Source organism: Bos taurus, chromosome 15 (assembly GCF_002263795.3).
Source record: "Bos taurus isolate L1 Dominette 01449 registration number 42190680 breed Hereford chromosome 15, ARS-UCD2.0, whole genome shotgun sequence".
Lineage (NCBI taxonomy): Eukaryota > Metazoa > Chordata > Mammalia > Artiodactyla > Bovidae > Bos > Bos taurus.
The window spans coordinates 79,722,645-79,794,733 of record NC_037342.1 but is presented as its reverse complement, the minus strand read 5'-3'; the positions used below and the strand labels follow the sequence as shown (position 1 = coordinate 79,794,733).

Below are 72,089 nucleotides of genomic sequence, written 5' to 3'. Positions count from 1 at the left end.
GTGTAGTCACCATCTGCAGTGATTTTGGAGCCCTCTCCCCGCAAAATAAAGTATCTCTCTGTTTCCATTGCTTCCCCATCTATTTCTGTGAAGTTATGGGACCAGATGCCATGATCTCAGTTTTCTGAATGCTGAGCTTTAAGCCAACTTTTTCAGTCTCCTCTTTAATTTTCATCAAGAAGCTCTTTAGTTCTTCTCTTTCTGCCATAAGGGTGATGTCATCATCTTGAGGATATTGTTATTTCTCCCAGAAATCTTGATTCCAGATTGTCCTTCATCCAGCCTGGCACTTCACAAGATGTACTCTGCATTGAAATTAAATAAGCAGGGTGACAATATACAGCTTTGATGGACTTCTTTCCCAATTTGGAACCATTCTGTTGTTCCAAGTCCATTTCTAACAGTGGCAGACTTTATTGTTTTGGGCTCCAAAATCACTGCAGATGGTGAGTGTAGCCACGAAATTAGAAGATGCTTTACTCCTTGAAAGAAAGGTTATCACCAATCTAGACCCCATATTAAAAAGCAGAGACATTACTTTGCCAACAAAGGTCCATCTAGTCAAGTATATGGTTTTTCCAGTTGTCATGTATGAATGTGAGAGTTGGACTATAAAGAAAGCTGAGACTAAAGTTGGACTATAAAGAAAGCATCACTATGAACAAAGCTAGTGGAGGTGATGGAATTCTAGTTAAGCTATTTCAAAACCTGAAAGATGATGCTGTGAAAGTGCTGCACTCAATATGCCAGCAAATTTTGAAAACTCAGCAGTGGCCACAGGACTGGAAAAGATCAGTTTTCATTCCAATCCCAGAAGAAAGGCAATGCCAAGAAATGCTCAAACTACCACACAATTGCACTCATCTCACATGCTAGTAGAGTAATGCTAAAAATTCTCCAAGCCAGGCTTCAGCAATTCATGAACTGTGAACTTCCAGATGTTCAAGCTGGTTTTAGAAAAGACAGAGGAACCAGAGATCAAATTGCCAACATCCTCTGGATCATCGAAAAAAGCAAGAGAGTTCCAGAAAAACATCTATTTCTGCTTTATTGACTATGCCAAAGCCTTTGACTGTGTGGATCACATTAAACTCGAAAATTCTGAAAGAGATGGGAATACCAGACCACCTGACCTGCCTCTTGAGACACCCATATGCAGGTCAGGCAGCAACAGTTAGAACTGGACATGGAACAACAGACTGGTTCCAAATAGGAAAAGGAGTACATCAAGGCTGTATATTGTCACCCTACTTATTTAACTTATATGCAGAGTACATCATAAGAAACACTGGGCTGGAAAAAGATTGCCAGAAGAAATATCAATAACCTCAGATATTGCAGATAACACCACCCTTATGGCAGAAAGTGAAGAGGAACTAAAAAGCCTCTTGATGAAGGTGAAAGAGGAGAGTGGAAAAGTTGGCTTAAAGCTCAACATTCAGAAAACTAAGGTCATGGCATCTGGTCCCATCACTTCATGGGAAATAGATGGGGAAACAGTGTCAGACTTTATTTTGGGGGCTCCAAAATCACTGCATATGGTGACTGCAGCCATGAAATTGAAAGATGCTTACTCCTTGGAAGGAAAGTTATGACCAACCTAGATGGCATATTCAAAAGCAGAGACATTACTTTGCTAACAAAGGTTAATCTAGTCAAGGCTATGGTTTTTCCAGTAGTCATGTATGGATTTGAGAGTTGGACTGTGAAGAAAGCTGAGTGCCAAAGAATTGATGGTTTTCGAACTGTGGTGTTGGAGAAGACTCTTGAGAGTCCCTTGGACTGCAAGGAGATCCAACCAGTCCATTCTAAAGGAGATCAGTCCTGGGTGTTCTTTGGAAGGAATGATGCTGAAGCTGAAACTTCAGTACTTTGGCCACCTCATGCGAAGAGTTGAATCATTGGAAAAGACTCTGATGCTGGGAGGGATTGGAAGCAGGAGGAGAAGGGGACGGCAGAGGATGAGATGCCATCACCGACTCGAGGGATCTGAGTTTGAGTGAACTCCGGGAGTTGGTGATGGACAGGGAGGCCTGACGTGCTGTGATTCATGGAGTTGCAAAGAGTTGGACATGACTGAGTGACTGAACTGAACTGCACTGAACACATTTATCCTTATTGCTGTCCTGAGAATGCACTCAGCAGAAGGAAGAAAACCTTCTCTACATGTGGACCCCACTTGACAGCGGTCCCCATATTTTATGGAAATCTTTTCTTCGTGTGTCTCAGAAGTCCAACTGAAGAGTCTGTAGAACACGGGGAAATGGTGGCTACGTTTTACATCACACTAATTCCTAAATGTTGTACTCTATGATTTTTAGTCTCAGCAACAAAGATGAAGGAGCAGAACAGCTTTAACTAAATAAAATGGAAAGTTAAAGTATATGATGAGACCCATGGTTCAATAGAAGGGGTAGACAGTTATCATTTCTGTTGGGTAATTTTGAGGAAATTTGTCATTTATGTTTTCCATGAATAGATGAAGATTATGTATAATTGAAAATGTAATAATAGTGTAAACATAAAATAAGCACATTTGAAACAAGAGTCTCTGGGTCTATGAAATCTAAATTTAGTAGGTGTGACTGGAAAAAATTTTATGTAAAATATTTGCAATTTTTATAAATTCACTGTTTTTTTTTAATTTTATTTTTTAACTTTACAATATTTTATTGGTTTTGCCATATATCAACATGAATCCTCCACAGGTATACACGTGTTCCCTGTTTAGATTCTGATTTTAGAGAAAGTGTAATAGTCTTTTCTTGCACCTAAAATAGATATTGGTTTGGGAATATCTGTTATTTTTAGGTGCTTAAATTGACTGTTATTCCACTGTATCTCATTGTTACAATTGTAGATAACATCCCTGATTGTGGAATATTTTATTCAAAACATGCTACAAGCCTCATTCAATAGTATTAATCAATGCAGCTGTATCCTAGATGAGTCTGGATTTTTCAAGTGTTTACTAATAATTAAATAAACCTCATTTATATGTAAGCATATTTTACTTACATGGTTTCTATTTAAGGCCCATTTGTGTCTTACCTTTAATGACCATCAGAAGGTAATATAATCTCACTGTTGATTTGGAGTTTGGAATGTGTTTCTGTAAATATATTTCAACAACTTATCTTTAGACAATTTTTGGAAAATAGAAAAATATATTTACTCTTATTTTGTTTTATTTTTAAAAATATTTTTGGGGTTGGTGATAGCAGAAACTAGCAGAAAACTTGCTAGTCCTAGTACATACATATGTAATGTGATTCGTTTATATCTGATTTTAAAATGAACACATTATCAATATAGCAGATATCCTGAATTTTGTTTTTAGCAATACTGTTGCCTGGTTTTCAAAATGTTTTTTTTGAAAGATGAGAAAAATTTGAGGCACAGATAGCTGCTTGATTGTGAATGAATCTTAAACTTTCTTGTCAATATTCAAATTCTGTTCATTTTCTTTTATTTATCAATATTTTATAAGAAAATTTTAAAAATAAAGTTTTCCTCACAATGATTTCCACAAATGAAACAAAATTATCCATCAACATTATATATGTATGTATAAATGTTATATATGTTACACATATATAGATAGGTTATATGTGTGTTTGCACATGTGTGTGCATGTGTATGTTCCAGAGTCTTCAACTTGATCAATACTTTCCAGGAATTTTGTTTAAGAATTTACCTCAGGGTTAAATTAGTTGTCACATAAAATAATCAACATTAATAACATAATCTTGTATGCTATTTTTCTCCTTCTATTTATGTGTGTAACTCTAAACTGCCTAATTTACCAACAGCAGAACTAATTTCTCTACCTAGCTGTATTCTTGCCCTAGATTATAAAACTTAATCAATTTGAAAGCCATATGATTTCAGAGGTAATTATGCAGCTAGTGCAATTTTAAGTACTATGAGAAACTATATAATCATTCACATAAAAGTTATTGCATTACACACATATTTAAATATTTAATTTATATAGTTTGCAATTTAGTTTTTGCATGCAGTCTGAAGCAAGATACCAACACTAATTCTCATAGGACATTACCATTAGTAAATTAATAGTCTCTCTAACCCTAATCATATTAAAATGCCAATAATAAATACATAAACTTATTTATAATTATTTTGGCCTACTTCTAAGCATTTTAACCTTCAGTTGAATTAATTAATTCACTTATTTATCCAACGAATATTAGCTGAGTGCCTGTTATGTTTGAGGCTCTGTTTTAGTTATTTGTTATCAGTGAACAAAACAGAAAAAGAAATCCTTGATCTCATGAGACTTATATTCCATTTGTGTGAAACAAGCATAAACCATCAGGAAAATACATAAATAAATCTTAGAGTATATTAGTGATGTTATAGAAAAATCTGGAAAAAATCATCTTGTAAGATAAAGGAGCAAAGGGGGATCTCTGGCTCAGATATGAGAATGAAAGTTGATTTCATTGAGAAGAGGATAATTGAACAAAAATCTCATGAAGGTGGTTTAGAGATGAGCCATGGAGGTCCTTACGGAGCAGTGTTTTAGAAGATGGAGTAACTAAGGAAAAGGCAGATGCAAGCGTTCAAGGAAAGTTTTAAGAACAAATGGAAGCCAGTGTGGCTGCAGCCCAGGGCAGTGAGAAAACTAATGGAATATGAGACCATAGGCATGATAAGGGACTAGAGGCCAAGGTCCTGTGAGCCATGAAGCACAGAACACAAGCTGGGCTTATGAATGTTGAGGAACGTCATCACCAAGTTTAGTGTGATGCAAACCCAAAGCAAAGAACGTTATTTGATCCCAGAATACTTTCAAAATAACTTGAATGGGGGAGGTGGATTTTTTGCTAATCTGTTACAAAACAAAAACTCAGTGATCAACTTTTACTCTAGAGATATACTTTCCCCAGGGTTATTTATAGAAGATTCTTAATTTTTTTTTTAATAAGGCAAACTTCTCTTGTGGATTTCCAGTTTCTTTTCTACCTGGCATCATCTCATCTCTTACACAACATTCACTTTCCCATTCTGCATCCTTCCTGGGAATACTTTGCTCTATTTAGAGGTTGGTATACAAACACATCTGTCTGGAGCTGGAAGATGAAGCTTTCATTATATATTTTATTTTATTATATTCTTCATTAATTATTCCATTTATATTATCCATGTATGGAGGTGTCTATTTGTCAGAGACAGAAATTTTATATTTAGATTTGAATATTTGATTATTAAAAGCTATTAATGAAGCTACAGTTTCCACAAGTGCATTCAGTAATAATTGCACCTTCTTATTTATTATTGGAGGAGGAAATGGCAACTTACTCCAGTATTCTTGCCTGGAGAATCCCATGGACAGAGGAATCTGGTGGGCTGCCATCCATGGGGTTGCAAGAGATCTGAATATGTCTTTTCATACTCTCAAACAATGAAGTTAATACTGTTAATTAATACTTGTTACATCATCTTAAGACACAGAAAAATGAAACACAAAACAAACTAAGAGCAAAGCCTGCCTAAGTTCACAAAATAAGTCATGGGGCCAGAATTCAAAACCACTTTACAACAGAAACAGAATTCTCTAACTGGAATACTTAATGTTTCCTCTTTTCTGGTCCTGGGGGAAAATAATCTACAATTACTGGTAACTTAATTTGAAAGCCAGGGTGATACAATATGGGTAGTTTTTGTACATATTTTTGCCTGAAGAAGATGGTGAGCAAAACTGTCTGTCTCCAAATCCTTCTCTTTTTTCCAGTCTCCATAATTCCTAAGATCAGACCTGACTATTCCATTTTCCCTGTGAGTTCCTCAGAGATCTCAATTACCTGTCTAACCACCACACAGGTTTTCATCTATTTTGCCTTTGTGAGGTACTAACAACACTGATCTTTTATATCATCTTTCTGGATCATCCTTGGTACAGTTAGATGCAATGAGATCTGACATTCCAAATAAAAATTCCTCTTCTGCTGTTTTAAAAGTAAGTGCAAAATCCTGGCACATTTTGTTAACACAATATCAACATGCTCTATTAACATATTTGTAATCTCTTTCCACATTCAGAATCTCTCCTTCATCTTTGTATTTTCTCTATCATTTATGATGGTGTCTAAAACATATCTTTCATTAATATCTCAATCTTTAAAAATCCTTTTTTTTTTTTGGTTGAGGGCATTGATCTTATTCAAAAGCTAACATACTATTTTTTTTTCTAATTTTATTTTATTTTTAAACTTTACATAATTGTATTAGTTTTGCCAAATATCAAAATGAATCCGCCACAGGTATACATGTCTTCCCCATCCTGAACCCTCCTCCCTCCTCCCTCCCCATACCATCCCTCTGGGTCGTCCCAGTGCACTAGCCCCAAGCATCCAGTATCGTGCATCGAACCTGGACTGGCAACTCGTTTCTTACATGATATTTTACATGTTTCAATGCCATTCTCCCAAATCTTCCCACCCTCTCCCTCTCCCACAGAGTCCATAAGACTGTTCTATACATCAGTGTCTCTTTTGCTGTCTCGTACACCGGGTTATTGTTACCATCTTTCTAAATTCCATACATATGCGTTAGTATACTGTATTGGTGTTTTTCCTTCTGGCTTACTTCACTCTGTATAATAGGCTCCAGTTTCATCCACCTCATTAGAACTGATTCAAATGCATTCTTTTTAATGGCTGAGTAATACTCCATTGTGTATATGTACCACTGCTTTCTTATCCATTCATCTGCTGATGGACATCTAGGTTGCTTCCATGTCCTGGCTATTATAAACAGTGCTGCGATGAACATTGGGGTACACGTGTCTCTTTCCCTTCTGGTTTCCTCAGTGTGTATGCCCAGCAGTGGGATTGCTGGATCATAAGGCAGTTCTATTTCCAGTTTTTTAAGGAATCTCCACACTGTTCTCCATAGTGGCTGTACTAGTTTGCATTCCCACCAACAGTGTAAGAGGGTTCCCTTTTCTCCACATCCTCTCCAGCATTTATTATTTGTAGACTTTTGGATCGCAGCCATTCTGACTGGTGTAAAATGGTACCTCATAGTGGTTTTGATTTGCATTTCTCTGATAATGAGTGATGTTGAGCATCTTTTCACGTGTTTGTTAGCCATCTGTATGTCTTCTTTGGAGAAATGTCTATTTAGTTCTTTGGCCCATTTTTTGATTGGGTCGTTTATTTTTCTGGAGTTGAGCTGTAGGAGTTGCTTGTATATTTTTGAGATTAGTTGTTTGTCAGTTGCTTCATTTGCTATTATTTTCTCCCATTCTGAAGGCTGTCTTTTCACCTTGCTAATAGTTTCCTTTGATGTGCAGAAGCTTTTAAGGTTAATTAGGTCCCATTTGTTTATTTTTGCTTTTATTTCCAATATTCTGGGAGGTGGGCCATAGAGGATCCTGCTGTGATGTATGTCGGAGAGTGTTTTGCCTATGTTCTCCTCTAGGAGTTTTATAGTTTCTGGTCTTACGTTGAAATCTTTAATCCATTTTGAGTTTATTTTTGTGTATAACATACTATTTTTAAAACTTTTTATTAAGTTGCATTGTTTGGGTGGTTTACAAACAGTTCTTTGTTCCATTTTTCTTGTTCTGGTTCCCTTGGACTGAGCAGGTTCACAAGCAGCTCAAAATGATACTGTGGCACATTTAGGACAAATATGGCTCTCCTTCGTATCTCAGAAGGATTGCTTCTAGAGCATCACCCTCCACCCTATCCCCCCAGGATCCCCAAATCTGCAGAAACTCAAGTCCCTTGTATACAATGGTGTCATGATTGCATAAAACCTATGCCATCCTTTCATATACTTAAAGTCACCTCTAACTCTTTCTCCTTTCTCTCATTTAAAGCTAAGTAAATGCTAGCTAGACTAAGTGTATTAGAATTCTTTCCCAAACAGTTTTGCATATTTTATGAGGTAAGTTGCATAATTATAAGAATTTGGATAAGACACAAAGATTTCTCATTATTTGATGAATAAACGCTTGTGGATTTTCCTCCATAATACTTATTAACAGAATGCAAGGCACTAGTATTTTCTCATGAAAATATTTTGTGAAGTACTGTCCTGGAGAGGTTCATATGATACAATCTGTATTTGAAAATAAATTTGTAACTATCCAAGAAGCTTTCTTAGACAACTGGATCTCCACGGAAGAGTCAATCATTCCCTGCTGTATCCCCATATTATAACACTGTAGGAATACATCATGATTTTACAAGGTTTAATTACATTACTACCACTTCTCACTAGTGACACTGATCTGGTCTTATCTTTGAATCTGCAGAACATAACAGTGGAGGGTATCTAGTAGATTATAATTACATGCTAGGTTTGTCAGAGTCCTTATCCAGGGAATACACACAATATATGAAAGTGTGTAAGTGATTTAACCCTTTATTTCAAAGATTACTGGGAACAGTTTGTCCCTTTTTAAATGAGTCCAAGTATGAGGTTAGATTAAAAACAAATTTTATCTGATATTTAGGGCTGACAGTTTATTGGATTAAATGGTTTTTCTCTATAATCCTGGAAGTGAAAGTGAAGTCGCTCAGTCTTGTCTGACTCTTTGCGACCCCATGGACTGTAGCCCACCAGGCTCCTCCATCCATGGAATTTTCCAGGAAAGAGTACTGGATGCATGCATGCATGCTAAGTCACTTCAGTTGTGTCCAACTCTATGCGACCCTATGGACAGCAGCCCACCAGGCTCCTCTGTCCATGGGTTTCTCTAGGCAAGAATACTGGAGTGTGTTGCCATTTCCTTCTCCAGGGGATCTTCCTGACCCAGGGATTGAACCCAGGTCTCCCACATTGCAGGAAGACACTGTACTGTCTGAGCCACCAGGGAAGCCCATAATCCTGGAGAACATGCTTATATTAAAATGGAGAAAAAGTATTATTTTTGAGTGACATTAAAAAGAGAAATCTTACCCTCCATAAATATCTTAAAATGAATAATTACCAAAATGCCAGTTGAAAGCAAGGGATATTTAAGAAATAGTCTTGAGCTTCCCTGGTGGCTAAGTGGTAAAGAATCCACCTGCCAATGCAGGAGACTCCGGTTCAGCCCTGGGTTGGGAAGATCCCCTTGAGGAGGAAATGGCAATCTACTCCAGTATTTTTGCCTGCAAAGACTCTGGTGGGCTATAGTCCCTGGAGTCCTAAAGAGTCGGACACAACTGAATACACACACACATACACACTTGGACATTTGGACAATTACAATTTTTAGGAATAGCATGTTTCAATCACATTTTGTACAACTCTTATGTAAGTGGGTCAGTGTATTATATTTGTCAATGTAGATACCTTCAGGGAGCTTGTTAAACAGCAGGTGCTCAGAAAAAAAATTGCTGAAAAAGACTGTCAAAATGAAGTCATAGTTATTTAATTAAAATAAAAGAGAGCATGAATAAAATGTAAATTGATAATAATCAACATCTGATTTTAAATTTATTTACTAAAACTTATCATAGAAGTTTGTATCAAATATTGACTTAGAGAAGAGAAAATGCTCAACTTCACGGATGTGACAGAGTTTATTCTATTGGGACTAACCAGTCGTCGGGAATGGCAAGTTCTCTCGTTCGTCATTTTCCTGCTGGTCTATGTGATCACCGTGGTGGGTAATATAGGCATGATCCTGTTAATTAAGGTCAGTCCACAACTCAGCAGCCCCATGTACTTTTTTTTGAGTCATTTGTCATTTGTTGATATGTGGTTTTCCTCCAATGTCACTCCTAAAATGCTGGAAAACCTGTTATCAGAGACAAAAACGATTTCATACGCTGGCTATTTGGTACAGTGTTTCTTTTTATTGCTCTCGTCCATGTAGAGGTTTTTATTCTTGCTGTGATGGCCTTTGATAGATACATGGCCATTGGGGACCCTTTGCTCTATGGCAGCAAAATGTCAAGGGTTGTCTGTATCTGACTGATTTCTTTCCCTTATGTGTATGGTTTTCTGATTAGTCTGGTATCAACATTATCGACCTATGGCTTGTACTTCTGTGGGAAAATTGAGATCAACCACTTCTACTGTGCAGACCCACCTCTCATCAAAATGGCCTGTGCTGGAACCTTTGTAAAAGAATACACGATGATCACACTAGCTGGCATTGATTTCACATATTCTCTAATTGTAGTTATCCTATCTTACCTGTTCATCCTCATTGCCATTCTACGGATGAACTCGGCGGAAGGTAGGCGCAAGACCTTTTCCACCTGTGGGTCCCATTTGACAGCTGTTGTCATATTCTACGGAACCCTTATTTTCATGTATCTCAGACGTCCCACAGAGGAGTCTGTGGAGCAGGGGAAGATGGTGGCTGTGTTTTACACCACAGTGATCCCCATGTTGAACCCCATGATCTACAGTCTGAGGAACAGAGATGTGAAAGAGGCCATGAACAAAGTGATTGGAAGAATTTTAACAAGTCAAAATAAAGTTGTATTACATCGGTCCTCTACTATTCATTCATATGTGTCAACAGATCATTGCTCAGTACATAGCTGAAGACATCTTGCATAGAAAGAAAATCAAGAGGAAGACTAAAATTCAGAGAAAGAAGTCGATTGACCGATTCATGCTTACATAAGTAATCAAATGACTTAAATTTAGTAAATAAATTAATAGAATATGTTATTTGAGCCTAAGTTCACAGGTCTAGTCATTGAAGTGATTCACACTCAGCTAGAATGAGATGATTTTGCTTTATTTTTTTTTATTCAAAAATGCAGTGGGTGAGTTTAGGAAAGGCTTATCAATGCACCTATTAAGAGGTTAATTTGGTGTAGAAAAATAACATTTTGTTTAGTTTTCTAGGCTGAGTGTATAAAAATTGTGGCCTTGCTAATGGTTTTGAGCTTGTGTGATATTTAATGCTACTTTCAGTGTGAGACATGGATCTATTCAGAGACTTCTGCTTTGAAAACAGGAACCCTATTGTATTTCATCTTTTTTCAGTTTTTTGGTGTTCACAACACAGAGTAGAGTAAGTGTTTCTCTTTACTGATTCCTAGAACCTCTATATTCTAACCTAAGGCCAACAGGGACCAGGCCGCACACATCTCATGGACACCAGCTAGCGTCTTCATTCTCACTGAAAAGTGGGCGGAATTAGTGAATTTCTCATACTGAAAGCACAGTTCTCCAGATTCCACTTAAAAATTAAATCAATATTCCTGTGGATTATTTTGCCTATTTTTGACCAAATAATTATTTGAAAATTTAAAATATTTTAAAATATTATTTGCATTGAAAGAAATAAAAAATTTGTTGTTGTCTATTTGCTATTAACAATGACATGAGATATATATATGTGTGTGTGTGTGTGTGTCCATACATATGTCCATACATATAATATTAACATAATTTAGTTTGTCTCATAATTCAAGAGAAATTTTGTCATACAAGTATGAGGCAACAACTTTAAAATTTGGTTTTCTCTAAAGTTTCTATGTCCTCTAATATAAATAAATACATAATTCAAACCTACTGAAATGTCATTTGTGCATTTAATTTATATACTTAATCACAAAATTAGCTGCAAAGATATCAGTATAAAATTATACTGATGCACTATGAAAATAAACCTTCTTTGTACAAGTGGATACTTTTATTTACCTCTGGAAAAGCAGAAATGCATATGAATTCATTTCCACATAGATATAGGTATATCATGAGTGTGGAACATTTCATGCAAAGATGAGCTCAGTAAAGGACAGAAATGGTATGGACCTAACAGAAGCAGAAGGTATTAAGAAGAGATGGCAAGAATACATAGAAAAACTGTACAAAAAAGATCTTCACAACCCAGATAATCACGATGGTGTGATCACTGACCTAGAGCCAGACATCCTGGAATGTGAACTCAAGTGGGCCTTAGAAAGCATCACTATGAACAAAGTTAGTGGAGGTGATAGAATTCCAGTTGAGCTATTCCAAATCCTGAAAGATGATGCTGTAAAAATGCTGCACTCAATATGCCAGCAAATTTGGAAAAGATCAGTTTTCATTCCAATCCCTAAGAAAGGAAATGCCAAAGAATGCTCAAACTACCACACAATTGCACTCATCTCACACGCTAGTAAAGTAATGCTCAAAATTCTCCAAGCCAGGCTTCAGCAATTTGTGAACTGTGAACTTCCTGGTGTTCAAGCTTGTTTTAGAAAAGACAGAGGAACCAGAGATCAAATTGCCAACATCTGCTGGATCATGGAAAAAGCAAGAGAGTTCCAGAAAAACGTCTATTTCTGCTTTATTGACTATGCTAAAGCCTTTGACTGTGTGGATCACAATAAACTGTGGAAAATTCTGAAAGAGATGGGAATACCAGACCACCTGATCTGCCTCTTGAGAAATTTGTATGCAGGTCAGAAAGCAACAGTTAGAACTGGACATGGAACAACAGACTGGTTCCAAATAGGAAAAGGAGTATGTCCATGCTCTATATTGTCACCCTGTTTATTTAACTTCTATGCAGAGTACATCATGAGAAACACTGGACTGGAAGAAACACAAGCTGGAATCAAGATTGCCGGGAGAAATATCAATAACCTCAGATATGCAGATGACACCACCCTTATGGCAGAAAGTGAAGAGGAACTCAAAAGCCTCTTGATGAAAGTGAAAGTGGAGAGTGAAAGAGTTGACTTAAAACTCAACATTCAGAAAATGAAGATTATGGCATCTGGTCCCATCACTTCATGGGAAATAGATGGGGAAACAGTGGAAACAGTGTCAGACTTTATTTTTCTGGGCTCCAAAATCACTGCAGATGGTGACTGCAGCCATGAAATTAAAAGACACTTACTCCTTGGAAGGAAAGTTATGACCAACCTAGATAGCATATTCAAAAGCAGAGACATTACTTTGCCAACAAAGGTTCATCTAGTCAAGGCTATGGTTTTTCCTGTGGTCATGTATGGATGTGAGAGTTGGACCGTGAAGAAGGCTGAGTGCCGAAGAATTGATGCTTTTGAACTGTGGTGTTGGAGAAGACTCTTGAGAGTCCCTTGGACTGCAAGGAGATCCAACCAGTCCATTCTGAAGGAGATCAGCCCTGGGATTTCTTTGGAAAGAATGATGCTAAAGCTGAAACTCCAGTCCTTTGGCCACCTCATGCGAAGAGTTGACTCATTGGAAAAGACTCTGATGCTGGGAGGGATTGGGGGCAGGAGGAGAAGGGGATGACAGAGGATGAGATAGCTGGATGGCATCACTGATTCGATGGACATGAGTCTCAGTGAACTCCGGGAGTTGGTGATGGACAGGGAGGCCTGGCGTGCTGCAATTCATGGGGTCGCAAAGAGTTGGACATGACTGAGCGACTGATCTGATCTGATTTTAAAGTTCTTTGCATACTATCGTTGCTAATTTTGATTAAATTATATTACTATTACTGTGTCTAGAGTTGGAAAACTTAAACCCCTTAAACATTTTAAGATCTTACACAGTTAATATTACTTTCTAAGTGAGTTAAAAGTAATTTCTTTTGGCAGTAAGACCATGTGTTTATCATTTGTTGCAAACTCTCAATATATCAAATTAGTTGCTGATTATGAATACATTTTAAAATATATATTAAAGCCTTTTAATTCTATATTAGCAAATGGATTTGGATAACCTTTGTTACCTCTTTTTTTTTTTTTTCCTTTTCAAAAATGTACCACTTTCTCTACTTTCTTTTGAGAGTTGGTTTAGTGTTACATGAAAAATGATGATGTAAAGTCAATGTTAAATAATGTTACTGATTTTGCAAATTTCAAGTTAAGTTTTGGGTAACATTGAGCCACCTCCCTGATAGCTCAGTTGGTAAAGAATCTGCCTGCAAGGCAGGAGACCCTGGTTCAATTCATGGGTCAGATTAATCCATTGGAGAAGGGATAGGCTACCAACTCCAGTATTCTTGGACTTCCATTGAGGCTCAGCTGGTAAAGAATCAGCCCGCAATGCGGGAGACGTGGGTTCAATCCCTGGATTGGAAGATCCCCTGGTAAAGGGAAAGGCTACCCACTCCAGTATTATTGCCTGGTGAATTCCATGGACTGTATAGTCCATGGGGTTGCAAAGAGTTGGACATGACTGAGCAACTTACACTTTGAGTCACTTATTTTTGTGTGTTCATCCAGTGTATTTGTAGACTGTAGCATCTGATCTCAAGATCTTTCTGGATCATAACTTCCATGAGTCTGGATACTTTAGCAGAACTTACAGCAATTTTGCCACTTGCTGAATATTTGAGATAGCTTTGTAAAGTAGATCTTATGGTAGATCTCATTTCTACATGTATCAAACTCATTATAGTTAAGCTCTCCAATATAAGTTGTATTTATCTCTCTCTGGCTCTCTCTTCCTTGTTCTCTCCTTCTCTAATACAGACAAACACACAGAAACACATACACACACATCACATTTTATTCTTTTCAAATTTACATTTTTCTTGAGAGAATGCATATTGCATTGTACAACATATGGTACAAATGTGTTGACATGAGTCACTTTCTCCATAATAAGTGCAAAGAAACTCAGGAGTCCTGGGTACTTGGGCACTGAAGTTATAATCTCCAGCTCTTCTCTCACAGGTTCCTGAAACTCTATTAGCCATTTTATTTGAAAATACAAAGATAAGACTTTATTTAAGGTATTCTTAGGCTAAATAGGCTCCAAGTTTCCTGGTAGAAACCCATGTAATACTCTAATGGAAGTCCATTCCATCATCCAAAATATGTAAGAATTCTTACAGATGTAACCCCCTGAAAAAATGAATCACAACCAAAATCTGAGTTCCACTGCCACCTAGGATGAACGTGTGCATTTTGGAGTGTGTGCTAGTTGAGTGGGGAAATGTGGGGTGGGATTTGTGGGATGGATATGTGGGATATCTATTATATACTCTGGGTGTCTCTAGGTATGTGTCCCCATGTGAATGAACAGGATAGGAATATATACCTTATATATTCTCCACATGATACTCCCCACATGACCTAGGAAAACACTTTGTATTAAATGAGTATAAAGGATGCAATAAGGAGTGAGACACTGTGTCATGTCTCAGATTGTCCATAGTTTCGAAACAGACACTTACATGTGATATAATGTAATAAGAACTCTATAAGCAACAAGAACTAAATGCTAAGAAAATTCAGGGGAGGAGATTATTAATTTTATGTAGGGAACCCCAAAGAAACAGAGAAGGCTGTTTTTGCAGGAATCACATAGCTACACCTTAAGTCATCATCTTTGTGACCTGGATGTAGAATCATAAGACTCAGTGACTTGCTCTGTGGCAGTTGCCCTGCCTAGATTTCTCTATGTTAAAGGAGTGGTTGTCATTCACAATGAGAACCACGTTTGTACCTTAAGACACAGAGGAATCCCATGAGGCTATTTCATGTCTTACGGAGGCTGGCCTTAAAAAATCAAACTAAATAAAATATTTGAGGGGATAAACAGTTAATTTGCAACTGAAAAAAAAATTCTGCGCTCTGAGGTAGGTTACTGTTTAAGATGCTAGTCCCCAGACTTCTATGGGGAGTAGACTCCTAGCCCTGAGGAGCAAAAGGATTCTCTCAAGACAGCACTTTTTCTCTGAAGATCCACATACAGCACTGATTCACAAATGCTTAGTGAGCACTCTGCAATTCCAAAATATGGCTTCACTGTAAGCGTGGAGCTTTTCAATCTTATTCTGAGATGTATCTAGGTATTACTCAGATATGTGCCTTTCTTACCTGTATAGTTCACCTATTGAAAACATGATAATTTCCCATTTGCTTTACTGAAAAAGTATTTCTTGTACATGTACCATGTGGCCAGTGTTGTTATAGGTCCTGGGGCAGGGCCATGAGCAAGGCCCTCTCATTAAAATTTATTGCAATGGAAGAAGAATGGGTTTGGAGGACAAGCAGCAATGTCCTCCACAGATCATAAGCAGGAATAGGCTACTGTTGAAGCAACTGAAGGGGAGGCGGTGTGAGTGCAGTATCCTGATCTGGCCAAGAAAGGAAACAAGTTTGAGAGGGGGGCATGAATCCCTAGGCAACTCAAATGCATGCATCATTAAAACTATCCATAATTTTTAGGCTGTACAAAGAACACATTTTTATTTCCCAAGTTCATAACATTGTTGTAGAACACTGAAAATACATCAGTAATACAGAGGCAATGACACTCTTCAAGGGCAGGACTTGAGTTTTGCTTTGCTCTATTAATACTTACTAATGTTTATTGGACAATAGAATGGGATGATTAACAGTACAACTCTGGAATCAGGATTGTCCCTGATTCATTGAAAGTGTGACCTTGACCAAGTTACTGAACTTCTCTAAGACTAATTTTTTGGTCTGAAAATGGATAATAATAATGATTACCTCAGGAGGTAGTTATGAGAATTAAAATACCATAATGTCTGGCATGTGCTAACTGTAATAAATGCTTTGTTGTGGCTGTGATTCAGTTTCTAGGTCTACTTGTTTATAAAATGAGGGAGTTGGAAAGGATTCATTCTTCATGCTTTGAAAAATGCATTTTGAAGATAATTTTTTCATACATTATATTATATGCCATAATTTTGGTTATAAGGAGTAATACGCACTTCATCTTTCACTGGAAAATTCAAGTGGCACAGACCAAGCAGCCCAGAGCATGGACTTGGCTTATGCAGGATGACCGACATCATTGCAGAGCTGAGTGTGATGCAAATCCAAACAAAGTATGTTATTTGATCCCAGGACACTTTCAAAATAACTTGAATTTGGGGGAAAGTAAAATTATTCAAATCTGTTATGAAAAGTAGGGAAACCAAGAGCTGACTCTTCCTCAGAGATTTCTAGGGAAATTTCTAGGGAAAACTTAATTGCTTCATTTTTTTTTTTCCTAAGGCAAGCATTTAAAGGAAATTTCTCTTGTGGATTTCCAGTTTCTCTTTTGCATATTGCCATCTCTTATACAGCAGTTTGTTTTGAATTCTGCATCTTAACTGGGAATGCTTCCCTTTATTCTGAGGTTGGTATACAAATGTATCTATCTAGAGCTGCAAGAGGAGGATTGTGCCTTAGTTTTTATTTTCTTTTATTATTTATCAATTAACATTAATTATCCCATATGTATTATCCTTGCCTGGAGGTGTATATTTGTATGTTTGTCAAAGAGAGAGACATAGGAAATTTTTTGAAGAAGTTTGATTACTTGACTGTTATAAACTATTGATGGAAGCTACTATTGACAGGAGTGCATTTAATAATAATTCTGCCTTGTGCATTTATTACATATTGATGTGCAATGTCTCTTTTCATATCACAACAAATTTAACAGTATATTAATATTATATCATGTTAAACATAGATAAAGACAAAACACAATATTAATAAAAATTGCTGAAGTTCATAAATTAAGTCATGGAACCAAAATTCAAAATCTCACAATAAGGGAAGGGGATTCAGGATGGGGAACACGCGTATACCTGTGGCAGATTCATGTTGATGTATGGCAAAATGAATACAATATTGTAAAGTAATTAACCTCCAATTAAAATAAATAAATTTATATTAAAAAATCTTAGAGACAGAATTCTTTAAATGTAATACTTAATGTTTCCTCTTTCCTGGCCTTGGGGAAAAAACAATCCACATTTATAGGTAACTGAATTTGAAACACAGAGAAATACAATATGGGAGGTTTTGTGTCCATAGGTTTGCTTGGAGATGGCGAGGAAAAACATCTAAGCACTTCTAAGTTCCCCAGACTCTTCACTTTTTTCCCAAACCTCATCCCTCCTAAGATCAGATCTGACCACTCCAGTTTCCCTGTGAGTTCACTAAAGGTAACAATTATCAGACTAACCAGCACTCAGAATTTCATGTATTTAGCTTTTGCAAAGTACTAACACCACTACCTTTTCATGTTGCTGCTTGTTTTTCCTGTTGCTAAGTTGTGTCCAACTCTTTGTGACCCCATGGCTGTAGCATGCCAGGCTCCTCAATCCTCCACTATCTCTTGGAGAGTTTGCTCAAATTCACGTCCATTGAATCACTGATGTTATCTAACCTTCTCATCCTCTGTTGTCCCCTTCTCCTCCTGTGCTCAACCTTTCCCAGCATCAGGATCTTTTCCAATGAGTCGGCTCTTTGCATTGTGTCCAAAGTTAAGTGTCCAGCTTCAGCTTCAGCATCAGTCCATCCAATGAATGTTCGAGATTAATTTCCTTTAGGATGGAATGGTTTGAACTGTTTTTTCATATCTTTTTTTTTTCCCCTAGATCATCCTTGATACCACACAGTTAGATCTGACTTGCCAAATAAACTGTTCTCTATTGCTTATCCTTTAAAAATGCATTAGTGTGGGGACATCCCTAGCAGTCCTGTGGTTAATACAGCACACTCCCCATTCAGGGGACACAGGTTACATCCCTGCTCAGGGAACGAAGATCGAACACTGCAGGGTGAGTCGCACATGCGGGTGAACACCACCAACAGCCGCAAGCACATTCTGTTGATTTAATACCAGTGTGCCCTGCAGGTACGTTTGCAATCCTTTTCAGGGATGAAACCTCTCCTTCACCTTTGTGTTTCCTCTATTATTTATGATGGTTTCTACAACTTATTTTCATCAATTTATCTTTGATTATGAAATTGCCAAACACTAAATATCCAGTGTTCTTGTTCAGGGTATTCAATTTTTTTTCCAAAAATTAATACATTATCTTAAAATTTTTTAATAAACTAGCATTATTTGGTCAGTTTACAGGTAAATCTGTAATCTGATTTTCTTCTTCCTGTTCCTGTTTGGCAAGTAAGTTCACAGGAAGCTCAAAATGACCCTTGAACACATTTGAGACAAATACAATCCTCCTTCAGTATACAACAGGGTTTGCTTCTCTCCCCAAGACACCAAACTCTGTAGAGATTCAAGTCTCTCCTACACAATGGCCTAGTGTTTGCATATAACCCATGTATATCCTCCTGTATAATTCATCATCTCTAGGATAGGTACAGAGAAGACAATGGCACCCCACTCCAGTACTTTTGCCTGGAAAATCCTATGGACAGAGGAGCCTGGAAGGCTGCAGTCCATGGGGTCACTAAGAGTCGGACACGACTGACCGACTTCACTTTCACTTTTCACTTTCATGCATTGGAGACGGAAATGGCAACCCACTCCAGTGTTCTTGCCTGGAGAATCCCAGGGACGGGGGAGCCTCATTGGCTGCCATCTATGGGGTCGCATAGAGTCAGACACGACTGAAGCGACTTAGCAGCAGCAGCAGCAGCAGCAGAATAGGTATGATATTGTAGTATTTTATTACATTAATACAACTCTAAAGATTAGCATTAATCTCTTTGTCTTACTTATTTCTTAATCTGCAGCACATAACTGTGGAGGATATCTAGTTGATTATAATTGCATGTTAGATATGAAAGAGTCCTTAGCTAGGGAATATGCATAATGCTTGAATGTGAGGTTTGCCTCTTTATTTTGATAACTATTGTGACCAGGTTGTCTCTCTTTAAATGAGCACAACTAGCAGGCTTAGATTAAGGATAACTTTTTATCTAGTAATTAAGGCTGATAGTTGAGTTTGAGCAAGCTCCAGGAGTTAGTGATAGACAGGGAAGCCTGGCATGCAGCAGTCCATGGGGTCCCAAAGAGTCGGACACAGCTGAGTGACTGAACTGAACTGAGGGCTGATAATACATCTGATTAAGTAGCTTCCATTTATAATATGGTTAAAATTAGAAGGAGATAAAGTAATATTTGTGATGTGTTTAAAAGAGAAACTAACCCTCCATAAATATTTTAAAAACGTGTGACTACCAAATACACCAGTGTTAGAAACAAGGGATATTTAAAAAGTAGTTAATGGACAATTGGCCAGTTACAAATTTTAGTACTAGCCTAGTTCAATCACATTTTATACAATTGTTATGTAATTAGAGTTGTGTAACTGTTATGTAATTATAGTTGTGTATTTATCCATCTAGTATTCATAATTATCAGAGAGACTGTTACATGGCAAGTGTTCAGACATGATTTGTTGAAAAGAATGGAATAACACATTCATAGATATTTAATAAAGTAAAAATTGAAAGGGGACATAAAAATATAAATTAGTAATAAATACTTGATTTTAAATTTGTTTCATTTTAATTATCACAGAGGCTTATAAATAATATTGACCAAGAACAGAGAAAATGCTCAACTTCACAGATGTGACAGAGTTTATTCTTTTGGGACTAACCAGTCGTCGGGAATGGCAAGTTCTCTCATTCATCATTTTCCTGCTGGTCTATGTGGTCACCGTGGTGGGTAATATCGGCATGATCCTGTTAATTAAGGTCAGTCCACAACTCAGCAGCCCCATGTACTTTTTTTTGAGTCATTTGTCATTTGTTGATGTGTGGTTTTCCTCCAATGTCACTCCTAAAATGCTGGAAAACCTGTTATCAGAGACAAAAACGATTTCATATGCTGGCTGTTTGGTACAGTGTTTCTTTTTTATTGCTCTCGTCCATGTAGAAGTTTTTATTCTTGCTGTGATGGCCTTTGATAGATACATGGCCATTGGGGACCCTTTGCTCTATGGCAGCAAAATGTCAAGGACTGTCTGTATCCGACTGATTTCTTTCCCGTATGTGTATGGTTTTCTGGTTAGTCTGGCAGCAACATTATGGACCTATGGCTTGTACTTCTGTGGGAAGATTGAGATCAACCACTTCTACTGTGCAGACCCACCTCTCATCAAAATGGCCTGTGCTGGAACCTTTGTAAAAGAATATACGATGCTTATACTCGCCGGCATTAACTTCGTATATTCTCTAACTGTAGTTATCTTATCTTACCTGTTCATCCTCATTGCCATTGTACGGATGAACTCAGCGGAAGGGAGGCGCAAGGCCTTCTCCACCTGTGGATCCCATTTGACAGCTGTCGTCATGTTCTATGGAACCCTTATTTTCATGTATCTCAGACGTCCCACAGAGGAGTCTGTGGAGCAGGGGAAGATGGTGGCTGTGTTTTACACCACAGTGATCCCCATGTTGAACCCCATGATCTACAGTCTGAGGAACAGAGATGTGAAAGAGGCCATGAACAAAGTGATCAGCAGGACAATTTTAACAAAGTAAAGTTGTGTTACTTTTGTTCTCTGCATTTCATCAATACTCATTTGTCAAAAGATTACTGCTTAGTACACAGCTTTAGAAAATTCACAAAAAGAACTTTACCCTTTACAAAAAACAAGAAAATTATAAAATTCAGAGGGAAAAAGTGAATTTTCTCTCACTGATACAAGTAGTCAAGCTTAGCTAAAATTAATAAATTAATAGAGAAGACTATTTCAGCCCAAGTTCACAGGTATATGTATTGACATTGTTTATATCCTTTGTTAGAATAAAAAGATTTTGATTTTATTATTCAAAAATGTAGTAATGAATTTAGGAAATATTTATCTATTTATCTACTAGACTACAATCTGAGGTAGAAGAAATAGCAACATATTTCATTCAGTTCTCTAATGTAAGTGCATAAAGATGGTGGTCTTGCTAATGGTTTTTATTTTCCTGTGGGGAAACGAGAAGCACATGTGAATTCATCTCCACTGACTCACACGTGCATTATGGGCAACATTTCAAAGCTCTTTGCCCATAAACAAATTGGGAATTTTGTTCAAATTATAATAACATCACTGGGTAGCTGAAAAACTTAAACCTGATATTTAATGCCTTTTTCAATGTGAAAGGTAGATTTGTTCACAGATCTTTGTTTTGAAAAGAGAGATACTATGATATGTAATCCTTTTCCAACGTTTTTGTATTTAAGAGACATAACAGCATAAGTGTCTCTTTTTTACTGATTCTAATAGTTGTTGTGTAGCCAGACTGTGCACATGTCATGTACCCCAGCCAAAGTGCCATCATTCTAACTGAGAAGTAGGCAGAATTAGTGTCATTTTGCAAGTACAAAGGTACATATTTCTCCTCACAAATTAAATAAATATTCATGTGGATTATTTTGCACATTTTTGACCTAAGTGTTATATCAAATACTAAATTCTTTTTCCTTGAAAGAAGGAATATTTGGGTGCTCTCTTTTTTCTTAACAATAACATATCCTGACTTAATAGTGTAAACATAGTTTGGCTTCTCTCTTGTAGCTCGGTTCGTCTAGTACAGCGATGAGGCAACAAGTTTACAACTTGGACATCCATAATGTTTCTATGTCTTCTGATATAGGTAAACAAATAAATACCCTAATATCTCGACACAGAAACACATAGCCACTGAAATGTCATTCACACATTAAGATCATGCATTTAAATCATCACAAAATTCATAATTTATCTACAGAGATGTAGATATAAAATAAGAATGATGTATAGGAGAACAAACATTTCTCTTTGTCCAGTGTTCTTTTTTAATTATTATATTCATATATTTATTGTTGGATACGTAGGATCTTCATTTCTGTGAGGGCTTTTCTCTAGCTGTGGCCAGTGGAGGGAATCTCTAGTTGCATAGGCTGATCTCTAGTTGCAGTTCATGGGCTTTTCATTGCAGTGGCATCTCCTGTTGCCCAGTGCAGGTTCTAGAGCATGTGGATTTCAATGGTTTTGACACATGGGCTCAAGAGTTGTGGCTCCCAGGCTCTAGAGCACAGGCTCAGCTGTTGTAGCATTTGGGCTTATCTGCTCCATGGCTGGTGGGATCTTCCTGGATCAGGGATCAACCCATGTTTCCTGCACTGGCAGGTGGATTCTTTACAATGAGCCACCAGGGAAGTCCTCTTTGTCCAATGTGAGTTTTTATTTTCCTCACGGGAAAGCAGAAGCACATATAAACTCATTTCCATTCATTCACACATACATCATGGGCAACATTTCAAAGCTGTTTGTATGTAAGCACATTGGGGATTTTGATTAAATTATAATAATATCATTGTGTCTGTAATGCAAAACTTAACCTCCCTAAAGAATTTAAGCTCTTACTTAATGTTACTGTTTGGGTGAGCTAGACATAATTCCTTTTGTCTGTAAGACTATTTATTCACCATTTATTGGAAAACTATTGGCATTCCAAATTAGTTGATAATTACTAATAAATTTTAAAATGTAATTTTAAAGCTTTTAAATTAAGGATAGTTTTCATTTAGAATAGTTTTGTAAAACGGCTTTTAAAACTGAATGCTATTGCTACATTCGGAGAAGGCAATGGCACCCCACTCCAGTACTCTTGCCTGGAAAATCCCATGGACAAAGGAGCCCGGTAGGCTGCAGTCCATAGGGTCGCTAAGAGTCGGACATGACTGAGTGACTTCACTTTCACTTTCATGCATTGGAGAAGGAAATGGCAACCCACTCCAGTGTTCTTGCCTGGAGAATCCTAGGGACGGGCCAGCCTGGTGGGGTCGCACAGAGTTGGACACGACTGAAGCGACTTAGCAGCAGCAGCAGCATTGCTACATTTGTTTCTATGTTTACCGACATCATTATAGTTAAGCATCTTCAGGATAAAGTGTACTTATCTTTCTCAGTCACCCTCTCTCTTTCTTGATCTCTCCCTCACTAACACACACACACACACACAAATGCCACAGTTTCTTCTGAAATCTACATTTCCTTGAGGGACTGTAGATTACATTGTAATGACCTATTGCCAGTGAGTTTACCTGATGCATTTTCTCCATAGTTAGTGAGAAGGAATTGAGGACTCCTGCATACTTGGGCACTGAAATTGCAATCATGAACTCAGCTCTCAGGGGTTCATGAAATTCTATTAGCTATTTTGTCTTAAAAATATTAAGCCAAGAATTTATTTCAAATACTCTTAGGTTGAAAAAGCTCCAAAGTTTCTGGGAGAAAGGGAAAGTGAGAGTGAAATTCAGTCGTGTCTGACTGCGACTCATGGACTATACAGTCCATGGAATACTCCAGGCCAGAATGCTGGGGTGGGTAGCCTTTCCCTTCTGCAGGGGACCTTCCCAACCCAGGGACTGAACCCTGGTCTCCCAAATTGCAGGTGGATTCTTTGCCAGCTGAGCCACGAGGGAAACCAGGTAAAGATAGGTAGGGATGAATTTGGTGTGTCTATTATGTATTCAGTGTGTCTCTATGTGTTTCAATAGGTGTGAAGTGTGTATGTGTGTGTGTGTGTGTGTGTGTGTGTGTGCATGCTCAGTCATGTCCAGCTCTTTGCAACCCCATGGACTATAACCCACCAGGCTCCTATGTCCATGGAATTTCCCAGACAAAATTACCAGAGTGGGTATGCTATTTCCTTGTCCAGGGGATCTTCCTGAAGCAAGGACTGAACACTTGTCTCTCGTGTCTCCTGCAGGACTCTTTACCACTACCCCCACTTAAACAGGATATGATGTTACACACCTTCCTGCATCCTTCATAAGACCTAACAAATGCTTTGTATTAAATAATTACGAAGAGTGCAGTAATAGAACACTGTGCATTTTTTCAGATTGTTCTAATTTCACATTATGAATCAGGCAATTGAAATTATATGTGATACAATGTAATAAGGACTGTATAAGCAATATGAGCTAAATATCCCATGTGGCTTAGACACTAAAAAATTTACCTGTGGTACAGGAGATCCAGAAGGTCAGGAAGAACCCCTGGAGAAGGGCATGGCAGCCCACTCCAATATTCTTGCCTGGAGAATTCCATGGAACATGAGAAACTCTGGGCTGGAAGAAGCACAAGCTGGAATCAAGATTGCTGGGAGAAATATCAATAACCTCAGATATGCAGATGACACCACCCTCATGGCAGAAAGTGAAGAGGAACTAAGAAGCCTCTTGATGAAAGTGAAAGAGGAGAGTGAAAAGGTTGGCTTAACAATGTTCAGAAAATGAAGATCGTGGCATCTGGTCCCATCACTTCATGGGAAATAGATGGGGAAACAGTGGAAACAGTGTCAGACTTTATTTTGGGGGCTCCAAAATCACTGCAGATGGTGACTGCAGCCATGAAATTAAAAGACACTTACTCCTTGGAAGGAAAGTTATGACCATCCTAGATAGCATATTCAAAGGCAGAGACATTACTTTGCCAACAAAGGTCCATCTAGTCAAGGCTATGGCTTTTCCAGTGGTCATGTATGGATGTGAGAGTTGGACTGTGAAGAAAGCTGAATGCTGAAGAATTGATGCTTTTGGAGACTCCAGGAGTTGGTGATGGACAGGGAGGTCTGGCGTGCTGCAGTTCATGGGGTTGCAAAAAGTTGGACACAACTGAGTGACTGAACTGAACTGAGGAGCCTGGTGGGTTATAGTCCATGAGGTCGAAAAGAGTTGGACATTACTGAGTAACTAACACTTTCACTTTCAGCATGGAAATTCAGGTGAGGAAGTTATAGGCTTTACGTGGGTAGCCCCAAGGGAATGGTGGTGAAAGAGGTGGTCATTTTTACATGAATTACAAAAGTAGATTCTGCTTTATCTATATCTTTGGGGCCTGAAGAATAGAATCATGAAACTCAGTCTCTTGCTAAGGGAGTTGTCCTACCTAGATTTCTCTGTGATAAATGAGTGATCCTCCTGGTTACTTATATTGAGAACCATATTTGTACCATAAAACCCAAGGGCATCACATGAGGCTGTTTAGTGTCCTGTAGAGGATGGCCTTAAAAATTAAACTTAGAAAAACATTAAGGTGATAAAATTAATTGGCAGTTGAAAAGTATCCTGGGTCAGAGGTAGGTTTCTCTGAAAGATAATAGATCCAAAACTTCTGTGAGGAGTCGATTCCTATTCCTGGGGAGCACGTGGATTTTCTCAAGTTAGAAGTTTTCTCTCAAGATCCACTCAGAGCGCTAACTTATACGCACCAAATATTTTATACCAATTACCAAAGTATGGTTTAATTGTAACACTAGGGCTTCTCAGCCTTAACCTGAGGTGTATCTAAGTGTTAGATATATGCCTCTCTTACCTGTGTCAGTCACCTATTTGAAAGTCTGATAATCACTCGTTTTCTTTATTGAATGAACATTTCTTGCACTTCTACCATGTGCCCCATGTGTCATGGGTCCTGGGGCAGGGTCATGCCCAGGGCTCTCTAATAAAAGGTTTATTGCAACAGAAAATCAAGAATAGCTTTGGAAGAAAATCAGCAATTTCCTTCATAATTCTTCGTAAGCAGAAATAGGCTCTTGTTATAAGAACTGAAGGGGAAGCAGTATGAGTATACTGATCTGGAGAGGAAAGGAAACAAGTTTGATGGATGGGCATAAATTGCCAGGCCAATGAGTTAAAATGATCAAATGTATACACCACTAATATTATTAAGGATTTTGTAGTTGTGCAAAAGACATTTTTTGTGTGTGGGGAGCATGCTGCTAAGCTGTATGATTTTAGTTCTCCACCCAGGAACCTGGGCCCACGACAGTGAAAGCACCTAGTCTTAACCACTGGACTACCAGGTAATTCCCACAAAGGACGTATTTTTGTTTCCCAAGTACATATAACCATACGAGTGCATGCTAAGTCACTTCAGTTGTGTCTGAATCTTTGAGACCCTATGGACCTGGACTGTAGCCTGCCTGACTTCTCTGTCCATGGGATTCTCTAGGCAAGAATACTGGACTGGGTAGCCATTCCCTTCTCCTCCGAGGAGTCTTCCTGACCCAAAGATTTAACTTCCCAGCATCTCTTAAGTGTCCTGCATTGACAGGTAGTTTTTTTGTTTGGTTTGGTTTTAACCACTAGCGCCACCTGGGAAGCTCACATAAAACCATAATAGAGCATTAAGCATACACCATTCATGCAGTGGAGGGAGAAGGCAATGGCAACCCCCTTCAGTACTCTTGCCTAGAAAATCCCATGGACAGAGGAGCCTGGTAAACTTCAGTCCATGGGGTCACTAAGAGTCAGACACGACTGAGCAACTTCACTTTCACTTTTCATTTTCATGCATTGGAGAAGGAAATGGAAACCCATTCCAGTGTTCTTACCTGGAGAATCCCAGGAACAGGGGAGCCTGGTGGGCTGCCATCTATGGGGTTGCACAGACTCGAACACAACGGAAGTGACATAGCAGCAGTCATACAATAGAAGAGGCGTCTCTGGTGGCTCAAATGGTAAAGAATCTGTCTGCAATGCAGGAGATCTGGGTTAAATCCTTAGGTCAGGAAGACCCCCTGGAGAAGGGAATGGCAACCAACTTGAGTTTTCTTGCCTGGAAATCCCATGGGCAGAGGTGCCTGGTGGGCTAAAGTTCACAGGGTCACAAAGAGCTGGATACAACTGAATGACTAAGTTCAGTTCAATCGCTCAGTCCTGTCTGACTCTTTGTAACCCCATAAATTGCAGCAAGCCAGGCATCTCTGTCCATCACCAGCTCTTGGAGTTCACCCAAACTCATGTCCATCAATTCGGTGATGACATCCAGCCATCTCATCCTCTGTCGTCCCCTTCTCCAACTGCACCCAATCCCTCCCAGCATCATGGTCTTTTCCAATGACTCAACTCTTCACATTAGGTGGCCCAAGTATTGGAATTTCAGCCTCAGCATTAGTCCTTCCAATGAACACCCAGGACTGGTCTCCTTTAGAATGGACTGGGTGGATCTCCTTGCACTCCAAGGGGCTCCCAAGAGTCTTTTCCAACACCACAGTTCAAAAGCATCAATTCTTCAGCATTCAGCTTTCTTCACAGTCCAACTCTCACATCCATACATGACCACTGGAAAAACCATAGCCTTTACTATACGGAGCTTTATTGGCAAAGTAATGTCTCTGCTTTTGAATATGCTATCTAGGTTGGTCATAACTTTCCTTCCAAGGAGTAAGCATCTTTTAATTTCATGGCTGCAATCACCATCTGCAATGATTTTGGAGCCCAGAAAAATAAAGTCAGCCTTGTTTCCACTGTTCCCCCATCTATTTCCCATGAGGTGATGGGACAAGATGCCACGATCTTCCTTTCTGAACGTTGAGCTTTAAGCCAACTTTTTCACTCTCCTCTTTCACTTTCATCAAGAAGCTTTTTGGTTCCTCTTCACTGCATCTGCATATCTGAGGTTATTGATATTTGTCCCAGCAATCTGATTCCAGCTTGTGCTTCTTCCAGCCCAGCGTTTCTCATGGTGTACTCTGCATAGAAGTTAAATAAGTAGGGTGACAATATACAGCCTTGATGTACTCCTTTTCCTATTTGGAACCAGTCTGTTGTTCCATGTCCAGTTCTAACGGTTGCTTCCTGACCTGCATATAGGTTTCTCAAGAGGCAGGTCAGGTGATCTGGTATTCCCATCTCTTTCAGAATTGTCCACAGTTTATTGTGATCCACACAGTCAAAGGCTTTAGCATAGTTAATAAAGCAGAAATAAATGTTTTTATGGAACTCTCTTGCTTTTTCCATGATGCAGTGGATGATGGCAATTTGATCTCTGGTTCCTCTGCCTTTCCTAAATCCAGATTGAACTTCTCAAAATTCATGGTTCACGTATTGTTAAAGCCTGGCTTGGAGAATTTTGAGCATTACTTTACTAGTGTATGAGATGAGTGTAACTGTGTGGTTCAGTTCAGTTTAGTCACTCAGTCATGTCCAACTCCTTGAGATCCCATGAATCACAGCACCCCAAGCCTCCCTGTCCATCACCAACTCCCGGGGTTCACTCAAACTCATGTCCATCGAGTCAGTGATGCCATCCAGCCATCTCATCCTCTGTTGTCCCCGTCTCCTCCTGCCTCCAATCCCTCCCAGCATCAGAGTCTTCTCCAATGAGTAAACTCTTCGCATGAGGTGGCCAAGATACTGGAGTTTCAGCTTTAGCATCATTCTTTCCAAAGAACAATTAGGACTGATCTTTTTATAATGGACTGGTTGGATCTCCTTGCAGTCCAAGAGACTCTGGACTGTGTGGATCACAATAAACTGTGGGAAATTCTGAAAGAGATGGGAATACCAGACCACCTGATCTGCCTCTTGAGAAATTTGTATGCAGGTCAGGAAGAAACAGTTAGAACTGGACATGGAACAACAGACTGGTTCCAAATAGGAAAAGGAGTACGTCAAGGCTATATATTGTCACCCTGCTTACTTAACTTATATGCAGAGTACCTCATGAGAAACACTGGGCTGAAAGAAGCACAAGCTGGAGTCAAGATTGCTGGGAAAAATATCAATAACCTCAGGTATGCAGATGACACCACCCTTATGGCAGAAAGTGAAGAGGAACTAAAAAGCTTCTTGATGAAAGTGAAAGAGGAGAGTGAAAAAGTTGGCTTAGAGCTCAACATTCAGAAAACGAAGATCATGGCATCTGGTCCCATCACTTCATAGGAAATAGGTGGGGAACTGCGGAAACAGTGTCAGATTTTATTTTTGAGGGCTCCAAAATCACTGCAGATAGTGATTGCAGCCATGAAATTAAAAGACGCTTGCTCCTTGGAAGGAAAGTTATGACCAACCTAGATAGCATGTTCAAAAGCAGAGACATTACTTTGCCAACAAAGGTCTGTATAGTCAAGGCTATGGTTTTTCCAGTGGTCATGTATGGATGTGAAAGTTGGACTGTGAAGAAAGCTGAATGCTGAAGAAATGATGCTTTTGAACTGTGGTGTTGGAGAAGACTCTTGAGAGTCCCTTGGAGTGCAAGAAGATCCAACCAGTCCATCCTAAAGGCGATCAATCCTGGTGTTCATTGGAAGGACTGATGTTGAAGCTGAAACTCCAATACTCCAGCAACTTGATGAGAAGAGCTGACTCATTGGAAAAGACTCTGATGCTGGAAAAGACTGAGGGCATGAAGAGAAGGAGACTACAGAGGATGAGATGGTTGCATGGCATCACTGACTCAATGGACATGAGCTTGGGTGGACCCCTGGATTTGGTGATGGACAGGGAGGCCTGGCGTGCTGGGGTTCATGGGGTCACAAAGAGTTTGACATGACTGAGCGACTGAACTGAACTGACTGAAAAGGAGTGAATGAAAAATATACAAATGAGGCAATTTAAGGAATGGAGTGAGACAAAAACAGAGCATGCTGATAAACACAGAAATAAGAAGAGGCAGGATGCACATAGAATGGTCAAAGATCTCTTTGAGGAGGTGACTTTTCAGTTATGTGCCAGTAGCCAGCTATGTTGGAGAAGGAAATGGCAACCCACTCCAGTGTTCTTGCCTGGAGAATCCCAGGGATGGTGGAGCCTGGTGAGCTGCCGTCTATGGGGTCGCACAGAGTTGGACACAATTGAAGCAACTTAGAAGCAGCAACAGCAGCAGCAGCCAGCCATGTAAAATATTGAGGAAAAAGAGAATGAAAATATGAAAAATTAAAAGAGGAAATATTTTAAAAAGTGTATAAACTCTGTGATTGTTTCATGTCTCCCTCCAACTAGTAGCAACTCACAATTTGGAATTTGATTAATCACTGTGAAATATTTTCCTACCCCTGAAATGATTCATATGGTAATTATATACACCATAGAGAAAACGATTTGGGCACGTAACATAGGCACTGATTTTTCAGTTCTGGTCTGAGTTCACCGGTACCCTATATTTTCACGATCGTAGATATTCCGGCTGCTAAGTGTGGGTATACTAAGCCAGATGAGAGTTGCTGATTTTCACTGGGAGATAAAGCTAAAACCAAGAATTTTCATGTATAAAAACTCTTGACTCTACTTGGTGAATCCATAATTACCTAATTAACAAAATTTTACTTGGATTATTGGTACAACTAATTATAAGAGGATGAGATGGTTAGATGGCATCACCAACTTAAACGACATGAGTCTGAGCAAACTCTGGGAGATAGTGAAGGACAGAGGAACCTTGCGTGCTGCAGTCCATGGGGTCTCAAATAGCCGAATACGACTTAGTGGACTGAACAATTATGATACAAACCAGAATCTCGTGTAGCTTGTTCAATTTCATATTACAAAACTTAGACTAATTCTAGATTTAAAGTAATAAATAATAAATATAGCAAATATATTTGACATAAAGTTGGTTTTGATGTGTGTAAATTATTATAAGCAATTATAACTAAAGCCCATTTTATGTCATAATATTCTCTTAAAGCAATATTATTATGGGGATCTTGAATTCCAAAGATGATGTAAATCCTACAGATGCATCCCTAAATACTCAGAGCAGTTTACTTTTCAGAAGACTTATCTGGGGAAATGTATTAAATGGAGAAAATATTCCTTGAGGACACTTTCCTTGTAATGACATTAAATTTGAAAATAAATAATTAGACAAATAATGGATTGTTGCTGAAAAGCAGTAGAAACTGAAATAAGACAGTAATTTTAAAAACATGGCACCTGAATTTTATTTTATATGTATATAGAATTTATCTATTGATATCATTTTGATATGGTGATTGAACCATTTGCAGTTTACTTTTCTAACTGTTAAACTGATACGGTCCGTGTTGTTAAATACCTCTTACCTCATCCTGCAAGCAGCAGTAATCAAGCAAGTGAAATATATAGCTAAATAAAATAACACATTACTAGGATTTTCATAAGTTGAAAGCTTTTGATATCATAAGCTGACATAGTGTAGAAAAGTATGTCAATGACTAGATTGTAAGACCAAGGATCATCCTGTAAAATTGTGTAGATAAGAAGATACCTTCTGTACTTCCCTGGTGGCACAGTGGATAAGAATCTGACTACCAATATAGGGGACATAAGTTCGATCCCTGCTTGGAGGAAGATTCCACATGCCATGGAGCAACTAAGCCCGAGTGCCACAACTACTGAGCCTGCGCTCTAGAACCTGTGAGCCACAACCATTTAAGCCTGCTCACCTAGAGTCAGCGCTCCACAAGAGAAGCCACTGCAGTGAGAAGCCCACACACACCAACCAAGAGGAGGCCAAGCACAGCCAAAAATAAATACATTTTTTTTTAAAAAAGGATATCTTCCAAGTCAAAGGAAAATGAGTAAGTTAATATTGCATGTGTATTTGTATTAATACTGACAATGAGAGGCAACCATCATACACAAAATTAGTATTCAATGGAACTTCAGTGATTCACTCTTCTTACTTCCCTGTTCGGCACAAAGTGGTTGTCTGACCTTGTTTGAATATTTACATTTATGAGTCTCAAGTCTTTTTCTATAAGACAATACGTTGAAATGGATTTAGTCATTCTCTAATGACTCTCAGTCTAGCTTTACTTTTACTGGAACTCTATGAGGTTAACATCATTGTAATAATTTAGCAAAAATAAGTGTCTAATACTAGTAGTATATGAATGTAATTGCCTCTTTTAGAATTAAGAAACTAATAAATATTGCAATAATTACCTATAAGGCCTATTAAAGGAAATAAATGTGATTATATAGTCTTATATTAGACTTTGTGCAAAGTCTACATTGATTTTTATATCATTTGAACTAGAATACTAATAAACATGACTCAAAATTTTCAAGAATAAAATAAATCCATTCATTTCTTTTAATTTGTCCATACGCACTACAGACTGGGTCTAAGTGAAGGCAACGCCAAAGTTCACAGATGTGACAGAATTTGTTCTTCTGGGGTTGACCAGTCATCAGGAGCTTCAAGTTCTCTTTTTTGTGGTGTTTCTAGTAGTTTACATGATCACTCTGATAGGGAACATTGGTATGATTATTTTGATCAACATCAGCCTCCAGCTTCAGAGCCCCATGTACTTTTTCTTGAGTCATTTGTTTTTTGTGGGTGTGTGGTTCTCTTCCAATGTCACTCTGAAGATGTTGGAAAACTTACTATCAAACAAAAACCATTTCCTATGTGGGGTGTTTGGTGCAGTGTTACTTCTTCATAGCCCTTGTCCATGTGGAAGTATATATCTTGGCTGTGATGGCCTTTGATCGCTACATGGCCATCTGCAACCCTCTGCTTTATGGCAGTAAAATGTCCAGGACTGTCTGTGATCGTCTCATCTTTCTGACATACATCTAGGGGTTCTCTGTCAGCCTAAACTGCACACTGTGGACATATGGCCTGTGCTTCTGTGGAAACTTTGAAATCAACTACTTCTACTGTGCTGACCCTCCTCTATCAAGACTGCCTGTGGAGGGGTCCACATCAAAGAATGCACCATGATTGTTATTGCTGGGATTAATTTCACACATTCCCTCTCAGTGGTTCTCATTTCCTATACCCTCAGCGGAGCAGCCATGCTGCACATGCGCTCTGCTGATGGCAGGAGGAAGGCATTCTCCACTGTTACAATGTTTTATGGGACTCTCCTCTTCATGTATCTCAGGAGGCCCACTGAAGAGTCTGTGGAGCAGGGGAAGATGGTGGCTATGTTTTACACCACAGTGATTCCCATGCTGAATCCCATGATCTACAGTTTGAGGAACAAAGATGTGAAAGAGGTGGTCAACAAAGCAATCGTCAAGGCAAACTTGAGGCAGTAAACCTGCAGTACATAATTCCGTGTATGCCACTTCCTGTTATAAATGTCCAGGCATATAAATTCCCTGTTTAAAATAGACTGTATACAGGCAACACTTAAATATACTAAGAGGTCCAGTCTAACACAGCGATGGTTTACCCCATGAATGGATTCTCAGGACTAAGCCTCCTTTATCTACGTGTGCAAACATACTAACCCTGACCTATTACTGGTAGTCACAGTGTATGTAAAATTGTGCTAAGTGTAGTCATCGGATAACTGATAAGTGCATTTGGATAAGCACATGCTAATTTTGAGGGTATCTTTGTAAGAGTTGAATATGATTTCTTAGGATACTTTCTATATAAAATTGCTCTTCATTTGTTTTATAAGTAATATATAAGTTCATGAGAAAAATTAAGACTTTATCACTTTCCCATGAATACAAAAGTTGGTGAATTCTCATTTACCAAGAAAGCTTTCAATAACATTCATACATGCATGGACTTTTGAAAACAAAAATGTATTCAGAATCTTCAACTAGTGCTGGGAGTCAGCATGAGGAACTCTGCCCCTGGCAAAGGTCATGAGGAAGGAGGCTCAGCATATGCAAAGGCGGGATCAAGCCTCAGGAGTCCCCCTGGAAATTCTCGAGCACCTACCCCCAAAACCAGAGTCTGCCTACTTTACTGCTTTGTGCTCTCACCTACACCTCTGACTTTACAGGGGGCTGTCCCCCACCACCTCTCTCTGAAAAAGAATTAACTTACAGCTCCAGTTAATAAAGTTTCTGGGCATGACAAGAGTGTTTCAACCTACCAACTCCTTTGGAAGTCCTCTAGCCTGCCTGAACAGGTTCTTCTGGCCACATGTAGCTGTTTACAGCCTCCCAACCATGAAAGGCATGAGTGTTCTAAACTGTCTAAATACAGATTCCTTTGAGCAGTTAAATGATTGATTAGAAATTGTATTGGTGAAGGGTTTTTCACTTGTTGGGCCAATGTTTGCTGCTAAGTTTCCATATCCCTTACCTACTGTGTCCCTGGGAGTGTATTGATTAATATAATTGGTATATAGCAATGTAAGTAGTAGCTTTAATGTTTGTAACCTTGGACCCTTGAGTTAATTCTTTTCTTGTTATAGCCCACCACACCTTTGCCCTATAGGAATGCAACTTTATCTAATGCTTTCAGAGGGTGGTGCCTGACTTTATAATAATCACCTTTAGAGAAAAATAAGTTTTCTGAAGAAAGGGTCATAAAATGTTAACAGGCCTCCTGGCCAGAAGATGATGTAAATCACCTAAACTTTTGCATATGATAAGTTTGAAAGCCTGGCTTCAATAAGGATCAAGGACTGCTGTCCTTGCATGACTCTACCCCTTCCCCTATTGTCCTCTATGCACAACTTAAGGTATAAATGCTACTTTGGAAAATAAAGTGCGGGTCTTGTTCACCAAAGCTTGGTCTCGCCATGTCGCTCTTTCTCTCACCTTCTGGCTGAATTTCCATCTGGAGAATGGAGGCTCGTCAAGCCTACTAATTATGCCTGGGCTCTAAGATCTGACTGGGGAGGCCTTAGTGTCTCCTCTCCTTTGGGAGAACGGGAGGATGCCTGCGGCCTATGTAGGTGACGCAAATTCCTTGTCTTGGAATTTTATTAGCTTTCCACATAAACCAAGTTATTCAGCCTCTTTTCTCCACTGAATTTTCTCACTGAGCTATCCTTATTTAACCACTCTTTATATCTTAAATTCTATCGTATCCTGATCGCCGAAGCTGTCTCCCCTTTGAATTCCCTGGATCCACCGGGACTGGACCCTGGAAAACTAGTGTCATGAATTCAGAAGATTAATTCTCGGTATATATTGCTCTAGAATTAACACTATTTGTGTTTCAAACAATCTGTTGACTCACTGTGATTCTACTCTTTGATTTGGATTTTCGCTAGTTGTTTTTCTCTTTATTAATTTAAATAGGTGAAATATTTATGACTAAAGCCTATCATGTCCTTCTCATAGTTTAAAAAGATGAAGCAATATGGATTTTTGTCATTTAAAATCTATCTTTTAATCAGAAGAATGTTCTGTTAAACATTTGATTGCTATAATGAAGCTATTGTTTGATTCCAAATTCTTGTCACTAACATTACATTCTTAGGTCTGTGTTTAGCTGCTTGCTGCTGCTACTGCTAAGTTGCTTCAGCCGTGTCTGACTCTGTGTGATGCCATAGATGGCAGCCCACCAGGCTCCCCTGTCCCTGGGATTCTCCAGGCAAGAACACTGGAGTGGCTTGCCATTTCCTTCTCCAATGCATGAAAGTGAAAAGTGAAAGTGAAGTCTCTCAGTCGTGTCGGACTCCTAGTGACCCCATGGACTGCAGCTTACCAGGCTCCTCTGTCCATGGGATTTTCCAGGCAGGGTACTGGAGTGTGGTGCCATTGCCTTCTCCGGTTTAGCTGCCTAAGTCAAGCTTTTAATAACTAGAGTGGATCAACCAGATAAGAATCACTGTAAAACCGAATGCCATTGCACTAGACATGTGTTAAAATATGATCAGCACAGCTCAAACTGGTATCCATTGGGATCTGATTACAAGTTTACTATTCAATTTATGTTCACTGGTGTCCACTTATTCTACCTTCATTCTTAATATAAGTGGAATACATTTTTTGTCCTTGTTGACTCTTGCTAATAATACCAGCATAAAAGCAAATCAGAAGCAGAAGTAATTTCTCATGAATGAGTTTATTCTTGTTTAAGGGCTAATCCAATTAAAAGGGGTGGACAATTGAACATGTGTAGAAAGACTCTGAGAAGTAACATTTACTTGTGGTAATATCACTGGAAAGATGTATTCATTTAAGCACAGAAAATATTGTTACTCAGGCTAATTGACTAATTGCCCACAAGTCACATTCCCTCAGATTGGTTCTGAGAAAAGGCAAATGGTGGGAGGAGAGTTCCTTTTCATAACTTTAGGTTCTGAGCAGGAAGAAAGACTACCATTTGATTAGTATTGGAAACTACATTATCAAAGTTTTGTTTTGTTTTTTAATGTTTTCAAATCACCCAAGTTTGCTTCTAACAAGTTGGTGTCAAGTATGAAACGATAGGCTGCTCAAGAAACAATCGTACTGACAGAGATCATTATAATTTTACCCTTTAAGATCACATTTTCTGTGATGCTTATGGCAGACATATTCCTCAGTGTCCACTATTTGATGTTTTATTTTATAAGTAAAACCTTTGTCATCCAGCTGTTCACCACATTCCCATTGCCCCTTGTCAGTGGGATACATAATGTTGACAAGTCTTGGCAATGAGCCATCAGTAGAAAGTGATGCCTGGAACCTAAAGATCACCTTATGTATGTTAAAGCCATTAGATACAGACTTTTTTCTCTTCCTTCCCACTTGAAAATGTTGCCGCTGAAATGATCACTTTTTAGATAAAGATGGAAAACATATATTGAGGGTCTAATTGCCCTTCCCAAACTCCTTAACTCATACTGTTGCCTGAGAAAGGAATAAATTACTTTATTAAGCCACTGCATCTTGGGAGTTCACTTAGCTATAGTGCTATATTTGCTTTTATAATACTTTCCATAAACATATCCTTGGCACTTCACCTCTGCCTCTTACCACTCACTAGGACGATTTTTTACCTGAGAATGATCAAGTCTCTTCAGAAACGATTCTGGTATTGAGAGAAGGTCATCTTGTACTCTGTCTTAACCAGAAGGAGAAAACTCAAACTTCTGATCTATCTCAGATATTAGGCTATATATCCCTCTGTCCTAACTACTTGATGAATCCTTGGGCTTTTTAAGCCAACAGGGAAGTCTTAAGACCTCCAGTTTTCACATTAAATGGTTTTGGATCCCTTTTGACCTGTCATCTAGGTCATTTTGCTAGCCTTTTTAGGTACTTACGTATCTCTTTCTTAAGCTTAGGAAATCTCAGCTATTTTTGTTTTCCTTTCTGCACTGTGCTTGCAGGTGTAGATAAGGTGTGTTTTCACCATACATTTGAGCCAGCACATCTTTAACTGTCCTTACTTATTAGTGGGCTTCTCCAATGCCTCAGCAGTAAAGAATTATCTGCTAGGCAAGAGACATGGTTTCAATCCCTGGGGGAACATCCCCTGGAGAAGGAAATGGCAACCCACTCCAGTATTCTTGCCTGGAAAATCCCATGGACAGAGGAGCCTGGCGGGTTACAGTCCATAGGGTCACACAGAGTCGAACACAACTGAGCATGCACACACTTACATGCACTTATTATGAGTGCAATTGTTCCCCCAAAAGATGTGTTAAGTTCCTAACCTGAAGAACTTCAGAGTTTGTTTATAGGATCATTGGGTTATAGGGTCAGTATTTGGATATAGGGCCGTCGAAGATGCAATTGTTAATATGAAGTCATACTGAAGTAAGGTGGACTGTTAATCCAGTGTGAGTGATGTCCTTACAGGAATGAAGGAATCTGGACACAGATGTAGAGGGAAGATGATCATGAGAAGACAGCAGAGACTAGAAAGATGCTTACAAGCCAAGGAATGCCTGGGACCACTAGCAGCTGGAAAAAACAAGGAAGGAACCTCCCCTAGAGCTTCATAGAGAGCATGGTTCTGCCAATACCTTGACTTCAGACTTGTAGGCTCCAGAAATGTGAGAAAATAAATTTTTGTTGTTCTAAGTCAATGAGTGTGTGGTACTTTGTTAATGCAGACGGATGAAACTAATATATTTCTTTACAGTTTTGTTTCAATGTTAGAACTTTGGTTTTACTTTAGTCTTTTTTAGCCTCCCAGGCTATCGTCCTTTCTTCTCTGGGACCTCTTTAACTGTATCTGAAGTTTCTTTGGTAAACGTGTGGTTTTGCAGCAACCTCCCCTGAATCCAGTGTGCTACCCAGAAGGGGCACCGGGTTCCTTTTGAAAGATTCACTGACCTTTAAACCCTTCTCACATCGCCAATCTCAGGTTTAGCCCTTACTCTGCAGTTTACTATAGAAGCTTTCTGCTGTGCTTTTAACTATTTAAATTATACTTTTGGAATTATTAAAAAATATAGCAACAACAAAGATGTTCTCTTTTCTTGAGTTTTATCTTTGGCAATTGACAGTCATGATTTCCAAGACTGATTTCTCTGCAACTATGCTCCCTGACTCTGAAAGAAGTTGATTTAAGAACTTGAAAATCAGGATTATAATTCATTGCTTCTCTTAAGAATTTGTACAATTTACCTCCACTTAGAACACCTTGTTGCTGCTTTAACAATGGCATATATTAAAGGCATATATTAAAATAGAGGCATATATTAAAATAAAGTTTAATATAAATAATTTAACATGGCAATATTGATGTCTTCACATGAATCTGAAATCTAACAATGAAATGTGTACTAAGATAACTTGGATAAAATAAGCTAAAATGTTTCTGAATAACTTATACCATGTTTTTTTTTTTTTTTTTTGGCCAGTATTTCCAAAAATAGCTAGCTGTTCAGCATATTCAGGAATGTTTTAGATTTTGCCCTACAAGAATAGCTCACAATATCACCCACATGGTAGACACCAAATATTTGAATCTAAATTTAAAAAAACAAAACAAAAAGCATTCCAGTTGACGGTTTAAGTTGGTCTTAGATTACATCACTGTACAACCACCCCAACATAAAACTATATTCCTGACATCTGACAGCAACCACATTTATAACTTGGTTTTACACTACTGCTTCCTGTCCCTTCAACCCACTGTAATTTCTTCAAATCCCTAAAATATAAAAGGATCTTAAGCTTTGCTGAGGGAATATAGGGTTATGTCTTCATTTTTGTTTTGATACAGAAAAAGAGAGTATGACTTTCCAAAAGCTGACCCTGATTCCCAGGTCTGCATGGCAAATAATGACATCTTTTTGAACAACATGAGAACCAAGAAATTACAGAGAGTGACCAACAGTGAATCTAGTGGGGGTCAGAAGCAGAGAGGAATGATTTTTAGCAGACAGGATACAGTTGAGGAACAGCTGCTGCATGGAATGACGTGGGGATGGACAAGAAACTTCCTTTACCACCTCCCTTTTTCTGTCTCCACAATGTATAAAATAGAAACATTTTTGAAAGCAGTGGCTAAATCTTATTATCAGTTAAATAGAAACTATCCAGGTCAAAACTATCAAGTGTCACATACGCAAATAGCAATTTGTTAAAAATGTGCATTATAATCTTTTAAACCTTTTATCTTACTTATAAATTATATGAAAAATAGAACACATGTGCAACGTCATTTTGCTCATACAAAAATGGTAAAATTAACCTATCAAAGATAATAAAAACAACATATCGGCATGTGGTACAGTTCCAAGACAGTCAATGTTACAAGTTACATTCTAATGTATATTAGAGACAGAAAATAACATTTTTCAAAAGCTTTCCTCAAGGCATTTTTTACCTCTTGGTTCCTCAGGCTGTAGATCATGGGATTCAACATAAGAATGACTATTGTGTAGAAGACAGAGGCCATTTTGTTGGTGTCAAGGGAATGGTTTGATTTGGGCTGCAGATACATGAAGATCAGAGTCCCGTAGAATACAGTGACAGCAGTCAGATGAGAACCACAGATTGAGGATGCTTTGCGCCTCCCTTCTGCAGATTGGATTCTCAGGATGGCAGCCACAAAGTATAGGTAAGGAATAAGGACCGTGGTCAAAGAGCTGATCATGTTGAATCCAGCAAAGATAAAAATCAAGATCTCTTTGAGGCTGGTGTCTGAGCATGCAAGGGCCATCAAAGGGACATCATCACAATAGAAGTGATTAATAGCATTGGGGCCACAGTAAGTCAGTCGAAAAGTAACAACTGTATGGAGGAAAGCAACAGAAAAGCTGTATCAGTAAGGGCCTGCAACCAGTTGCATGCACACCTTTTGGGACATGATCACCATGTAAAGAAGAGGATCGCAGATGACCACATAGCAGTCATAAGCCATTACTGCAAGAAGGAACATCTCTAAAACCAAGAAGTTTAGGAAAAAGCCCAGCTGTGTCGCACATGCATAGAGAGATATGGACCTGTTCTTGGTCAGGAGGATCTCCAGGAACTTTGGGGCTATTGATGAGGAGTAACAAAAGTCCACAAAGGCCAGATTACTGAGAAAAAAAAATACATGGGTGTGTGAAGGTGAGGATCCAACCAGATTATGTAAATCAGGCCAATATTTCCCACCAGAGTCAGAGAATATACCACTAAAATGAGAAGAAAGAGAAGGATTTCAATCTCTCTCTGGACTGAAAAACCCAAAAGAATGAATTCCATCACCCTGGTAATATTCTCTTCAATCATTTGTTCTAGTCTCTGAACTGCAGAAAAGAGACAAGGTAAAGACAGATAAGTTATCAGGAGCAAGGAATTGTCATCAGATGCCAAAATGTGCGTGTTTTAACTTGAGAAATTATTGCTTATTGAAGCAGAATATCAGAACAAATAAATATATCCCCTCTCAAACTCTCCTGTTTGACTATTTATAATTTTCTGAAGCCAAAAATTGAGGTTTAATAAAAATAATATTTATAAAAATATGGGATATTTTAGGTTTAGATTATTTTTAGTTACATTAAATAACAGAAAGAATAAAGATGTTGTTAAATATCCTGCTCCCAATATTTACTTCTCAGTGGAGTAAAATTTTAATATGTAATACTTTATCTGTTTTTTTTTTTTTTTTAGCTCAGGGAACTATATTTAATATCTTTTAATAACTTATAATGAAAAAGAATATGAACAATTATATATATATATATATATTTTAACAGACATATATTTTATTTTTAAAAATGTACATTATGCTAAATATAATAATACAAAGCCTAACAGGATAGTCAATGGATAGAAAAATGGAGGCAATTAAATACTCCTATTTGTGAATTAGGCAAGTTTTGGATTCCTTTTCAAATGCTACTTTCTAAAAGTGATAACGTACACTTGTAGTTAGAGTTAGAATACACATATGTTAAAAAGTAGAGTTCCTGATAATCATTTACTCAATGAACATGAGTTTGAGCAATCTCCAGGGGATAGTGAAGGACAGGGAAGGCTGGCATGCTGCAGCCCATGGGGTCACAAAGAGCCAGACATGACTGAGTGAGTGAACAATAACAAATAGTTTTACATTAATTATTTTCAACACTTATAATCAGGAATGCTTTCTAAATTATCTGGTAAATTTTTAGTGTAACAATAGCATGCACTCCTGCTTTTGAAAGGTAGCCATCTCTTTGACAAGAGAAATAGCAATTATATGGAAATGGTATTCCTATCATAATGTTCAACTTACATGATGTGGTTTTTGAGAGTTCTATGCCTCTTTTCACTTCTGAGGCAAAGGAAGATAACTAGCTAATTTTAATTTCAGAAGTAAAGTTAAAAAGAAAAAATTTTCATCATAGCAAATTAAAATGAAGTGTGCAAAATAGAAAGAATAACCCCTTACTTTTCCCCTAAACATTTCACCCAAAGGGAAGTTTTGTTTCTTGTTGTTGTTTTTTAACAAGTTACTGTGAGTAGTCAGAAAATGTGTCCTTTTAGTTTTTTCTCCTCTTTCTATTGACTCAGCTTAATATGATGACTTGTACCTAATGTGTTTTCCAGAAAAAAAATAATACACATGCACCTATGTGTATATACTTGCGTGTGTTAAGTCACTTCAGTTGTGTCTGACTCTTTGTGACACTATGAATTGTAGTCTGCAAAGGTCCTCTATCCACAGAATTCTCCAGGCAAGAATACTTTGGTGGGTTGTTGTACCCTCTTCCAGGGAATCTTCCCAACCCAGGAATCGAACCTGCATCTCCTTTGGCTCCTGAACTGCAAGCAGACGCTTTACTGCTGAGCCACTAGAGAAGTATATATATATATATATATATATATATATATATATATATGCACACACATACATACATATATGGTAAATCATCTGCCTGCAATGTAGGAGACCCAGGTTCGATTTCTGTGTTGGGAAGAGCCCCTAAGAGAAGGAAATGTCAACCCACTCCAGTATTCTTGCCTGGAGAATCCAATGGACAGAGGAGCCTGGTGGGCTATAGTCCATAGGGTCGCAAGAGTCAGACACGACTTACCGACTAAACCATCACCACATACATATATACATACATATGCATATATACAAACACACACATACTTACACATAAGTACATATATATCACATGAAAACTGTTTTCCCCCATTCATTTATTTTCCTCTTGCTGGAGGCAAAACCTAGCTTGTGAAAGGCATTGTTTTAACTAACTTTTCTTCCTGAACAGACATCTTAACAGAGCTACTGGCACTACAGATCACCATTCTGGCAAAAGAATGGAAAAAATGGTAAAATATTGATCTGAACATCATTTGCCCATTTCCATTATGGTAATATAATAACTCTGGTCTCACTTTGGTCTTCCATGATAAATATCAATTTGGATATTTTAGAGGTAGTTAACAGATATTTTGATACTGAGTTACTTTTCATTGAGCATACATTGAAATCAGGCTTATTTTTTTATATTTCTTCTTTGTAATAAAAGGAAAAAGATGCCAAACTCACACAGCCACATCAATTAAAAAAAAAAAAAAAAACTTCCCTATTTTGTGAATTACTTTCAGCCACAAATGTCTCTTTTTTACATTTTTTTTAAACCATCAAAAGTTTCCCCTGAGAGAAAGACAACACTCCCACATACAAATGCTCTTCTTCCTTAGGAATTGGCTTCTACAGTTTCATCAATAAAGTGTTGTATTCTAAAGGAAACCCAAGTCTTGGGCAGAAGTCAAAGAGGATATTTTATTTGAGGTGGGCCAAGACAGGTATTTCATTATTGTGTATACATGTCAGCTTCATCCAGCTGGGGAAGAGTTAGGCAGGGTCATCTACTTTCCTTTAAATTGTGAAAAGTGTCTACTAGAGGCTTGGGAAAGGAGGGTTATGGAAATGACCGACAGTACCTCTTAACCTACTTGGTTGTAGAAGAAATCTTCCCCTGAAACTTGAAATACCCAGGGTACCTGAATGTGTGAAGTAGGCCTTTATAAAGTGCAGTCCCTATTCCTTGGGGACTTAATTCCTAATATTCCCCAGATGTGACTGCACCAGGTTCACTGACCCTCCAGGGTGCAACTGCGATTAGAAAGCTTCAATTAGGAAAAAAAAAAAAAAAAACCTATAAAGACAAAGGTAAAATAGGTCTTATTTTAAACTAGAATGCTGTGAAGTAATTAGCCTTCAATTAAAATAAATTAATTAATTAAAAAATAAAAAATAAACTGTAATGATGTAATCATGAAATCACTAATCCTTGATTCAGTTCACTTCAGTCACTCAGTCATGTCCAACTCTTTGCAGCCACATGGACTGTAGGATGCCAGGCTTCCCTATCCATCACCAACTCCTGAAGATTACTCAGACTCATGTCTATCACTTCGGTCGGTAATGCCATCCAAACATCTGATACTCTGTCGGTCCCTTCTCCTCTCGCCTTCAATTTCTCCCAGCATGAGGGTCTTTTCTAGTGAGTCAGGTCTTAGCATCAAGTGGCCAAAGTACTGGAGTTTCAGCTTCACCATCGGTCCTTCCAATGAATATTCAGGACTGATTTACTTTTTGGATAGATTGGTTGGATCTCCTTGCTGTCCAAGTTCAAAAACATCAATTCTTCTGCACTCAGCTTTCTTTATGTTCCAATTCTCACATCCATATATGACTACTGGAAAAACCATAGCTTTGACTAGAAGGACCTTTGTTGGCAAAGTAATGTTTCTGCGTTTTAATAGGGTGTCTAGGTTGATAATAGCTTTTCTTCCAAGGAGCAAGGGTCTTTTAATGTCATGGCTGCAGTCATTATCTGCACTGATTTTGGAGCCCCCCAAATAAAGTTTCTCACTGTTTCCATTGTTTCCCCATCTATTAGCATGAAGTGATTGGACCAGATGCCATAATATAAATCTTAAGTTGTTTTCTTTATTCTTTGCTACGTGTAGACCTAAGAACAATAAATACCCTCTATTTACATCATATGTCATTAAAATTCAGCTTTTAAAATTACATAGCATTAATTTGTGTGTGACCTGTGGCAAGAATCTAAGCTATTGTTTTTCCACACTGTGAACTAATTTTCTTAATATTATTAATTAAATAATCTATCTCCTTCTTATTATATTTATAATTAACAAGACTTTAAAAGTATCAACTCATTTACTAAAATATCTCAATAAAATCCATGAGTTTAGAGTTTTAGAAAACTTTTAGGTCATTTTTACATATGCTTTACTTTATGAAAAGAAAATGTTTTTTAAGAACATAAATAAAGTATAGTTGACACCTGAACAACAGGTGTTTGAACTGCATGGATCCACTCATATGCCATTTTCTCTTCAATAAATACTACTACAGTCCTACTCTACTCAAAGTTGGTTGACCCTTCAGATGAAGAACTGCATATCTAATGCAAAATTAAAGCAAATTCTACAACCAGTTGGGTAGGATTAGGGACACAAACCCCACTGGTTGTAGAATTTGTTTTAATTTTGCATTAGATAAAGATGGGCTCAATAAAAGACAGAAATTGTATGAACCTAAGAGAAGCAAAAGATATTAAGAAGAGGTGGCAAGAATACACAGAAGCATTATACAAAAAAGCTCTTCATGACTCAGATAATCACGATGGCATGATCACTTTTCACCTCCATGGAAGCAGCTTGCCAGTCTTCCCTGTCCTTCACTATCTCCGAGAGTTTGCTCAGACTCATGTACATTCAGTCAGTGATGCCATCCAACTATCTCATCCTCCATCACCTCCTACTCCTCCTGTCCTCAAACTTTCTCAGCATTAAGGTCTTTTCTAATGAGTTGGCTCTCACATCAGGTGGCCAAAGTATTGGAACTTCAGATTCAGCATCAGTCCTTCCAATGAATATTCAGGTTTAATTTCCTTTAGGATTAATTGGTTTGATCTCCCTGCAGTCCAAGGACTCTCAAGAATCTTCTCCAGCATTACAATTTGAAAGAATAAATTCTTTGACTCTCAGTCTTCTTTACAGTCCAACCGTCTCATCCATACATGACTACTGGAAACAAAGTGAAAGTGAAGTCGCTCAGTCGTGTCCGACTCTTAGCGACCCCATGGACTGCAGCCTACCAGGCTCCTCCGTCCATGGGATTTTCCAGGCAAGAGTACTGGAGTGGGGTGCCATTGCCTTCTCCAACTAGAAACAAACAAACAAACATAGCCTTGTACTTATTTTAATGCAAAAATTATCTTTTTAGCAGCGCTGTTCTTTGCAAAGTTGTTTGTGTTCGTATGCTGCCTCTAGTGTATGTCCTCCCACTCCTCATGAAATCATTCCAGTCAATCTTTTATTCCCATTATTCACTATAAAGTCCACTTAAGAAGATCATGCTATTTAAACTATCACCCATATTTGCCATAGTTTTCCCTTTCTTCATGAATTTTCTCACATTTGAATTTTCATGCCCCTCTGAATTTTTTCCCTGAATGTTCATCCTCAGCTTCATTACTGGTTTCTCTTCATTGCCTTGATCTCTAAATATTGGACAGACATAAGTTCAAGTCTTTGTAAATTTCATCTGTTTATATCTACACATTTTCCTTTACTTGTTAATTACATTCAGTCTTAGTCCATATGACCTAAATCAAATCCCTTATGATTATACAGTGGAAGTGAGAAGAGAAATAGATTTAAAGGCCTAGATTTGATAGATAGAGTGCCTGATGACCTATGGAATGAGGTTCGTGACATTGTACAGGAGACAAGGATCAAGACCATCCCCATGGAAAAGAAATGCAAAAAAGCAAAATGGCTGTCTGGGGAGGCCTTACAAATAGCTGTGAAAAGAAGAGAAGTGAAAAGCAAAGGAAAAAAGGAAAGATATAAACATCTGAATGCAGAGTTCCAAAGAATAGCAAGAAGAGATAAGAAAGCCTTCCTCAGCGATCAATGCAAAGAAATGGAGGAAAACAACAGAATGGGAAAGACTGGAGATCACTTCAAGAAAATCAGAGATACCAAAGGAATATTTCATGCAAAGATGGGCTTGATAAAGGACAGAAATGGTATGGACCTAACGGAAGCAGAAGATATTAAGAAGAGATGGCAAGAATACACAGAAGAACTGTACAAAAAAGATCTTCACGACCCAGATAATCACGATGGTGTGATCACTGACCTAGAGCCAGACATCCTGGAATGTGAAGTCAAGTGGGCTTTAGAAAGCATCACTACGAACAAAGCTAGTGGAGGTGATGGAATTCCAGTTGAGCTATTCCAAATCCTGAAAGATGATGCTGTGAAAGTGCTGCACTCAATATGCCAGCAAATTTGGAAAACTCAGCAGTGGCCACAGGACTGGAAAAGGTCAGTTTTCATTCCAATCCCAAAGAAAGGGAATGCCAAAGAGTACTCAAACTACTGCACAATTGCACTCATCTCACAAGCTAGTAAAGTAATGCTCAAAATTCTCCAAGCCAGGCTTCAGCAATATGTGAACCGTGAACTTCCTAATGTTCAAGCTGGTTTTAGAAAAGGCAGAGGAACCAGAGATCAAATTGCCAACATTCGCTGGATCATGGAAAAAGCAAGAGAGTTCCAGAAAAACATCTATTTCTGCTTCATTGACTATGCCAAAGCCTTTGCCTGTGTGGATCACAATAAACTGTGGGAAATTCTGAAAGAGATGGGAATACCAGACCACCTGATCTGCCTCTTGAGAAATGTGTATGCAGGTCAGGAAGCAACAGTTAGAACTGGACATGGAACAACAGACTGGTTCCAAATAGGAAAGGAGTATATCAAGGCTGTATATTGTCACCCTGCATATTTAACTTACATGCAGAGTACATCATGAGAAACGCTGGACTGGAAGAAACACAAGCTGGAATCAAGATTGCTGGGAGAAGTATCAATAACCTCAGATATGCAGATGACACCACCCTTATGGCAGAAAGTGAAGAGGAACTAAAAAGCCTCTTGATGAAGGTGAAAGTGCAGAGTGAAAAAGTTGGCTTAAAGGTCAACATTCAGGAAACGAAGATCATGGCATCCGGTCCCATCACTTCATGGGAAATAGATGGGGAAACAGTGGAAACAGTGTCAGACTTTATTTTTCTGGGCTCCAAAATCACTGCAGATGGTGACTGCAGCCATGAAATTAAAAGACGCTTACTCCTTGGAAGGAAAGTTATGACCAACCTAGATAGCATATTCAAAAGCAGAGACGTTACTTTGCCAACAAAGGTTCGTCTAGTCAAGGCTATGCTTTTTCCTGTGGTCATGTATGGATGTGAGAGTTGGACTGTGAAGAAGGCTGAGAGCAGAAGAATTGATACTTTTGAACTGTGTTGTTGGAGAAGACTCTTGAGAGTCCCTTGGACTGCAAGGAGATCCAACCAGTCCGTTCTAAAGGAGATCAGCCCTGGGATTTCTTTGGAAAGAATGATGCTATAGCTGAAACTCCAGTAATTTGGCCACCTCATGCGAAGAGTTGACTCATTGGAAAAGACCATGTTTTGGGAGGGATTGGGGCCAAGAGGAGAAGGGGACAACAGAGGATGAGATGGCTGGATGGCATCACTGACTCGATGGACATGAGTCTGAGTGGACTCCGGGAGTTGGTGATGGACAGGGAGGTCTGGCGTGCTGCGATTCATGGGGTTGCAAAGAGTCGGACACGACTGAGCGACTGATCTGATCTGATATGCAAATTTTTCCCAATGTAACTCTTCACCTTAGTACATTCTGAATTCTGAACTCTCACATTCAACATCAGATTGATGTCTTTACTTGGTAGTGCACTAAGTATCTTAGATTTAGTGTCCATAATTGAGTTTCTAATACCATGTCCTTTCCTTTCTCAAGCCTGTTCCTCTCTAAGTCCTCTGAATCCTATGGTTGCTCCAGGCAAATACCTTGAGTGACTTTTGATTTGGAGAAATTCAGAGTGGTGTTACCTTCCAATTCATCTGGCATCCAACTTATTTTACCAGCTAAAATGCTACTCCATGTTTTTATCCATCATCCTTTCAGCTAGGTTCCCTGTTTCCATCCTTTCTCTCTTCAGTCGATAGTAAAGCAGAGTAATTTATTTAAAAAGTAAGTTAGGTTATTTCATTCCCTGGCCCAGAATACTCCAATAGTTGTCCATTTCACCCAGTATAGAAATCAGATTCTTTTTTATGTTTTTTTCAAATTTAAAATTTTTTCAAATTTTGAATTGGAAGATAATTGCTTGACAATGTCGTGTCGATTTCTGCTGTACAACAATGTGAGTCATCTTTAAGTAGACATATATCTCCTCTTGAGTTTCCCTCCCAATTCCCCACTCTATCCCATCCTCTAGGTCATCACAGAGCACCAAATGAGCTCCCTGTCCTCTACAGAAATTTCCCACTAGGTCTCTATTATACACATGGTGGTGTTTACATGTCAATGCTCCACTTTCAATTTGCCCCACTCTCTCGGATATGCAGAGGACACTGTTCTAATGGCAGAAAGAAAAGAGAAACTAAGGAACTTTCTGATGAAGGTGAAAGAGGAGAGTGAAAAAGCTGGCTTAATACTCAGCATTCAAAAAACTAAGGTCATGGCATTCAACCCCATCACTTCATGGCAAATAGATGGGGAAAAAGTGGAAACAGTGCTAGATTTTATTTTCTTGGGCTCCAAAATTTCTGCAGACTGTGACTGTAGCCACAAAATTAAAAGATGTTTGCTCCTTGGAAGAAAAGATAATAAATCTAGACAACTTCTTAAAAATCAGAGACATTACTCTGCTGACAAAGGTCTGTATAATCAAAGCTATAATTTTTTCAGTAGTCATGTAAAGATGTGACAGTTGAACCATAAAGAAGGCTGACCACTAAATAATTGATGCCTTCCAATTGTGGAGCTGCAGAAGACTATTGAGAGTCCTTGGACTGCAAGAACATCAAACCAGTCAATCCTAAAGGAAATCAACACTGAGTATTCATTGGAAGGACTAATGAAGAAGCTCCAATGATTTGGCCCCCTGATATGAAGTACTGACTCATTGGAAAAGACCCCAATGCTGGGAAAGATTGAGGGCTGGAAGAGAAAGGAGTGACAGAGAATGAGATGGTTGGATGGCATAACTGACTCAATGGACATGAGTTTGAGCAAACTCCAAGAGATGGTGAAACACAGGGAAGCCTGGCATGCTGCAGTCCATGGGTTTGAAAAGAACCAGACATGTTTAGGGGCTGATCGACAACTCCTTCTCCTGTGTCCACAAGTCCCTTCTCTATGTCTGTGTCTCTATTCCTGTCCTGCAGTCAGGTTCATCAGCACCATTTTTCTAGATTCCATATATATGCATTAATATATGATAGAATGTGGCCCACTGGAGAAGGGAATGGCAAACCACTTCAGTATTCTTACCTTGAGAACCCCATGAACAGTATGAAAAGGCAAAATGATAGGATACTGAAAGAGAAACTCCCCAGGTCAGTAGGTGCCCAATATGCTACTGGAGATCAGTGGAAAAATAACTCCAGAAGGAATGAAGGGATGGAGCCAAAGCAAAAAGAATACTCAGCTGTGGATGTGACTGGTGATAGAAGCAAGGTCCGATGCTGTAAAGAGCAATATTGCTTTGGAATCTGGAATGTCAGGTCCATGAATCAAGGCAAATTGGAAGTAGTCAAACAGATGGCAAGAGTGAATGTAGACATTCTAAGAATCAGCAAACTGAAATGGACTGGAATGGGTGAATTTAACTCAGATGACCATTATATCTACTACTGTGGGCAGGAATCCCTCAGAAGAAATGGAGTAGCCACCATGGACAACAAAGGAGTCTGAAATGCAGTACTTGGATGCAATCTCAAAAATGACAGAATGATCTCTGTTCATTTCCATGGCAAACCATTCAATATCACAGTAATCCAAGTCTATGCCCAACCAGTAAGACTGAAGAAGCTGAAGTGGAACGGTTCTATGAAGACCTACAAGATCTTTTAGAACTAACATCCAAAAAAGATGTCCTTTTCATTATAGGGGACTGGAATGCAAAAGTAGGAAGGCAAGAAACACCTGGAGTAACAGGCAAATTTGGCCTTGGAATACGGAATGAAGCAGGGCAAAGACTAATAGAGTTTTGGCAAGAAAATGCACTGGTCATAACAACCACCCTCTTCCAACAACACAAGAGAAGATTCTACACATGGACATCAACAGATGGTCAACACCGAAAGACGATTGATTATATTCTTTGCAGCCAAAGATGGAGAAGCTCTATACAGTCAGCAAAAACAAGACAAGGAGCCAATTGTGGCTCAGATCATGAACTCCTTATTGCCAAATTCAGACTTAAATTGAAGAAAGTAGGGAAAACCACTAGACCATCGAGGTATGACCTAAATCAAATCCCTTATGACTATACAGTGGAAGTGAGAAATAGATTTAAGGGCCTAGATCTGATAGATTAGAGTGCTTGATGAACTATGGAATGAGTCATGCCCTCCCTCAGGGAAATCTTCCCAACTCAGGGATCAAACCTATGTCTCATATCTCCTGCATTGGCAAACTTGTTCTTTACCACTGAAGCCACCTGGGAGACCCCATGTTTGCATTTGCTCCCTCTGCCTAGAATACCTTTCTTTGACATCTCAATCTTTCACCCCCTGGATACTTTCACAGTGTGAAATGTGAGAACACTAAAGTTAGATTATCTGGACCCAAATTCTGGCTTTGTTGTTATGCACAGTGACAATACTTATTCACATTAACACCCTGTGTTTTGTTTTCAACATCTTTGAAACAAAAATGGACATAATAACTGCTTCTGGTGTGGCTCTGAGGATTAAATATGTATGTGTGTAAACTATGCAAATATGAAGGATGTAAATTATGTAAAAGATCTAGAATCATGTCTGTGTTATCATAAATGCCACATCAGCATTAATTGCTAGTATATTACTTCTCTTCCCTGACTTACTTTTGTTTCCCCAATATCATTTATCATTATACCAAATTTTTAGTTGGTTTGTTTCTTTGTCTTCTCTGTTATGTATCATGTGGGAAGAAGTTTTGGTCTCTTATCAGTCTCTTTATATGTATTTGTTGACACAAACTGGAGACTCAATAAAGATTCTCAACAGAGTTGTAACAGTTTACATTTTTTCTGCACTAACATTAATAATTATATATATATATATATAGTTATTACTTGCCAAGCTCATTCTTTAAAAGTAATATTTTCTCTTTTATGCCTATTAAATCATTGTTGTTGTTTAGTTGCTATGTCATTTCCAACTCTTTTTCAACCCCGAGGACTGTAACCCACTAGGCTCCTGTGTTCATGGGATTTTCCAGATAAGCATATGGAGTGGGTTGCTATTTCCTTCCACAGAAGGTCTTCCTGACCCAGGGATTGAACTCGTGTCTCCTTCATTGGCAGGCAGATTCTTTATCACTGAGCCACAAGGGAAGCATTAAATCTTTAGTAAATTTTATGTTAATCATTAGTAAAATACAAATTTTATTAATAATTAAAAAAATAAACATAAAAGAGGAAACATCCTTTGAAAATAATGAGATTGCTATTGTTGTGAGTCAAACTGCCAAAACTTTTTGAGAAATTCATTTATTCTCAACAATAATTTATCAACTCCCCAGTTGTGTCAGGAACTACAGATAAAGTGGCTAAAAAATGACTCCATTTAGTTACGTTTTCTTTGTTGTTGTTGTTTTTTAATTCCTAAATCAAGTTACATAAGGCTTATTTTCTTTACCCAGTTTTTTGTACTTAATTTCTTTTTTTATGTTTATTTATTTTTTAGACACCCAGAAAAGTTTGTGAAATTTCCTGTATTAGTTTCAGACAATTGCACAATAAATTAGCCCCCATGGAAAAAAATTAAAAAAAAAGTATTTATTTTAATTGGAGGCTAATTACTTTATAATGTTGTATTGGTTTTGCCATACACCAACATGTATCCACCACAGGTATACACGTGTCCCCTATCCTGAACCCCCTGCCCACCTCCCTCCCTAGTTTCAATCTTTCTTATTTAACTACCAAGGAAGATACGGCTATTCATGAATAATTATCTACATATATCTTCATTTGTATTTTTTTAGCTTTTATTTGGGCTTCCCTGATAGCTCAGATGGTAAAGAATACACCTGCAGTGTAGGAGACCCTGGTATTAAACACACACACATATACAATTATTTCTCTGATACTTTTAAGCTGAAAATTTGACTTATTCCTTGAAGCAAGTTTTGTATTTGTTTTCACAGAGTAAGTTGATTTGAGGGCTTCCCAGATAATGATAAATAATCTGCCTGCCAGTACAGGAGAGCAACAGATGCAGGTTCAATCCCTGAGCTGGGAAGATTCCCTGAATTAGGAAATGGTAACCTACTCCAGTATTCTTGCCTGGAAAAGTCCATGGACAGAGGACTTTGCAGGTTACAATTCACGCAGTAACAAAGAGTTGGACAAAGCTGGACACTGAGCCCTGGCACTGATTGGACTTCATTTGATGGCTTCATTATCTTATTTTCATCATGATGAGACTTTTGTGCTCTGTCTAATTTCTAGAAAATGATCAAACCCTAAATATGAGCATTTTAATCATATTTTGATTCATAATTTCCATTCTAGAGTTATGAAGAAACCAAAACTTTGTCTAATTATTGCAGCTCACACACTATCACCTCTTCCAGACTATGCATACATGGTGTATGGCGTCTCACATTGGTAGTACATATATTTCACATTTGCTACTTCAATCCTATCTTCATCTGAGTTAGCTTTTACCTAGCTGACTATTTAGGATTTTATTTTTTAATTCAGGGAAATATTAAACCCATTGGTATCCTTTAATGCATTCTAGCAGGACCTTCCCTGATAAGCTAAAAATCCAAAATATGAAAAAAAAAAAATAGTAGCAGCATTGAATTTGAAAAAAGAATTAATCAGTGATCCTATTACCAAATTATTTGGTGTTAGTGAATATGAAGTATCTCTCCACAAAATTTACAAGTTCCCAAGTGCCTGTTGCTTGTCCATAATATATAATATGAAATAAATTAGGTTAATATTTCCATTTCTAGTCCGTTTGCAAAAATTCAGAATATCTGGGAAAACTAAGAAAAATATATATATTTTTGTAGCCACCATTCTTTACTTGTTTATTTTGATTGAATAATTGCTGATCATTAAGTAAAGAGAAACTGAAGTCAGAGTGTGCTTGAGTGCCAGTGATGAAACTAGTCTCTCTGGGTCTTATTACAAAACTCTTCCCTGCAAACAGAATCCCCTACTGTAATTGCTGAAAGTAGATTTACCTTTTAATCAGTTTCAAGGAGACATTAAAATAATTTCTCAGCTTTTTCTTGGGGATGTATTAACAGAAACCAATTTCAACAAACAAAGTTTAAACTCAGGATTAATGAATATGGGGTGCAGTTTGAGTGTGCTGAAGGAATCATCTGATTCCTCAGGGATGACTCTGTCCTCCTCCTTGAAGCATCTTCCTTTGGGAGATCAAACTGCAGACTGCAGTAGGAAGATTAGAGGTTTTGGAGCAGGATGTAGGTTTGACTCAGGTTCATCAATTACCTCCCCACACACACTTGGGAAAGTCATAAACTCTGAGCCCCAATTAAGAAAGAAAAATACTACTTATAACACCAGGCACTTTTGATGAATAAACCTTTAATGGACAGTAAATGAATTTGCAAACTTAAAATTGATGCTGCTGTAATAATTGCAAGTAGAATGATAGTAACGATGGTAACTGTGACTAAGATTTATTGGGTCCTAATTATGTGCCAAGCAAGGTAGTAAAAAGATCTACATTCTTTATATTATTATTCCTTACAAAACACAATGATGCAGGAAAAAGACTCCCATATTTTAGATAAGAGAAATTCAGACAATGTAAATAATTTGTCTCAAGTCACAGCTGATTAAATCTTTAGCTAGTATCAAGAATCAAGGTCTAACTGCAGAATGGCTATTATTTCAAAATTAATGCAATCTAAAATTCTCAAGAATGTACTATTACTGTGTCCCTTTCAGAATGTCTAACAAACTTCCTGGATACTTGTGTCATTTTTGTAGTAGTATAATAGAGAGATGATAGATAGACAAATGCATACATACATAGATACTTATGCATATCATTAACTTGTTTTAAATATCTCAACCAAAGAAATTTTCTTTCCTCAAATAATAATCCCAGTATAGAACCCCTTATCACACCAACATAAACCAGAGAGCAGTAAACTATAAAATTACACCTCTAAATTCTCTTGTTTTTGAAGTACACACACATCATCTATAATATGTATTTTTTTCACTTTGAATTCCACTTTTTCTATCACATCCAGAGGTAACAACTGTAAAGGACAGTTTGAAGTTATATATATATATATATATTTTTTTTTTTCTTGTGTGAAGATTTGCTGACCTGTATGACATTAGTTTTAAAAAGGATGTATTAGTATTTCAAAGCACAAGCTGAAACAGCTACTTACAGACTTTCAGTGATTTTTATCTTTTTACTAAGAAAACTAGTTATCATATAATCAGGTTTTTTACTATGGGAATTTTCAAACCTATACAAAATTACAAGATTTGATACAATAATTTCCTCCATAAAACCTGCCAGCTTTAACATGTCTGTTCATTGTCAGATAGGTTCCATCCATACCTCTTGTTGTTCAGTGGCTCTGTTCATCTGTAGGTCCATTCATGTTGCTACAAATGGCATTATTTCGTTTTTTCTTTATGGCTCAGTAGTAGTATTTTCGGAGAAGGCAATGGCACCCCACTCCAGTACTCTTGCCTGGAAAATCCCATGGATGGAGGAGCCTGGTGGGCTGCAGTCCATGGGGTCGCTAAGAGTCGGACACGACTGAGCGACTTCACTTTCACTTTTCACTTTCATGCATTGGAGAAGGAAATGGCAACCCACTCCAGTGTTCTTGCCTGGAGAGTCCCAGGGATGGGGGAGCCTCGTGGGCTGCCGTCTATGGGGTCGCACAGAATCGGACACGACTGAAGCGACTTAGCAGCAGCAGCAGCAGTAGTATTCTACTGTATATATTTTAATTGTAAGGACATATAGGATGGATAAACAACAAGGTCCCACTGTATAACACAGGGAACTATATTAAATATTCTGTGATAAACCATAATAGAAATTAACATGAAGAATATATATATATATATATATATATATATATATATATAAAATGCATGCTCAGTCACTCAGTCATGTCTACCTCATTGAGACCCCATGAACTGTAAGCCTTCCAGGCATAATATATACATATATGTATACACAGAGATATGAATCACTTTGCTCTGCAGAAGAAATTAATGTCAACTATCCTTTAATAAAAAATTTAAAAAAAATAAAATGTGCCTTATACATACATGGGAATATCAGTGTTAAAAAGAAATTCTGCCATATGTGACAACATAAATGAGCCTGGAGGATATTGTAAGTAAAATAAGCCAGTTAGAGTAGGATACACTGCTTATTATTCCACTTATATAATGTACCTAAAATAGTCCTTGAAAGAAATGGTAGAATGGTGGTTGTGGGGGAGGAGCCAAGATGGCGGAGGAGTAGGACGGGGAGAACACTCTCTCCCCCACAAATACATCAAAAGAGCATTTAAACGTCGAGTAAATTCCATAAAACAACTTCTGAATGCCGGCAGAGGACATCAGGCACCCAGAAAAGCAACCCAACTCTTTGAAAAGGAGGTAGGAAAAAATATGAAAGACAAAAAAAGAGACAAAAGAGGGAGGGATGGAATTCCGTCCCGGGAAGGGAGTCTTAAAAAGAGAGAAGTTTCCAAACATCAGGAAACCTTCTCACTGCCGAATCTGTGCCGAGCTTTGGAAGCACAGAGGGCAACATAACAGGGAGAAAAAATAAATAAACAATTAAAACTCGCAGATTGCGAGCCCTATGGTAACTTCCCCAGTGGAGAAGTAGCGCAGATGCCTGCACACGCCATTAGCAAGCGGGGGCTGGGCAGGGAGGCGCGGCGCGTGCTGCATAGCTTAGAGTAAGAATCTGGCCTGAATACCCTGAGCGCTATCTGAGCGAAATAATTTGGGCTAGCAAACAGACTGTGGGATATCTACCACGCGAAAAGCCAGCCCCAACCTAAGACACCGCCAGGTTCGCGCATGGAGCAAAGGACTGAACAGAGATAGCCGGCTGCAGGCCTTCCCCCTCCGGTGACAGGCAGCCAGAGCCGAAAGGGGGTAATCGCAGCCCCAGAGAGACATTATCTATAAAAGTGTAAGCAGGCTTCTTTGCTAATTAAACTTCTTGGGGGTCTGGACGGTTAACATCTGCCTGAGAAGGTGCGCCGGTTTTACACCCACATAACCGAGTGGCGGGGAGGCGATAAGTCGCAGCATTGGCGCTCCCCAAACACCTCATCACCTGAGCTGCTCAGACCTGGGAAGAGCACAAAACGCAGGCCCAACTGAGTCTGTGACTCTGAGGACCACCCGAGTGCCTGAACCTGAGTGGCTTGGACCTGGGAGGTACATGCAGCCCAGGGCCGGCCTCGGATTGATCCCAGCGAAACAACCTAGAGCCTGAGCAGTGTGGGCAGGGAGGCTACACGCGCCATGAGCCGGGGCAGACCCAGTGTGGCTGAGGCACTGTGAGCGCACGCCAGTGTTACTTGTTTGCAGCATCCCTCCCTCCCTCCCCACAGTGCAACTGAACAAGTGAGCCTAAAAAAAAAAGTTTTCTCCACTGTCCCCTTTGTGTCAGGGCGGAAACCAGACACTGAAGAGACCAGCAAACAGAAGAAGCTATAACAGAGGGAAATGCCCTGGAAGCTACAGGCAATAGATGAAAACCCTGTGGTTACTACGGACTACATAGGAAGGGGCCTATAGATCTTGAGAAATATAAGTCGGACCAAGGAACTAGCCAAAAATGAACTGAACCCACAATACTCACAACAAAACCAGAAAAAGTCCTAGATATATTTTTCCTATTTTTACGATCGTTCTTTCTTTCTTTTTTTTTTTAATTAAAAAAAATTTTTAAGTCCTCTATTGTTCCTTTAATTTTCACTTTTATAACCTATTACTTTGCAAAAAAAAAAAAAAAAGACCCCATTTTTTTTTCTTTTTCAGCAAACTTCATATATATATATTTCATAATTTTTTGACCTTGTTTTTTCTTTTTTTTTCTTATTTTCTTTAACATTGTATTTTTGAAATTTCAAACTCTTCTCTAGTTTTTCAATTTTAGCTTTTTGATATATGTTATCAATTTTGTACCTATAGTTCTTTTTATAATTTCTGTGACTTTTTTTTTTTTTCTGTTTCTTTCTCTTCTTTTATATAACATTGTATATCTGAAATTCCAAACTCTACTCCAGATTTTTAATTTATGCTTTTTGGTATTTGATATCAATTTTGTACCTGTATTTTCTTTATGATTTTTGTGACATTATTTATTTTTATTTGTTTGTTTTCTCTGTTTATGCTTCTTCTTCTTTTTTTTAACATTGTATTTTTGAATATCCAAACTCTACTCTAGATTTTTAATTTTTGCTTTTTGGTATTAGTTATCAATTTTGTACCTATATTTTCTTTATAATTTTCTCCACCTTGTTTGTTTTTCTTTGTTCGTTTTTTCTCTCTTTCTTTTCCTTCTTCTTTTCTTTAACATCGTATTTTTGAAATTCCAAACTCTACTCTAGATTTTTAATTTTTGCTTTTATGTATTTGTTAACAATTTGGTACCTTTAAGAACCCAATCTTCAGGACCCATTTTTCACTAGGGAGCAAGATTACTGGCTTGACTGCTTTCTCTCCCTTTGGACTCTCCTTTTTCTCCACCAGGTCACCTGTGTCTCCTCCCTAACCCCTCTCTACTCTACCCAACTCTGTGAATTTCTGTGTGTTCCAGACGGTGGAGAACACTTAGGGAACTGATTACTGGCTGGATCTGTCTCCCTCCTTTTCATTCCCCCCTTTTATCCTTCTGGCCACCTCTGTCTCCTTCCTCCTTCTTCTCTTCTCTGTATAATTCCATGAACATCTCTGACCGGTCCAGTTGTGGAGTGCACATAAGGAAGTGACAACTGGCTAGCTCACTCTCTCCACTATTGATTTCACCTCATTTCATTTGGGTCACCTCTAACGCCCTCCTCCCTCTCCTCTTCTCCATGTAACGCTGTGAACCTCTCTGAGTGACCCTCACAATAGAGAAACTTTTCATCTTTAACATTGATGTTTTATCAATGGTGCTGTATAGAAGGAGAAGTTTTGAAACTTCTGTAAAAATAAGACCAATAACTGGAAGCAGGAGGCTTAAGTCCAAACCCTAACTCCAGGGAACTCCTGACTCCAAGGAACATTAATTGACAGGAGCTCATCAAACGCCTCCATACCGACACTGAAACCAAACACCACACAAGGGCCAATGAGTTCCAGGGCAAGACATACCAAGCAAATTCTCCAGCAACAAAGGAACACAGCCCTGAGCTTCAAAATACAAGCTGCCCAAAGTCACCCCAAAACCATAGACATCTCATAACTCATTACTGGACCTTTCATTGCACTCCAGAGAGAAGAAATACAGCTCCACCCACCAGAACACCGACACAAGCTTCCCTAACCAGGAAACCTTGACAAGCCACCTGTACAAACCCACACACAGCTAGGAAAAGCCACAATAAAGAGAACTCCACAAACTGCCAGAATACAGAAAGGACACCCCAAACTCAGCAATTTAAATAAGATGAAGAGACAGAGGAATACCCAGCAGATAAAGGAACAGGATAAATGCCCACCAAACCAAACAAAAGAGGAAGAGATAGGGAATCTACCTGATAAAGAATTCCGAATAAGGATAGTGAAATTGATCCAAAATCTTGAAATTAAAATGGAATCACAGATAAATAGCCTGGAGACAAGGATTGAGAAGATGCAAGAAAGGTTTAACAAGGACCTAGAAGAAATAAAAAAGGGTCAATATATAATGAATAATGCAATAAATGAAATTAAAAACACTCTGGAGGCAACAAATGGTAGAATAACAGAGGCAGAAGATAGGATTAGTGAATTAGAAGATGGAATGGTAGAAATAAATGAATCAGAGAGAATAAAAGAAAAACGAATTAAAGGAAATGAGGACAATCTCAGAGACCTCCAGGACAATATTAAACGCTACAACATTCGAATCATAGGGGTTCCAGAAGAAGAAGACAAAAAGAAAGACCATGAGAAAATACTTGAGGAGATAATAGTTGAAAACTTCCCTAAAATGGGGAAGGAAATAATCACCCAAGTCCAAGAAACCCAGAGAGTCCCAAACAGGATAAACCCAAGGCGAAACACCCCAAGACACATATTAATCAAATTAACAAAGATCAAACACAAAGAACAAATATTAAAAGCAGCAAGGGAAAAACAAGAAATAACACACAAGGGAATTCCCATAAGGATAACAGCTGATCTTTCAATAGAGACGCTTCAAGCCAGGAGGCAATGGCAAGACATACTTAAAATGATGAAAGAAAATAACCTACAGCCCAGATTATTGTACCCAGCAAGGATTTCATTCAAATATGAAGGAGAAATCAAAAGCTTTTAAGGCAAGCAAAAGCTGAGAGAATTCTGCACCACCAAACCAGCTCTCCAACAAATACTAAAGGATATTCTCTCGACAGGAAACACAAAAACGGTGTATAAATTCAAACCCAAAACAATAAAGTAAATGGCAATGGGATCATACTTATCAGTAATTACCTTAAACGTAAATGGGTTGAATGCCCCAACCAAAAGACAAAGACTGGCTGAATGGATACAAAAACAAGACCCCTACATATGTTGTCTACAGGAGACCCACCTCAAAACAGGCGACACATACAGACTGAAAGTGAAGGGCTGGAAAAAGATTTTCCATGCAAATAGGGACCAAAAGAAAGCAGGAGTAGCAATACTCATATCAGATAAAATAGACTTTAAAACAAAGGCTGTGAAGAGACACAAAGAAGGTCACTACATAATGATCAAGGATCAATCCAAGAACAAGATATAACAATTATAAATATATATGCACCCAACACGGGAGCACCGCAGTATGTAAGACAAATGCTAACAAGTATGAAAGGAGAAATTAACAATAACACAATAATAGTGGGAGACTTTAATACCCCATTCACATCTATGGATAGATCAACTAAACAGAAAATTAACAAGGAAACACAAACTTTAAACGATACAATAGATCAGTTATCTATTGATATCTATAGGACATTTCATCGAAAAACAATGAATTTCACCTTTTTCTCAAGCGCACATGGAACCTTCTCCAGGATAGATCACATCCTGGGCCATAAAGCTAGCCTTGGTAAATTCAAAAAAATAGAAATCATTCCAAGCATCTTTTCTGACCACAATGCAGTAAGATTAGATCTCAATTACAGGAGAAAAACTATTAAAAATTCCAACATATGGAGACTGAACAACATGCTGCTGAATAACCAACAAATCACAGAAGAAATCAAGAAAGAAATCAAAATTTGCATAGAAATGAATGAAAATGAAAACACAACAACCCAAAACCTGTGGGACATGGTAAAAGCAGTCCTAAGGGGAAAGTTCATAGCAATACAGGCATACCTCAAGAAACAAGAAAAAAATCAAATAAATAACCTAACTCTACACCTAAAGCAACTAGAAAAGGAAGAAATGAAGAACCCCAGGGTTAGTAGAAGGAAAGAAATCTTAAAAATTAGAGCAGAAATAAATGCAAAAGAAACAAAAGAGACCATAGCAAAAATCAACAAAACCAAAAGCTGGTTCTTTGAAAGGATAAATAAAATTGACAAACCATTAGCCAGACTCATCAAGAAACAAAGGGAGAAAAATCAAATCAATAAAATTAGAAAAGAAAATGGAGAGATCACAACAGACAACACAGAAATACAAAGGATCAAAAGAGACTACTATCAACAATTATATGCCAATAAAATGGACAATGAGGAAGAAATGGACAAATTGTTAGAAAAGTACAACTTTCCCAAACTGTACCATGAAGAAATAGAAAATCTTAACAGACCCATCACAAGCATGGAAATTGAAACTGTAATCAAAAATCTTCCAGCTAACAAAAGCCCAGGTCCAGACGGCTTCACAGCTGAATTCTACCAAAAATTTAGAGAAGAGCTAACACCTATCCTACTCAATCTCTTCCAGAAAATTGCAGAGGAAGGTAAACTTCCAAACTCATTCTATGTGGCGACCATCACCCTAATACCAAAACCTGACAAAGATCCGTCAAAAAAAGAAAATTACAGGCCAATATAACTGATGAACATAGATGCAAAAATCCTTAACAAAATTCTAGCAATCAGAATCCAACAACACATTAAAAAGATCATACACCATGACCAAGTGGGCTTTATCCCAGGGATGCAAGGATCCTTCAATATCCACAAATCAATCAATGTTATACACCACATTAACAAACTGAAAAATAAAAACCATATGATTATCTCAATAGATGCAGAGAAAGCCTTTGACAAAATTTAACACCCATTTATGATAAAAACTCTCCAGAAAGCAGGAATAGAAGGAACATACCTCAACATAATAAAAGCTATATATGACAAACCCACAGCAAACATTAGCCTCAATGGTGAAAAATTGAAAGCATTTCCTCTAAAGTCAGGAACAAGACAAGGGTGCCCACTTTCACCATTACTATTCAACATAGTTTTGGAAGTTTTGGCCACAGCAATCAGAGCAGAAAAAGAAATAAAAGGAATCCAAATTGGAAAAGAAGAAGTAAAACTCTCACTGTTTGCAGATGACATGATCCTCTACATAGAAAACCCTAAAGACTCCACCAGAAAATTACTAGAGCTAATCAATGACTATAGTAAATTTGCAGGATATAAAATCAACACACAGAAACCCCTTGCATTCCTATACACTAATAATGAGAAAACAGAAAGAGAAATTAAGGAAACAATTCCATTCACCATTGAAACGGAAAGAATAAAATACTTAGGAATATATCTACCTAAAGAAACTAACGACCTATATATAGAAAACTATAAAACACTGGTGAAAGAAATCAAAGAGGACACTAATAGATGGAGAAATATACCATGTTCATGGATTGGAAGAATCAATATAGTGAAAATGAGCATACTACCCAAAGCAATTTATAGATTCAATGCAATCCCTATCAAGCTACCAACAGTATTCTTCACAGAGCTAGAACAAATAATTTCACAATTTGTATGGAAATACAAAAAACCTCAAATAGCCAAAGCAATCTTGAGAAAGAAGAATGAAACTGGAGGAATCAACCTACCAGACTTCAGGCTCTACTACAAAGCCACAGTTATCAAGACAGAATGGTACTGGCACAAAGACAGAAATATAGATCAATGGAACAAAATAGAAAGCCCAGAGATAAATCCATGCACATATGGACGCCTTATCTTTGACAAAGGAGGTAAGAATATACAATGGATTAAAGACAATCTCTTTATCACGTGGTGCTAGGAAATCTGGTCAACCACTTGTAAAAGAATGAAACTAGAACACTTTCTAACACCATACACAAAAATAAACTCAAAAATGGATTAAAGATCTAAATGTAAGACCAGAAACTATAAAACTCCTAGAGGAGAACATAGGCAAAACACTCTCTGACATGCATCACAGCAGGATCCTCTATGACCCACCTCCCAGAATATTGGAAATAAAAGCAAAAATAAACAAATGGGACCTAATTAAACTTAAAAGCTTCTGCACATCAAAGGAAACTATTAACAAGGTGAAAAGACAGCCTTCAGAATGGGAGAAAATAATAGCAAATGAAGCAACTGACAAACAACTAATCTCAAAAATATACAAGCAACTCCTACAGCTCAACTCCAGAAAAATAAATGACCCAATCAAAAAATGGGCCAAAGAACTAAATAGACATTTCTTCAAAGAAGACATACAGATGGCTAACAAACACATGAAAAGATGCTCAACATCACTCATTATCAGAGAAATGCAAATCAAAACCACTATGAGGTACCATTTCACACCAGTCAGAATGGCTGCGATCCAAAAGTCTACATTAATAAATGCTGGAGAGGGTGTGGAGAAAAGGGAACCCTCTTACACTGTTGGTGGGAATGCAAAGTAGTACAGCCACTATGGAGAACAGTGTGGAGATTCCTTAAAAAACTGGAAATAGAACTGCCTTATGATCCAGCAATCCCACTGCTGGGCATACACACTAAGGAAACCAGAAGGGAAAGAGACATGTGTACCCCAATGTTCATCGCAGCACTGTTTATAATAGCCAGGACATGGAAGCAACCTAGATGTCCATCAGCAGATGAATGGATAAGAAAGCAGTGGTACATATACACAAAGGAGTATTACTCAGCCATTAAAAAGAATTCATTTGAATCAGTTCTAATGAGGTGGATGAAACTGGAGCCTATTATACAGAGTGAAGTAAGCCAGAAGGAAAAACACCAATACAGTATACTAACACATATATATGGAATTTAGAAAGATGGTAACAATAACCCTGTGTATGAGACAGCAAAAGACACACTGATGTATAGAACAGTCTTATGGACTCTATGGGAGAGGGAGAGGGTGGGAAGATTTGGGAGAATGGCATTGAAACATGTAAAACATCATGTATGAAACGAGATGCCAGTCCAGGTTCGATGCACGATACTGGATGCTTGGGGCTAGAGCACTGGGACGACCCAGAGGGATGGTATGGGGAGGGAGGAGAGAGGAGGGTTCAGGATGGGGAAGACATGTATACCTGTGGCGGATTCATTTTGATATTTGGCAAAACTAATACAATTATGTAAAGTTTTAAAATAAAATAAAATTTAAAAAAAAGAAAAAAAAGAATGGTGGTTCCCAGGATCTGGGAGGACGGGTCAATAAGAGTTGTTTAGGAAAGAAATGTATCAGTTGTACAAGATGAATAGCTTTATTATTTTTTTTAAATTTTATTTTATTTTTAAACTTTACATAATTGTATTAGTTTTGCCAAATATCAAAATGAATCCATCACAGGTATACATGTGCTCCCCATCCTGAACCCTCCTCCCTCCTCCCTCCCCATACCATCCCTCTGGCTCGTCCCAGTGCACTAGCCCCAAGCATCCAGTATCGTGCATTGAACCTGGACTGGCATCTCGTTTCATACATGATATTTTACATGTTTCAATGCCATTCTCCCAAATCTTCCCACCCTCTCCCTCTCCCACAGAGTCCATAAGACTGTTCCATACATCAGTGTCTCTTTTGCTGTCTCCTACACAGGGTTATTGTTATCATCTTTCTAAATTCCATACATATGCGTTAGTATACTGTATTGGTGTTTTTCCTTCTGGCTTACTTCACTCTGTATAATAGGTTCCAGTTTCATCCACCTCATTAGAACTGATTCAAATGAATTCTTTTTAATGGCTGAGTAATACTCCATTGTGTATATGTACCACTGCTTTCTTATCCATTCATCTGCTGATGGGCATCTAGGTTGCTTCCATGTCCTGACTATTATAAACAGTGCTGCGATGAATATTGGGGTACACGTGTCTCTTTCCCTTCTGGTTTCCTCAGTGTGTATGCCCAGCAGTGGGATTGCTGGATCATAAGGCAGTTCTATTTTCAGTTTTTTAAGGAATCTCCACACTGTTCTCCATATTGGCTGTACTAGTTTGCATTCCCACCAACAGTGTAAGAGGGTTCCCTTTTCTCCACATCCTCTCCAGCATTTATTATTTGTAGACTTTTGGATCACAGCCATTCTGACTGGTGTGAAATGGTACCTCATAGTGGTTTTGATTTGCATTTCTCTGATAATGAGTGATGTTGAGCATCTTTTCATGTGTTTGTTAGCCATCTGTATGTCTTCTTTGCAGAAATGTCTATTTAGTTCTTTGGCCCATTTTTTGATTGGGTCATTTATTTTTCTGGAGTTGAGCTGTAGGAGTTGATTGTATATTTTTGAGATTAGTTGTTTGTAAGTTGCTTCATTTGCTATTATTTTCTCCCATTCTGAAGTCTGTCTTTTCACCTTGCTGATAGTTTCCTTTGATGTGCAGAAGCTTTTAAGTTTAATTAGGTCCCATTTGTTTATTTTTGCTTTTATTTCCGATATTCTGGGTGGTGGGTCATAGAGGATCCTGCTGTGATATATGTCGGAGAGTGTTTTGCCTATGTTCTCCTCTAGGAGTTTTATAGTTTCTGGTCTTACGTTGAGATCTTTAATCCATTTTGAGTTTATTTTTGTGTATGATGTTAGAAAGTGTTCCAGTTTCATTCTTTTACAAGTGGTTGACCAGTTTTCCCAGCACCACTTGTTAAAGAGATTGTCTTTAATCCATTGTATATTCTTGCCTCCTTTGTCAAAGATAAGGTGTTCATATGTGTGTGGATTTATCTCTGGGCTTTCTATTTTGTTCCATTGATCAATATTTCTGTCTTTGTGCCAGTACCATACTGTCTTGATAACTGTGGCTTTGTAGTACCGCCTGAAGTCAGGTAGGTTGATTCCTCCAGTTTCATTCTTCTTTCTCAAGATTGCTTTGGCTATTTGAGGTTTTTTGTATTTCCATACAAATTGTGAAATTATTTGTTCTAGCTCTGTGAAGAATACTGTTGGTAGCTTGATAGGGATTGCATTGAATCTATAAATTGCTTTGGGTAGTATACTCATTTTCACTATATTGATTCTTCCAATCCATGAACATGGTATATTTCTCCATCTATTAGTGTCCTCTTTGATTTCTTTCACCAGTGTTTTATAGTTTTCTATATATAGGTCATTAGTTTCTTTAGGTAGATATATTCCTAAGTATTTTATTCTTTCTGTTTCAATGGTGAATGGAATTGTTTCCTTAATTTCTCTTTCTGTTTTCTCATTATTAGTGTATAGGAATGCAAGGGATTTCTATGTGTTCATTTTATATCCTGCAAATTTACTATATTCATTGATTAGTTCTAGTAATTTTCTGGTGGAGTCTTTAGGGTTTCCTATGTAGAGGATCATGTCATCTGCAAACAGTGAGAGTTTTACTTCTTCTTTTCCAATTTGGATTCCTTTTATTTCTTTTTCTGCTCTGATTGCTGTGGCCAAAACTATGTTGAATAGTAATGGTGAAAGTGCGCACCCTTGTCTTGTTCCTGACTTTAGAGGAAACGCTTTCAATTTTTCACCATTGAGGATAATGTTTGCTGTGGGTTTGTCATATATAGCTTTTATTATGTTGAGGTATGTTCCTTCTATTCCTGCTTTCTGGAGAGTTTTTATCATAAATGGGTGTTGAATTTTGTCAAAGGCTTTCTCTGCACCTTTAGAGATCTCCTGTACAACACTTTGTCTGTCGTTAACAATATCTTATTGTGAACTTAAAAATAAAAGTGGGTAGATCTTATGTTAAGTGTCCTTCAGATCAGATCAGTCACTCAGTCGTGTCTCACTCTTTGCAACCCCATGAATAGCAGCACTCCAGGCCTCCCTGTCCATAACTAACTCCCGGAGTTCACTTAGAATCACATCCATCGAGTCAGTGATGCCATCCTGCCATCTCATCCTCTGTCATTCCCTTCTCCTCTTGCCCCCAATCCCTACCAGCATCAGAGTCTTTTCCAATGAGTCAACTCTTCGCATGAGGTATCCAAAGTACTGGAGTTTCAGCTTTAGCATCATTTCTTCCAAAGAAATCCCAGGGCTGATCTCCTTTAGAATGGACTGGTTGGATCTCCTTGCAGTCCAAGGGACTCTCAAGAGTCTTCTCCAACACCACAGTTCAAAAGCATCAATTCTTCTGCTCTCAGCCTTCTTCACAGTCCAACTTTCACATCCATACATGACCACTGGAAAAACCATAGCCTTGACTAGACGAACCTTTGTTGGCAAAGTAATGTCTCTGCTTTTCAATATGCTATCTAGGTTGGTCATAACTTTCCTTCCAAGGAGTAAGCGTCTTTTAATTTCATGGCTGCAGTCACTATCTGCAGTGATTTTGGAGCCCAGAAAAATAAAGTCTGACACTGTTTCCCCATCTATTTCCCACGAAGTGATGTAAGCAGATGCCATGATCTTCGTTTTCTGAATGTTGAGCTTTAAGCCAACTTTTTCACTCTTCACTTTCACCTTCATCAAGAGGCTTTTTAGTTCCTCTTCACTTTCTGCCATAAGGGTGGTGTCATCTGCATATCTGAGGTTATTGATATTTCTCCCGGCAATGGTTGTAACTGTTGCTTCCTGACCTGCATACACATTTCTCAAGAGGCAGGTCAGGTGGTCTGGTTTTCCCATCTCTTTCAGAATTTTCCACAGTTTATTGTGATCCACACAGGCAAAGGCTTTGGCATAGTCAATAAAGCAGAAATAGATGTTTTTTCTGGAACTGTCTTGCTTTTTCTATGATCCAGTAGATGTTGCCAATTTGATGTCTGGTTCCTCTGCCTTTTCTAAAACCAGCTTGAACATAAGGAAGTTCACGGTTTGAGTATTGCTGAAGCCTGGCTTGGAGAATTTTGAGCATTACTTTAGTAGCATGTGAGATGAATGCAATTGTGCAGTAGTTTGAGCATTCTTTGGCATTGCCTTTCTTTGGGATTGGAATGAAAACTGATCTTTTCCAGTCCTGTGGCCACTGCTGAGTTTTCCAAATTTGCTGGCATATTGAGTGCAGCACTTTCACAGCATCATGTTTCAGGATTTGAAAGAGCTCAACTGGAATTCCATCACCTCCACTAGCTTTGTTCATAGTGATGCTTTCTCAGGCCAACTTGAGTTCACATTCCAGGATGTCTGGCTCTAGGTCAGTGATCACACCATCGTGATTATCTGGGTCATGAAGATCTTTTTTGTACAGTTCTTCTGTGTATTCTTGCCATCTTTTCTTAATATCTTCTGCTTCTGTTAGGTCCATACCATTTCTGTCCTTTATCAAGCCCATCTTTGCATGAAATTTTCCTTTAGTATCTCTGATTTTCTTGAAGAGATCTCTAGTCTTTCCCATTATGTTGTTTTCCTCTATTTCTTTGCATTGATCTCTGAGGAAGGATTTCTTATCTCTTCTTGCTATTCTTTGGAACTCTGCATTCAGATGTTTATACCTTACCTTTTCTCCTTTGCTTTTCACTTCTCTTCTTTTCACAGCTATTTGTAAGGCCTTCCTATATAGCCATTTTTCTTTTTTACATTTCTTTTCCATGGGGATGGTCTTGATACCTGTCTCCTGTACAATGTCCTGAAACTCATTCCATAGGTCATCAGGCACTCTATCAGATCTAGGCCCTTAAATCTATTTCTCACTTCCATTGTATAATCATAAGGTATTTGATTTAGGTCATACCTGAATGGTCTAGTGATTTTCCCTACTTTCTTCAATTTAAGTCTGAATTTGGCAATAAGGAGTTCATGGTCTCAGCCACAGTCAGGTCCTGGTTTTTTTTTTTTTTTGCTGACTGTATCAAGCTTCTCCATCTTTGACTTACTACAGGTAAAAAAAAAAAAAAAAGCAGAAGAAAGAATGAAACAGGAACTTCCTTGGTGGCCCAGTGGTTAAGTATCTGCCTGCCAATGCAGGGGACACAGGCTCTATCCCTGGTCTGGAAAGATCCCACATTTTGTGGAGAAACTGAGCCTGTGCACCACAGACTCACAGATTTCCGAAGCCTGTGGTCCTAGACCCCATGCTCCATAATGAGCACAGCCACTGAGATGAGAAACCCATGCACTGCAATGAAGATCAAAATGAATAAATTAAAAATAACATTAAAAAAATAAATCAAGGGAATCATGGTATCATAAATGACAAGAAGTGAGATAATGTACAACATTTTCAGATTTCAGAGAAATTTAACTAAGACTTGGCAAAAGTTTGTTGTGTTTACTGATCAAATAATAATCACACAACCTAGAAAGGACTGGTGTCAGTGCTGTGGGAAAAAACTCGTTGGAAAGGACAAAGGTTAGGAGAAACCGGAAGCAGTGGATAACTTTTCAGTAATTGGTCTACTGCTATGATTACCGTTTTCATGCACAAACATTTTGAAATTGGTTTAAAGTTGATTTTCTTGTTTGTAATTTGTGAAAAAAAATATGGATTTCATCATTAATGATAATGTTTCCTTTACTGTGCAGATTCACCAAGATAGAGTCTGACACTGTGATGAAGTTGTTCCATTTTTCAGGTAGTTTCTTGGAGTAAGTATGTTTATTTTTTTTTTATGTTCTGATTTACTTTCCTTTTTAAAGCAAATCTCTTTTGAGTATTCACTATCATAGAGTTACTGAGTCTTTACATACATTAACACATTCAATATTCATTAAAACATAAAACATGTTTCACTTGACTTTACAATTGAGAAAGCTGAGATCAAAAAAAAAAAAAAAAAAAACGGACATTACCCACATTTCCATAATTTACTCAGAATTTAAATGCTGGTCTTAACCTTTCACAAAACTTGAGTTCTTATTTAAATGAATGAAAGTGTATGGTCTTTTTACATTGTTGTCTTTAATACAGCCTTCTTTTGCTTCTGTGGAAATTGTCTGATAGGTATACTTGAAGTATAGTTCCTTCAGGAATACAGATAATTATATATTTTTTCAAATCCCCAGTATAATTTGTTCAGCTCATCATACTTTGAGAGAAACAGAGATGGAGATATTACATCTTTCAGATATCTCTAGAGGTTCAAATTTAGACTCAGAAGGATCTAGGAACTATTAAATGACCCAGACAACTTCGGAATGAGTACATTTGGAGCCAGAATCATGGCTGAGCAGGTGAGTCATGTGAAGTTTGTAGAGTGAATAGTCAACCGTCCACCTGGAACTTAGCTTTCCACTAGAAACCTTTCTGTTTTATGAGCTGCTGTATTAAATGGAATCATAATACTTCTAACGTCTTAACTTCATTTCTTACTTTCATACTCTGCATTTCAGTCCTTTCTACAGGATATCTATTTGTACTTCACATACTTTTAGAAAAGTTTTTAGAAGTTTGATCTGAAATTTGGCTCAACTACAGTTTTCATGTTTGACTTCTCTAAATATCAGGTTCATACCAGAGCAAAATGGACGTATCTGCCAGTATTGTTACACAGTGGGCAGCATGGCTTGATGGATTAGGAATATGGGCTCTGCAGTCAAACAAACCCAGTTACACCCACACTGTACCATCTACTCTCTGTGTTGCTGTTGCTGTTTAGTTGCTAAGTCATTTCCAACCCTTTGCAACCCCGTGGACTGTACCCCACCAAGCTCCTCTATGCATGGAATTTCCCAGGCAAGAATACAGGAGTGGATTTCCATTTCCTTTTCTAGGGGATCTTCCTAACATAGGAATTGAACCTGCATCACCTGCACTGGCAGGCATATTCTTTACTGCTGAGCCACCAGGGAAGTCCCTACTCTGTGACCATAGCTCTAAGCCTGGGTTTTTTCCATTGCTACTCAGATATGATGGGATAGAAATTTCATCAGAGTGTGTTAGTAACAAACTATGAAAAGTGAAAGTCTCTCAGTTGTGTCCAGCTCTTTGGGACCCAATGGACTTCACAGTCCATGGAATTCTCCAGGCCAGAATCCTGGAATGGGTAACCTTCCCCCTCTCCAGGGGATCTTTCCAAGCCGGGGATTGAACCCAAGTCTCCTGCATTGCTGGCGGATTTTTTACCAGCTGAGCCACAAAAGAAGCCCAAGAATACTGGAGTGGGTAGCCTATCCCTTCTCTAGTGGATTATCCCGACCCAGGAATTGAACTGGGTTCTCCTGCATTGCAGGTAGACCAATTGAGCTGTAAGGGAAGCCCATACCAAAGGTGAATTCATGTTTTGCACTATGTAGAGTATCTGTAAGGACAGTCCTCAAATTCAACAGATAAATAATAATAGTATTAATAAATAAAATTTGAAATATGAAGGAGTTATACACAGTAATGTCTTGAGGCTCCTTTTTTGTTAATATTTCATGGTTCCACTATGTGGGAAATAAAGACAGGATCAAAAATAAAATTCAAACAGGCTAACATTGGATTTAGAGAAACTAGTCTTATTTTTCCAGAGCTGTCAAAAATACAAGTAATTATTCTGAAGCATTCATCAAGAACTACTATACATGCTTCCACAAAACTTCACTTACAACTGAAGGTAAGTACTTTGGATATTTTAAGCCCCTGAAATATACTGACACATGTTTATGGGAAAAGGTGTTCATCTACATATAGTATATAAAAAATTATCTAACAGACTACTTAATGTTATCTCTCAGAAACAAACTACAAAATGTAGTCAATTTTTGAATTAGAAAATAATGTTAAGGCTCTTTAATTTTTATGCAAATAAAATGATAGTTTCCCATAGATCTGATTAATTACTTTTTAATTTACATAGCACCAAGTACTTATTTTATAAAAGTAAGTAAGTCATGCTAGATCATTTTTATATTTTAAAGCTTTGGGGACTTACACAAAATTGAAAAACAGGGAAATAAAAATGTACTTTCATGTATCTGTTATGTATTTTTAACTGCTATATATGTTACCTAATTTAAGCTCACTCTGCTTACTGCAAGGCAAGCCAATTAACTGTGAGTTTAGGTGTTGAGGCAAGG

The 72,089-nt window shown here is 38.1% G+C and overlaps 1 protein-coding gene and 3 pseudogenes across 1 annotated transcript; 3 read left to right on the top strand and 1 right to left on the bottom strand.

The window, feature by feature from the left end:
• On the top strand, window positions 9,518-10,467 carry OR5M3DP (olfactory receptor family 5 subfamily M member 3D, pseudogene; annotated as a pseudogene).
• On the top strand, window positions 20,199-21,131 carry OR5M3 (olfactory receptor family 5 subfamily M member 3). The gene has a single exon (NM_001389926.1). The coding sequence runs from the start codon at window positions 20,199-20,201 to the stop codon at window positions 21,129-21,131; it is 933 nt and encodes a 310-aa protein (NP_001376855.1).
• On the top strand, window positions 32,485-33,390 carry OR5M9IP (olfactory receptor family 5 subfamily M member 9I, pseudogene; annotated as a pseudogene).
• OR8U39P (olfactory receptor family 8 subfamily U member 39, pseudogene) lies at window positions 39,752-40,710 on the bottom strand (annotated as a pseudogene).

What these genes read in the sequence shown, in the direction of transcription:
- OR5M3 (NM_001389926.1), top strand. Translation starts at nt 20,199, where the DNA reads ATGCTCAACTTCACAGATGTGACAGAGTTTATTCTTTTGGGACTAACC.